At 36.1% G+C, this 72,089-nt stretch overlaps 2 protein-coding genes and 1 pseudogene across 2 annotated transcripts; 2 read left to right on the forward strand and 1 right to left on the reverse strand.

Annotated features, from left to right (window-relative positions):
* Positions 1 to 19,238: 19,238 nt before the first annotated feature.
* Positions 19,239 to 50,778, reverse strand: LOC113752057 (annotated as a pseudogene).
* On the forward strand, positions 39,892 to 41,642 carry LOC113754083. Its single transcript, XM_027298415.1, has 2 exons — positions 39,892 to 40,991; positions 41,294 to 41,642. The coding sequence occupies exons 1-2, from the start codon at positions 39,953 to 39,955 to the stop codon at positions 41,329 to 41,331; spliced, it is 1,077 nt and encodes a 358-aa protein (XP_027154216.1). The 5' UTR covers positions 39,892 to 39,952; the 3' UTR covers positions 41,332 to 41,642.
* Positions 50,779 to 51,941: 1,163 nt separating the features above from the next.
* On the forward strand, positions 51,942 to 52,976 carry LOC113753701 (probable hydroxyacylglutathione hydrolase 2, chloroplastic). Its single transcript, XM_027297926.1, has one exon. It carries the CDS (start codon positions 51,981 to 51,983, stop codon positions 52,974 to 52,976), a length of 996 nt encoding a protein of 331 aa, XP_027153727.1. The 5' UTR covers positions 51,942 to 51,980.
* Positions 52,977 to 72,089: the final 19,113 nt, after the last annotated feature.

Consider the following 72,089-nt stretch of genomic DNA (forward strand, 5'->3'; position numbering starts at 1 on the left):
TAATACAACTTAAGGTCTTCAAAAAAAAATAATCTAGTACTATTCACGAGCACCCTTGGTCTCGAACTCTGTTAAGGAAAACAAAAACGTGGAATGAGCTAAACAGCCCAGTGAGGTTCCAAAACACTCTAGTAGTTCTAATAAATCATGTAAGTTAAGCATGATACATATACGGTTCAAGATTTCACATTGGCACATTTACAATAAGGCAGTTATCATGATACAGAAATAAACACATATTGGAGGATACGGTGTTCCAGTGAAACCATTTCGGTCAACTTCATCTTATAACTCCAGATCCACTCGATTTGTCTGGCCATCATCTTATCCCTCTAGTGGTAATACTCGAGTATACCGAAACGGTGTCCCAGAGTTCCAACTTACCCGACCGAGTCCAGTCCAAGCTCGAGCAGGTTAGTAACCAAGGGCAGGGCCTAGTTCAGCTTAGAATTTACAACATGCACAAGTAATCAAATAAATGGTAAACGGTAAACGGTAATAGTTCTTGGTTGATGGTAAAAATCTGTCATTTTAGTAGCTCGAGTGAGATAAAGTACACACTCGCCTTAAAGCAGTGGGCAATTTCATATGAGCAATTATCAGTAACACTTAACACTTAAACACGTAAGTAATATGCAGTAATTTCATATGGACATGTAACTTACGATAATCAAGTAATCAAGTAGTCAAGTAATCAAGTAAACAGGTAATCAAGTAAATCGGTAAACGGTAAGTAATCACGGTTAACAGTAAACGGTAATCGGTAAACGGTAGTAGTTCACGGTTAATCGGTAGACATTTATCATTTTAGTAGGTCGAGTGCGATAAAGTACACACTCGCCTTAAAATGGTGGAAAAGTTCATAGAAGCAATTATCGGTAGCACTTAATAGTTAAACACGTAATGACCATGGGGTAAACATGTCATAAAACTATTCAAGTCACGTACTCCTATATGGAACACTCATCAATCAAAATAAGTGAGTAAAGAAAGTCGTCGATGATCCACTTCGGGATTCTCTTCGAGACCTTCTTGATCGCCTGAAGAAAAGTAACCAATAATTACCCTCACAATTTCACAAATTCCTTATCAAACAAGAAAAATGCACATTTATTTTAGAATTCAAGTCAATGTCTTTATAAGGGTTTTATTTTATCGAAAGTTAAGATTCAAAAGTGTGAATTTTAAAGTTACTGATGAAACTCATACCCTCCACGAAATCGGGTTCAGAACGATAGATTAATATCAAGATAAGAAGTCAAGTTTCCAAAATTTCATTTTCTAAGAAATCGGCAAAATTTCAGTTTTGTGCGTCAAATTTAGAAAACTCATATCTTGCACTCAATAGGTCCAAAAATGGAAAATCTTATACCGTTGGAATCTTGTTTCAAAGTACTAAAAGTTCCTAGAAAACACTTTTACAAGATTCTAAATGGAAGACACTCAAATTTTGGCTTAAAGTGGCTAACTTGTCTCTTCAAGACAGATTCGGGCTTGGTTTTCGGTAAAAATTCGGAAAAATTCACAAAATGTGAACTAGCAGGTAAAATTTGAAATTCAATTAGAGTTACAATCAAAGTTTAAAACACAACAAACGGAACAAGAATTGGAGTTTTGAGCGCCAAGATATAGCAGCTCAAAGTTGGTTCAAAATGAAGACCATTGGGCAATTTTCCAGATTTGAAACATAACTTTGGGACTTCAGTTGGGCATCGAAATAGGCTTTGAATGGTCCCAAATTTGGTATGATTACACTACCATATAAGGGCTACTCCTCTGTCAAAGTTCATGCAAAACTTTGTACGGGAAGTTAGTTAACAAGATCACTAAAGTTTCAGGAATTTCCAAGGCAATTCTGCCTTATGCGTCCGTTTTCCTTTTTTCAAACCTTTGGCCAATGAAATCATCTCAAACACGGTTCATTTATGAAGGAAAGATCTAAGAAACATCCAAAATATATTTGGTAAGTGATTAACAAAAAAAGTTTCAAAATAACAAGTTCCAATTCGAGCTAAGCCATTCGGCTAGCCAAAACTAGGGTTTTCTATCACTGGTGTAGTTCTGTAATTTGGCCATAACTCAGTCAATTCAACTTGGAATTAAGAATGGTTAGTGGCGTTGGAAACTTCATTCATAAGGTTACAATTCATTAGAAGAAATCGTTCTAAAATTCAGTCCATAGCTAGCTCCAATTCAAGCAACAATTCCCATTGACTCTCTAGCACAGGAGTGAAACAGGACAGGTAACTTTGAAAAACTAGTACGGCTCACTCAAGTCGAATCAAGGGATGCATTTTATCCCGTTAGAAAACTGAAAGTGTCTAGTTTTAAATTCCATAAACGGTACTCGATTTTGACATCGGAACAAGGGGTTATGATCGTTCAAAGTTCGCTGCCAGAGTACCTCTGTACACGTTTTCCAGGTTTGAACATGTTTCGTAAATGCAACTTTTACCCAATCAAATCAAATGATTTTTGGTGGAAACTTTCCACACAACCTATACAACATATCTACAAAAAAATCAAGGCAATTTGATCACAAAAAAAAATTGCACCAAGTGCTCTGTAAAAACAGGGCAGAATTCGCCCCTTTCTCATGCAAGAATTCCACTAGTTTAACACTTAATCAACATAAATAACACCCAAAATCATAATATCAGTCCAACATGTCCATTGTGGGATTTCATAGAGCCCACTCAAGTGATTTTCAACCAACCAAAGTTACCCACATGAAGCTACAAGCTTCCAAGTCCAATCTAACTCACAAAAATCAAGTTTCAAAGGTTGGATGATTTACTACCTCTTGGGTGCTGAAACTCAGAAATTTCGGTCACCTAGAAGCTCAAAGAAACCATGGAAATGATACTCTCTTCCTAGTCCAAGTGAATCTTCAAGTGATTTGCAAGTTGGATGCAAAATTTGAGGTGATTTGGAGTAGGATTTGAGGTAGAAATGAAGTGAAAATGGAGAGAGCTCTTTTCTTCTTCTTTGGAGCTAAGTTTAGGCCAGCAAGAATGGTGAGGAGAGAGAGGGAGATCTGATAACTAAAGCTTCCCTTGGAAGCTTGGAAACTTGGGGCCAAAGTTTGGAAAAAGTCAACTCTCAATAGTGCGCGTACGCGCGCGTTTCGTGCCCGTTTCCTCTCGAGTTTGTTTCACTTGTGCACTAAACCTCTAATGCACTTTCTTTAACACTATTATTATTCATTCTTAGTAGTCTAACAATAATTTCTAAAATCCCTCAATTAATCGCGAAAGCGAAAACGCGAACTTCCGACTTATGCGTGATAAAGTGAAATTTCTAAGAAATTCTTGTAACGATGATATAACTAACTAATACTAGGATAAATAATCATGAAAATAACTATTTTAGAAATAAAAACATGAGTTCTCACATGAGTCTAGTATTAATTCCTCAAATCTCCAATTAATTTGTACCAGCACATTTTTTGGAAAACTTTCGACGCGCGCACGGTATAAGCTTAATTTTAACTTACTCACATCTAATCTCTCAATTAACTTTTCTTAATCTACTATTGATTATTAATGTACTATCGGATCGAACATAGCCTCGAAAAACCTGAACTTCTTATTTCTCGCTAAACGAGCTCTAGAAAAATTAATTTTACTAACGAGACGTGTTAAAAATATAATTGAGATATTATTCCATGTAAATAAGTTTAAAATGATTGAAATAAATTATTCAGAGAAAACGGGTAAGTAAATAATTAATTAAGCCAAAAAAATAAAATAAAATATGAAAATTTCGAATCCTCACAACCTTCCCTCCTTAAAAAGAATTTCGTCCTCGAAATTCAGACTTTCCGTAACCTCAGATAACCCTGAACCTTGTTGTGTGATCATTTCATATGTTCTTGCAGATGCCACTGGTCGGTTTCCTCCTCCATTGACTCGTCGAGGGATAGTTCTATTTCCTTGTGAAGTAGTTTCTCGTGGATACCGCTTTGGACAGTCGTGAACTTTATGGCTGGTGCTCCTATATCCCATACACTTTCGCCCCTTTAGCCAGTAGTTTTCTTCGGTATGATTCGTCCTTCCACAATATCCACAGGTCGGACGAGGCGTTGTGACTTGACTTGCTTGCGAGGTTTTCTTTGATTGTATCTGTCCTACTAGAGCTCTTCGTGACGTAATCTCTTCTGGTTCCTTTATCATGAGTGGTGAAGGAAGTGATAGTCTTATTCCATCCACTCCTTTTCTAACTTTGGGTGGTAGTCCAATTTCTCTTAGTCTACTATCGGATGTATCGCTTTTCCTCGCTTGAAAGGTTTTCAGTTGGGATTTTGTGCTTTCCACCCTTTGCGCTTTCTTGAGAGCGTCACTAGATGTATCAATCTGTGCTGCGGCAAGGGCATCTTGAATTTCTAAATTTAATCCTTGGATAAACCGTCTTATTCTCTTCCGTTCCGTAGCCACCAATTCTGGAGCATATGTAGATAATTTCGTGAATCGTGTTTCGTACTCAGCTACACTCAAAGTTTCTTGATGAAGCTTTATAAAATCGTCTTCTCTCTTTTCTTGGACTAGTGGAGGAAGAAATTTCTCATTAAACTCTCGTACAAAGTTTATCCAAGTCCTTGGAATTTGATCCCTTTCCTACTTGTTTCTTATAACATTCCACCAGGCTCGAGCTGCTCCTTTAAGTTGAAATACAGCAAAAGTGACTTGTCTTTCCTCTGTGTAGTCTAAGACATCGAATATATTCCTTATATTCTCTAACCAATTTTCAGCCACTTTTGGGTCAAGTCCTGCAGAAAATTTGGACGGGAAGAATTTCTGAAACCACTCCAAAACTCGATCCTCCCCTATCTCTTGGTTTCCAGGTTGGTTTTCTTGTCCAACCCTCTGACCCTGTTGAGCTACTAAGAGTTATAGTACATCCGTCATACGAGTTAAAACTAATCCCATTTGGTCATCTCCTCCACCAACTCTTGGCTCGGCATTTTGATCAATATAAGACCCATTATCTACTCTTTGATTTTAGGGTTGTCTAGGTTGACGTCCCTTTCGTTGTTCTCTAGTTTCCATGTTCGCAGCTAATCTATATGCATATGCATAAACCTCACACTAAACCATAATTGAACTACACACATATACCAGTAACAACTTTAAAGAAAAATGAAATCACTTGCACAAATAACATTATCACCATACAAGTAAACACAAACTAGAGTTCATTAAATCATAACACAAGTTATAGTCAAGTAAAGTTCATACCAAGTCAAAGTCAGTATACAAAAGTAAACAGTTGATTATCAAAAGTACATTAATCTCCAGGGCACAAACTCTTAAGTTCTACTCCCATTGTCCCACTATAAAACATCACAAGTTGTGCTTCACTAGATTAATTGGAAGTAGATGATTCCCGGTCCTAACACGTTCAACTTCATTCCCAACATCAGGATCTTCTGGGCTACAATCTTCTCCACCTCCTACTCTTAATGATTGTGCCATCTTAGCCAAACGATTATTGGTTTCCTGTAACTATTCACGTGAAATATCGATTCATTCTTATTCCCCACAAATAAAGATCTCAAGTCCTTAGGATTGCCCTCAGCTCTTAAGTACTCGGGTATAAGAATCCGAAACAAGGTAATTCACAATTCGAGCCGGCCGGTCCCAAGAGTAAATCACCATATTTGAGATTCCTACCCAATATACATATCTAATTTTCTCCAAGTATCAAGATAAAGGGTTTATACCTATCACATTCATGATTCATAGTTTCACTCTAAAAGAGCACTCAAGTCTTTACTCATCCACATGGTAAGAACCATAACACTACTTGGACCAAACTCATCCCCCACAGAGACCACGCGAAGTGGCTCTGATTTTCATCCCTACAAATAGTCACTTAACTTTCAAACCAATCCCACAGTCCGGCATCCTAAACTTATAAGTTTAGAATACACTACAAAGATCTGAAACCTAAACCCTAATACCAACTGTGACGTCCCCACTTCTACCTAGGGCGAACCCTAGGGTATCCGCGGAACGCCTGCCCAACTCTCGCCGGGACTCACTACAATCTATAATTCAAAAGTTCGAAATACTTCAAATATTTTTCCTATATAATTTAAGTACTCCAAAATATTCCATACTTACAATTAGTTAGTTTTCTAACTTAATACAATCCAAAAGAATATGTACTACAACCATCTGTTATAATACAACTTAAGATCTTTAAAAGAAAACAATCTAGTACTATTCATGAGCACTCTTGGTCTCAAACCCTGTTAAGGAAAACAAAAACGTGGAATGAGTTAAACAGCCCAGTGAGGTTCCAAGACACTCTAGTAGTTCTAATAAATCATGTAAGTTAAGCATGATACATATATGGTTCAACATTTTATATTGGCACATTTACAATAAGGCAGTTATCATGATACAAAAATAAATACATATTGAAAGATACAGTATTCCAGTGGAACCATTTCGATCAACTTCACCTTATAACTCCAGATCCTCTCGGTTTGTCTGGCCATCACCTTATTCCTCCGGTGGTAATACTCAAGTATACCGAAACGGTGTCCCAGGGTTCCAACCTACTCGATCGAGCCCAGTCTTAACTCGAGCAGGTTAGTAACCAAGGGCATGGCCCAGTTCAGCTTAGAGCTTACAACATGCACAAGTAATCAAATAAATCAGTAAGCGGTAAACGGTAATAGTTCTCGGTTGACGGTAAAAATCTATCATTTTAGTAGGTCGAGTGAGATAAAATACACACTCGCCTTAAAACGGTCGGCAATTTCATATGAGCAATTATCAGTAACACTTAACACTTAAACACGTAAGCAATATGCGGTAATTTCATATGGACATGTAACTTATGATAATCAAGTAATCAAGTAGTCAACTAATCAAGTAAGCAGGTGATCAAGTAAATCGGTAAACGGTAAATAATCACGGTTAACAGTAAACGATAAATGATAATCGGTAAATGGTAGTAGTTCACGGTTAATCGGTAGACATTTATCATTTTAGTAGGTCGAGTGCGATAAAGTACACACTCGCCTTAAAATGGTGGAAAAGTTCATAGGAGCAATTATCGGTAGCACTTAACAGTTAAATACGTAATGACCATGGGATAAACATGTTATAAAACTATTCAAGTCACGTACTCTTATATGGAACACTCACCAATCAAAATAAGTGAGTAAGAAAGTCATCAATGATCCACTTCGGGATTCTCTTCGAAACCTTCTTGATCGCCTGAAGAAAAGTGACCAATAATCACCCTCACAATTTCACAAATTCCTTATCAAACAAGAAATAATGCACACTTGCTTTAGAATTCAAGTCAGTGTCTTTATAAGGGTTTCATTTTATCGAAAGTTAAGATTCAAAAGTGTGAATTTTAAAGTTACTGATGAAACTCATACCCTCCAAGAAATCGGGTTCAGAACGATAGATTAATATCAAGATAAGAAGTCAAGTTTCCAAAATTTCATTTTCTAAGAAATCGGCAAAATTTCAGTTTTGTGCATCAAATTTAGAAAAATCATATCTTGCACTCAATAGGTCCAAAAATGGAAAATCTTATACCGTTGGAATCTATTTTTAAAGTACTAAAAGTTCCTAGAAGACACTTTTCCAAGATTCTAAATGGAAGACACTAAAATTTTGGCTTAAAGTGGCTGACTTGTCTCTTCAAGACAGATTCGGGCTTGGTTTTCAGTAAAATTTAGAAATTCGGCAAAATTCACAGAAAGTGAACTAGCTTCTAAAATTTGAAACTCAATTAGAGTTACAATCAAAGTTTAAAACACAACAAACAGAACAACAATCGGAGTTTTGAGTACCAAAATATAGCAGCTCAAAGTTGGTTCGAAATGAAGACCATTGGGCAATTTTCCAGATTTGAAACATAACTTTGGGACTTCATTTGGCATCGAAATGGACTTGGAATGACACCAAATTTGGTATGATTACATTAATATATGAGGGATACTCCTCTGTTAAATTTCATACAAAACTTTGTACGGGAAGTTAGTTAACAAGATCACTAAAGTTCCAGGAATTTCCAAGGCAATTCTGCCTTATGCTTCCGTTTTCCTTTTTTTGAACCTTTGGCCAATGAAATCATCTCAAACATGGTTCATTTATGAAGGAAAGATCTAAGAAACATCCAAAATATATTTGGTAGGTGATTAACACCAAAAGTTTCAAAATAACAAGTCCCAATTCGAGCTAAGCCATTCGGCTAGCCAAAACTAGGGTTTTCTATCACTGGTGCAGTTCTGTAATTTGGCCATAACTCAGTCAATTCAACATGGAGTTAAGCATGGTTGGTGGCATTGGAAACTACATTCATAAGGTTACAATTCATCAGAAGAAATCGTTATGAAATTCAGTCCATAGCTAGCTCAAATTCAAGCAACAATTCCCAGCACATCATTGACTCTCTAGCACAGGAGTGAAACAGGACAGGTAACTTTGAAAAACTGGTACGGCTCACTCAATTCGAATCAAGGGATGCATTTTATCCCGTTAGAAAACTGAAAGCGTCTAGTTTCAAATGCCACAAACGGTACTCGATTTTGACATCGGAGCAAGGGGTTATGATCGTTCAAAGTTCGCTGCCAGAGTACCTCTGTACACGTTTTCTAGGTTTGAACATGTTTTGAAAATGCAACTTTTACCCAACCAAATCAAGTGATTTTTGGTGGAAACTTTCCACACAACCTATCAAACATATCTACATCAAAATCAAGGCAATTTAATCACAAAAAAAATCACACCAAGTGCTCTGCAAAAACAGGGCAGAATTCGCCCTTTCTCATGCAAGCTTTCCTTTGATTTTCTTTCCAATTTTTCAACTTATATCCACTAGTTTAACACTTAATCAACATAAATAACACCCAAAATCATCATATCAGTCCAACATGTCCATTGTGGGATTTCATAGAGCACTCAAGTGATTTTCAACCAACCAAAGTTACCCACATGAAACTACAAGCTTCCAAGTCCAATCTAACTCACAAAAATCAAGTTTCAAAGGTTGGATGATTTACTACCTCTTGGGTGTTGAAACTCTGAAATTTCAGTCACCTAGAAGCTCAAAGAAACCATGGAAATGATGCTCTCTTCCTAGTCCAAGTGAATCTCCAAGTGATTTGCAAGTTGGACGCAAAATTTGAGGTGATTTGGAGTAGGATTTGACGTAGAAATGAAGTGAAAATGGAGAGAGCTCTTTTCTTCTTCTTTGGAGCTAAGTTTCGGCCAGAAAGAATGGTGAGGATAGAGAGGGAGATCTGATAACTAAAGCTTCCCTTGGAAGCTTAGAAACTTGGGGCCAAAGTTTGGAAAAAGTCAACTCTCAATAGTGCGCGTACGCGCGCTTTTCGTGCCCGTTTCCTCTCGGGTTTGTTTCACTTGTGCACTAAACCTCTAATGCACTTTCTTTAACACTATTATTATTCATTCTTAGTAGTCTAACAATAATTTCTAAAATCTCTCAATTAATCGCGCGCGCGAAAACGCGAACTTCTGACTTGTGCGCGATAAAGTGAAATTTCTAAGAAATTCTTGTAACGATGATATAACTAACTAATACTAGGGTAAATAATCATGAAAATAACTATTTTAGAAATAAAAACATGAGTCCTCACATGAGTCTAGTATTAATTTCCCAAATCTCCAATTAATTTGTACCAGCACGTCTTTCGGAAAACTTTCGACGCGCGCACGGTATAAGTTTAATTTTAACTTACTCACATCTAATCTCTCAATTAACTTTTCTTAATCTACTATTGATCATTCTTAATTCTCCAAGACTAATGTACTCTCGGATCGAACATAGCCTCAAAAAACGTGTATTCCTTATTTCTCGCTAAACGAGCTCTAGAAAAATTAATTTTACTAGCGAGACGTGTTAAAAATATAATTGAGACAATATTCCATGTAAATAAGTTTAGAATGATTGAAATAAGTTATTCAAAGAAAATGGGTGAGTAAATAATTAATTAAGCCAGAAAAATAAAATAAAATATGAAAATTTCGGGTCCTCATAGTTTTTGTGTTAAACAAGATGATTATGGGTAGAAAAGTGAAGGAAAGATGAAGGAAAATTGCACTTGGTTGCTGGCCGAAATCTGTCCTTTTATAGCCGCGCCTTTATTGCGAAATTTTTGATGCTCAAATAACTTTGAAACTGATGTATATATGTTGTGTATGGTATGTAGAAAGTTTCTACAAAAAATCACTTGGATTGGTTGGATAAAAATTGAATTTTGGCAAGAACAAATCTGAGAAATTCGTGTAGTAGTGGTCCACTGGCAGTGTTCTTTGATCAAACATATCTTTTTGTACAGACATCAAAATCAAGTGCTGTTTGTAGCATTTGAAACTAGACTGTTGTAGCTTTCCAACGGTATAAAATTCACTTTCTGGTTCGAAATGAGTGAGTCGTAGTGAGTCGGCAAAGTTGCTGCCCTGTTCTGTTAGCCTATCCGAGAGAAAGGTAGAAGCTGCATTTTGTGGCTCTATTTTCTCTCACATAGGAATTGATTTTGAGAACGATTTGTTCTGATGAAATGTATCCTTATGATTCTAGTTTCCAACGCCACCAACCATCCTCAGTTTCAAGTTGTATTGATTGAGATATGGTTTGATTTCCAAACTACGACAAATCTGGTAAACCCTTCTTTTGGCTGGCCGACTGGTTTGGTTGCTTGTGAGAGGTTTTATTTTGAAATTTTGATGTTAACCAACTATCAATTGCTTATGAAATGTTTCTTGGACCTTGGTTTCACAAATGAACCAAAATGGGACTGATTTCATGGTGCAAAGTGTTTAAAAAAGGAAAGAAAACAAGAAGACAGATTTGTCTTGGAAATTTCTTGAACTTTGGTAGTTTTGTTAACTACCTTCCTGTACGAGTTTTTACATAAAATTTGATAGAGAAATAGCCCTCATATGGGAGTTTAATGGTACCAAATTTGGTGTTATTTTAAAACCATTTAGATACCCAAATGATGTGCCAAAAGTGTTCTTCAAACCTGGGAAAATTTACAGAACAGCCTACAATTTTAGCCAACTTTGAGCCACTATATCTTGACGCTTAGAACTCCGAATCTAGTTCTGTTTGTTTTGTTGGAAACTTTGAATGGAACTCTTATTGTATTACAAATGTCAAAGGTTAGTTCACTTTCTGTGAATTTTGCCGAATTTCCAAAGATTGCCGAAAAACATGACTAACACTGCCTTGCTTGCTCAGATCAGTCACTTTGAGCAAAAAATTGAATGCCTTCCATTTGGAATCATGGGAAAATGTCTTCTAGGAACTTTTAGTACTTTGAAACAAGATTTCAACGGTATAAAGTTTTCAATTTTTGGACATGCTGAACTCAAGATCTGATTTTTCAAACATCATCGTGCAAAACTGAAATTTTCCGAATTCATAAGAAATGAGTTTTTAAGAACTTGTTACTCTCGCTCGTTATTGATAAACCGTTTTAAACTCGATTTCACGGAGGGGACAAGTTTCTCTTGAGACTTTAATTCTTCACTTTTGAACCTCGATTTTCAAGAAATTTAGGTTCTCTTTTAAGACATTGACTTAGTCTAAACAAGTGTACATTCTTTCTTGGTTAATGATAGTTTATTTTATACTTGAACCTTGAAACATTAATTTTGATATTTTTCTATGAAATGAGTGGAGTTTTGGATATATTTGACTCCATTAGTTTGGAAAAAAAAATTAATACTCTTTATCTCCCAGAATTTGGACAAGAGTTTTAAAGTTTTGGGAAACGAGAACCATTTACTCTTTTCTCGATTTTCGTGCTAAAAGTGAATATAGTACTTTCTTTTGGAATTGAAATTTACTTACCACGACTTGAATCGAAAAACAACTTTTGAGTTCTCTTCGAACATTATTCGAATATTTTAGCTAGAAAAGCTTCTTTAACTTGACCTGACTTGAAATAATGCATTTTTAGATATTTTCAAATGCTACCCTCATGGATTAAGTAGTAAATAATATTTGCATTCGAGTTGAACGTGTTATCTCTTGTGTGAGGGTAACGGAAATATTACTCGACCTTGGTTGAATACCTAGGTGATTTGTGATTGTGCATGTCTCAGGTGATCAAATGGATCCCGAGGAGCTCGTTTGATTTTGCCTTGCTCTTGCTTTACACTCTTGATTTTAGTGAGTGTCAAGTGTATGATTCGTTGCCTAATACTTGAAATGCATCTAATTGAATACGTGGATGTGACTTGTCGAGACGAGTGTGTACTTTATCGCACTCGCTCTCTTTACTTGACGTGTTACTTAATTTACTCGACTCGTTACTCGTTTTACTCGACTCGCTACTTGACTTGTTCATACTTGAAAATATACTTGTACTCGTTGTTGTGTTGTCAAGCGGAGTGAACCTCCTCGACTTATACTCGTACTCGAGGGACACCCAAACTCATCGGCTAACTCTGCGAATCGAGCCAGCATGGGCTTGGTCGAGGGGCCTAGTAAACCATGAGCAAACACGAAACTTGATCTATTGGAGAGATCTTGCTTGGCATACTCGCGCAGTATTGCCATGATATACTCGAGTAATATCAAACCCTTGACGAGCGGGCCCGGTAAGGGGGTGTAAAGAAGACGGGTTATGAAGTAAGTGGTGATTCTACGGATTTGTTACTTATGTGGTTGACGGAGTGTCAACATAGAAGTTGATCAAGATGTTGACTCGACTACGTGGAATTTAAATCTTGAGAGTTACAGTATCCTTGAATTGCTTCTGTTTACTTTTCCTACTTGAAATGTTAATTACTCGAACTCTATAGCTTCTCTTACTGTATAATTGTTGTGACTACTTGAACTACGTGCTTGCATGTGTGTTTCTTGGCCTCACGAGCATCCGTTCACCCCGTTAGATTTGTTTTCCTTACAGGAGTTTGAAATGGAAAGAATTTTGGAGAAGCCGGTTTGATTATTTTTTATTAGTATTTTGGGTTGTATTTGATTAGCCGACTTCGAGTGATTGTACTTTTGGGTAAAGTGATGTATTTTGAGAACTTGTGATGTAAGATTGAACACTGGTGTATGGAAGCGACTTTGTTTTTCAGTTCAACTTTTATTATTTGGTTATTATTCTTTAAGTTTGAATTGGAATTGTATCGAGTCCTGGCGAGAACTGAGCAGGCGTTCCGCCGATACCCTTGGGTTTGCCCTTGGGAGAAGTGGGGGCGTCACAATCCAAGTATCTCAAAATACATGGGTACATGCACAAAATACAAAAGGCCTAAGGCGAGAATCACCCCTAGTAAGTCCTTAGCAAAAGTCAAAGTCGGGAGATCACTAATATCAGTGAATCAAACTAGTCGATCTTACAACCTCAGAAGGGTCCTCCTCGGGATCCTCCTCCAACGGCTCCATCTCCCCAGGTCCACCTTCCCCATGACCTCCTCTATGTGCTCGGTCATGGTCACACACTCAATCATAATGCCATCCACGCGATCTCTCGCCTCCTCGACCATCCGAATGAAGCGCCCCTCGGTCTCCTGAAACCGAGTATGGAAGGCGTCAGCCCTCTAACGCTTCTCAAGTACTCTAGCCTCTAGCTCCTGGATCCGGGCAGTCTGGGCCTCCATAGTGGCCTCCATCTCCTCACTCTCAGCTAGTACTATCCTGAGGTCACGAGTCAACTGCCTCCGCTCCTCGGCTACCCCTAACACCAAGTGGTTAGGATAGGAGAATCTTTCTCGGCATGGGCACGTCCTACCCCGCCTAACATGTAAGTAGCGAAAGAGGGGTCCGCCTCCAACCCTCCGATACGGAATCACGGGGAGAGGTCCCTCAACCCTATCATCATCACTGCTGCTATCCATATCCTACAAATAACCCACAAAACTAAAGGTCAAACCCTTATAGTCACTAATACCAACTAAAAATTTTACTTAAGGTCTATTATGGATTTCTATGACCAAAAGTTCACGACTAAGAACTCTCTAACACTGTTCCAGGTATTTCGAACCTAGCGCTCTGATACCAACTGTGATGTCCCCACCTCTCCCTAGGGTGAACCCTAAGGTATCAGCGGAACGTCTGCCCAACTCTCGTCAGGACTCACTCACTCATTCAAGTTTAATAAATGATCACAATTAACCATCGACTTAATTAAGAAGCACTTCAAATATACAAGCTCAAAACTCCTAAGTAAACCATTATGATTACAAACCACAAAACCCAAGTATAACAAAATTTACACTTTAATGGTCTCTAATAACTTACAGAAGCATACTTGCTTCCACCAAAAGTCACTAGTCTATAACCTTCAATCCACCTCCCAAGCCTGTTAAGGAAAACAAACTTAAAGGAATGAGCTAACGCTTAGTGAGTCCAAGAAAATAAGTAAGCACGTAGGACCAATTAATCGAATAACATGCTTTAAACAACTTTTAAACATAACATTTCACTTAAGTGCACAAGTTGGAAATAAACACACAAGGAAGGATATGGGAGCTCTCAGGAGCTATTTCCACGTCTCGACCGATTCAAGCCATTTGGGATTGACTCTTCGTCAACTCAAGTAGAAACATGACCATAGTGCTCCACTTACTTCCTCCATCCAACATGACACTCTTTCGGATCCGGAACCAAACACGCATAAGGTGGCAATACTAATCGAATATGCCAAGCAAGATTTCAAAAGATCAAGCAATAAAATTTCCCATGGTTCACCAAACTTCTCGACCAAACCCTTTCCGGCCCGAGTTATGAGGTTGGCCAATGGGTTGGGGTGTCCCCACAAGAAATAATTGGTCAACGAAACATCGTTCCAATCGACTTGGAATTGTTTATGGCTCTGAGTCGGTATGAGAGGCACCTCCCACCCGAATAGGGTGTGGTACATGTTGCCGCTCAAAGGATCGATCATAGCACTGAGTCGGTATGAGAGGCACCTCCCACCCGAATAGAGTGTGGTACATGCTTCTGCTCAGTGCTCACGAGTTAAACATGTTCATGTACAAATGCAAGTCATATATATTTATTTAACAAGTATCATATAATCAGGAGAGAGAGAGGACGAGGGCGGTAAAGTACATCCTCGCTTCGACAATTTCATGTATCATATAGCACTTGTACAAATAGCAATTCAATCATAGTAACATTGAACATGCACTTGACACTCATCAAAATTCAAAGCAAAACAAGAACAAAGCGAGAAGTCATATGAGCTCTTCGGCGTCCTCGTGACCACCTGAGACATGCACAATCATGATTATCTAGGTACTCGACCAAGATTATAAACAAAAAATATTTTCTTGCTACCCATTCTCAAGGTCACAAGTCGAGTCAAGTTAAAGGAGTTTTTCTCGTTAAATCATTGAAATAATGCTCAAAGAGAACTTAAAGGTTGTTTTTCGATTCAAGTCGTGATAAGAAATCTCAATTTCCAAAAAGAAAGTACTATATTTACTTTCGGCACAAAAATTGAGAAAAAGGGGTAGATGGTTTCCATCTCTCAAAACTTTTAATCTCATGTCCAAAAGTTAGAATATAAAGAACGTTCACATTTTCCAAACTAATGGAGTCAAAACTCATCCAAAACTCCACTCATTTTCATAATAAATGTCAAAGCTAAAGGTTCCATGTTTCGAGCATAAAACTAGTGAAATTCTCTGAGGATTACTCTAGTCAAAACACTCCTTTTTAAAAGTTCAAACTCATGGAAATCAAGAGCATAAGACTAGGGTTTGAAATCCATTTCTCAAGTATAAAATGAGGTGTAATTAACCAAGAAAGTTAAGCAACCAAGAAAACACATCAAGAGAGGTTTAATCTTTTGGAAACCAAGATTCAAAATGAAAGTTTAAAGTTCGAAGGGACCTTGTGTCCAACCATGAAATTAAATTTAAAATAGACTAACATTCTCAAAGGAAGGTTGAAAGTGTTTAAAAGAGTTCTTTGTTTGAAACCAGAAAATTTCCAGTTTGGTGCGACACTACTTGGAAAAATCATATCTTGAGTTTCGCAAGTTTGAAAATTGGAAAGTTTATACCCTTGAAAACTAGACTTGATGCACTAAAACTCTCTAGAAGACACATTTCTCAAACTCCAATTCGAAATTCATTCACATTTTAGCTCAAATTCACTATTCCAGACAGGACAGAGCAAAACAGGCTTGCAATTTCAGTAAACTTTGAAAATTCATAGAAATGGGATCAACCCTTGAAATTTATACCACATATAGAATTCCAAAACTAGTTTCAAATGCAACAGACTAAACTCAATTCGGACCTTTCTACACCAAGATACAATGATTTTAAGAAAACTGATTTTTGGAACCTGTTTACGAAATTTCTAGTTTTGAAGGCTTGATAGAGTTTCAAAATTTGATCATAACTAAAGCTACACAACTCAAAATTTAGTGTGATTTGCGGCGTTGAAAACTGGATTCAAAATTCTACAATTCACTAGAAGGAACTATCTTAAAATTCGTTTAGCAAGATAGGTGAAATTGATCTACAAATTGCAGCTAGGCTAGTTTCTCGTATGAAAGTAGTGAGGAAAATCAATTATTTTGCCGGTTCACTACAGCTCATAGGAAATGAATTAGGAGGTGCATTTTATACCATTGAAAAGCCCTCGGAGTCTAGTTTCAGATGCCACAAACGGCACTTGATTTGAACTCCCAGACAAAAAGTTATGACCCAAAACTATACAGGTCTAAAGGTGCGGGGCAATAAATTAAATATACATATAAACCATAAAATCAATTAAAAGTAAAGTAAATTTTCATATGTTATAAAAGATCATAATAACATCAAATTAGGATAGGTTTATCAAATTATTTCAAAAGAAAAGGGGAACAACAAGATCATAGCAAAACGTGTCAAGTTACAAATATACAAAAACAACAAAAGGATTCATCCCTTACACAAAAGATTACAACCTCTAAAAGTGTCAGTCTAGACTAGGGTATAACCATAACCCCTATCTCCCAAGTGGAGTCAGATCCATCCCTTCTCGTAGAACTCCCATTACTTGGATCCCTCTTATTGCCATTAGCATTAACCACTCCCTCTGGCACTCGATTCCTTTGCAGCGGATCTAGCAAGCTGCTGAGTATTTCCTTCTTTCTTAGAAGCGCTAGAGCAATTTGAAACCTGATGTTCGCCATTACTGCAGATCAGACATTTTCCTTGCTTTCTCCAGCACTCGGCCTCAGTATGGTTAAACTTGCCACAGTATCCACAAGTTACGTGAGGAGTCACGGCCTGACCGGTTTGAGAATTCCCTTTTTGCTGATCTCGCCCACTCTGATTCTCCAGATTTTTCGGGCATCCTCACTCCTCCAGCCCCTCTTCCCACATTAAGGGGTTGGGTAGACTTCTCGGACTTTCTAGGGGTATCGATTGGATTACCCCTCTTTCTAGCGTGAAAAGGTTTAGATTGAGACTTAGTATTTTCTACCCTCTGTGCCTTATCCAAAGCATCGGAAAAAGTGGCGATCTGGGCGGCTGCTAGCGATTCTTGGATTTTTACTTTTAACTCTTGAATAAACCTCCTTATCCTTTTGCGCTCCATGATCACTAGCTCAAGGGCAAATTTGGAAAGTTTGGTAAACTGTTCCTCATACTCGACCACACTTAGTAACCATTGCTTCAATTTAATAAAGTCGTCCTCCCTCTTTTCTTTTGTCATTGGCTGGAGGAACTTGACAATAAATTCCCTCTCAAAGTTGGCCCAACTCCAGAGAGTTTGTTCTCTTTCCCACTTTGCCCTAACAACATTCCATCACGAGCGGGCTGCTCCCTCAAACTGAAAAACGGCAAAATTCACTTACCTTTCCTCGGCATAATCTAAAGTAACAAAAATCTCTACCATCCTTTCAAACCAATTTTTAGCTACCTCGGGATCAGAACCTCCATGAAACTTAGGTGGGGCGAACTTCAGGAATCGGTCTAAAGCTCCATTCTCACCCTTCTCTTGGTTTCTAGGTTGGTTGATTGGCTCAGACTCTCAGCTAAACGCTCCAGGACATTCGTTATGCGGTTAAGCATCATAGCCACTTGGTCATTCCTTTCATTCCTAGGGTTTCGATTTGGACCAGTTGCAGATCCCTCACCTCTCTCAGATCCATATAGCAAGATTCTAAGCGCATAATTAAAAGAGGAAAAAATAAACATAGAAATTTTAAAATATAAACAAGTTGCAAGAACACGTTAAAATCAAAGCATAGATTTTTACATGAGCTAGAAGTCATGTCACACGTCAAGAGTGCATACAACGAGTCAATAATATCAAATACAGGACATAGGCATCCAAGTGCCTCAAAATACAGGGGTACATGCACAAAATACAAAAGGTCTCAAGGCGAGAATCACCCCTACTAAGTCCTTAGCAAAAATCAAAAGTCGGGAGATCACTAATATCAGTGAACCGAACTAGTCGATCCTACAACCTCAGAACGGTCCTCCTCGGGGTCCTCCATTGGCTCCATCTCCACCTCAACAACAGGAGCAACATCCCCAGGTCCACCTTCCCCAATGACCTCCTCTATGTGCTCGGTCATGGTTACACACTTAGTCATAATGCCATCCACGCGATCTCTCGCCTCCTCGACCATCCGAATGAGGCGCCCCTCGGTCTCCTGAAATTGAGCATGGGAGGCGTTAGCCCTCTGACACTTCTCAAATACTCTAGCCTCTAGCTCCTGGATCCGGACAGCCTGGGCCTCCATAGTGGCCTCCATCTCCTCACTCTCAGCTAGTACTATCCTGAGGTCACGAGACAACTACCTCCGCTCCTCGGCTACCCCTAACGCCGAGCGGTTAGGGCAGGAGAATCTCCCTCGGCATGGGCACGTCCTACCCTGCCTAGCAGGTGAGCACTGAAGGAGGGGTCCGCCTCCAACCCTCCATTGTGGAATCACGGGGAGAGGTCCGTCAAAACTATCATCATCACTGCTGCTATCCATATCGTACAAATAACCCACAAAACTAAAGGTCAAACCCTTATAGTCACTAATACCAACTAAAAATTTAACTTAAAGTCTATTATGGATTTCTATGGCCAAAAGTTCACGACTAAGAACTCTCTAACATTATTCCAAGTATTTCGAACCTAGCGCTCTGATACCAACTGTGACGCTCCCACCTCTCCTCAGAGCGAATCCTAGGGTATCAGCGGAATGCCTGCCCAACTCTCGTCAGGACTCACTCACTCATTCAAGCTTAATAAAGGATCACAATTAACCATCGATTTAATTAAGAAGTACTTCGAATATACAAGCTCAAAACTCCCAAGTAAACCATTTTACAAACCACAAAAGCCATCTCTGATTTTAGTATCTTGTTATCTTTAACAGAATCATTTTGTTGGATAACAAGCAGAGAACATTTTACGGCTTCTCCCAAAGAATATATCAGGCCTCCAACATGTCCCAACTCATCAAATTTAGGTCGGCTGTCTTCCAGCTCTGCAAGCACTGTTGGTGGAAATCTCCTTTTGCCCACAATTACTAGTTCAAATTCTCCTCCTTGTCCTATTGCTTTACCTCATTGATAAGATTCTGTGTCTCCTTCTCTACAAATTCTATCTCCCTAGTCCATTTCCTCCGGAAGTCTATGAATATTTAGTCATCCAACTCCTGTTAAAGGTCAGCACGAGATTCAGAAAACTATGAAACTCCAGTTGAACGCAGTAATAAGTACTAGCATTTTACCTGTTCCCTTGAATATTCATTCGGTGTGATAGATATTTGATGATCCTCACTGTTAAATGCTTAAGATGAAGATGGCCGAGTTTCTATCATATCTTCTAGATCTTTAAACATGGTTAACCTAACAACAGTAAACCTCATTATTGGATGTCCTGCCATCCAACAACCTAACTCCAAAGCTTTCCGACTATCTGGACCACCTAGGAAGAGAATGCATACTTTCTTTATGAGAGCATTATCATTTATTAAACTGTGTTCGAGTGCAACTCCAAAACCACCATCTACTAGCAGTGCCACTGAGCATGGTGCATTAGTTAGCACCATCTAGTTGACTCCTCTCCATCCAGTGCCCAAATTCATTAGTATTTCTTCATTTCCCTCTCGCCTCCAAGCCTTATGGAAGGGCAGGAGGACCATGGCTGCCCTCTTCTTTTCAGCTACGTGGCAAATGTCCTCATGCATCGTAGATAGAGAAGAGATCGATGTTGTTGGCCGAATTGTGACTTTGCTGAGTTGACTGTAAACCTTGAATGCAACTACAATTTGGTTGCTCAATTAGCCTCCTTGGCGGGAGCATCTAAAGCAGGATAAGCCATTTCTCCGAACCCGTTGTACCATCCGTATCAAGGAGGAGCGATCAGTGAGTTCAAGCAGTTGCATCACATAGAGCTTCAATACAGGTTGCTTGGTGGATCGGCATAATTCAGCAAGAGTTATGAGTGATAGTGAATCTCCTAGCCCACGAATACACATTAGGATTCGGAGCTCTTCTTCCAGCTTTGATGTCGATGATGTTTCAAGCCGAGCAGGAGGTGAGAGTTCTCGTGCTAGTCTATAGATGACCATTACAATTGGAGAGGTCATGAAGGTGGTAAAGAGTGCCATCAACACTAAGATAGCAAACATCTCATCATTCAGGCCCTATTTGAGGACGACAAGGAAAAAATTAACTCAATTTTTTAAAAATCTCAAGCGTTAAAAAGTAGAATTAATGTTATATATACTGATAGTGTACACACTACGGATATATGTATATACAAAATATAGATTTCAATTTCAAATTCAAATTAATTGTTCATGCATCTAAAGATTATAATGCATCAATTGTAAGTGCATAGAAAATTAATCTTAAAAGGTAACAGGTAAAAAAGTTTTTCTATGGATAATTTTCAAAATCACAGCATGTAGAAAGAGTCTAACCAAAAAGCAAGAGCAAACCAAAAGGATGAATTTGGTTTATGCCAACATAATATCATGAGACAATTTCAGAAATATTACATAGCGCTCAAAAGTTGCAAGAAATATCATTTATCTCACTTTTCATTGAGATGGCACCACTAATTATCATCGGAACGTATGAATTGACAAGATTACCTTCTCTACTTTGAATTGGCAGCCATATATTAAATTATTTTTGTTATGCTAATAATTATTTAGGAAAAAAATCTGCAAGAAAAAAAATTGTAATTGATAACAACAATGGCTTCTTCTTTTTTTTTTACAATTATCTTGCACTTAAACTCGTCTCTAAATTTTTAGCCCTCCCATGCCTGCTTTATAGTAAATTATCCTCTTTAGTTTTACATTTATTTAGGCAAAATAAGTTTGGAAGTGAAAATAGCAAATTCCAAAACATATGTGGTTATTCTAACAACTGCTTTTGCACTTAAACATGTCTCTCTCCCCACTTTTAGTTCTCCTATGCCAACCTCATTTTAAATTTCTCTTGTTATTCTAACAACTCTTTAGGAAAAAAAAGGAACTAGAAGCCATTAATTTAAAATATTTTAACTTAAATATGCTCCCTCCTACTTTTTGTCCTCTTATACTAACCTGATATTACTCACACTCTCTATTCTAAAAAAAAATTGAAGCAAAATAATGTGAAAAGGAAAAAATTGAAATTCACAAAACATGACCATTCTAATAATTATTCTTTCAATTTTTCTTAATTGAAATTTTTTCCTTTTAAAAAATTTCTAATATTTTTCCAAAAGAAATTTAGAAAGAACAAATTGAAATATGACACAAATTGAAAATTCTAAAAGATATTTTTCTAATTGAAATAGTGATTTTTTTTAATTGAAACTTTTTTCCTTTTAAAATAATGGACATAATTTCTAATATTTAAAAAGGAAAAAATTTCTTGCTGTGGAATGTCAGAATAAATTTTTTCCTTTTTAAATATTCTAATGACAGTCCACAGCAAGAAGGTAATAGGTGCATCCAGAAACAAAAAAGAAAGAAAATAAATAAAAATAAAAACTTGATGCGTAGGGAGACTGCAATGTGGTAAATTTTTGTTCTAAAGTAATAAAACTTTCCCAACACAATTTAGTTGCACTATGGCTTAAAACTTTCCCAGGGCAAAATGGCTTAAAGAGGGAGATCGCAATTCAAAATATTTCCATGCGGTTGTAAGACAGAGACGAATTAAAGGAACGATACACCGAATCAAAAAGTCAAACGGAGTTTGGGTGGACACCAATGCTGACATAGCAACTGAGGCCATATCATATTTCTCTGATCTCTTCACTGGATATCTTGAGTCATATTCTGATATGCGACATATGATTCCGCACATGATATCGGAAGAGGAAAATAGAAAATTGGAAGAAATGCCTTCCATTGAAGAGATTCATCGAGTCCTAAAGTCAATGGATGGAGATAGTGCTGCTGGCCCCGATGGCTTCACAGGCAAATTTTTTACATTCGCCTGGGAAATTATTGCCCAAGATGTTTACAAGGCAATTCTCAGTTTTTTCTGTGGAGCAGAGTTACCTCGATTTATCACCTCTACCTCAATTGTATTAATTCCAAAAAAACCAAATCCTCAGGAGTTTTCTCATTATAGGCCAATCAGTCTGTGTAACTTCTTCAACAAGTTGCTATCCAGGATCTTAGCTGATAGAGTGGCTTCTCTATTGCCCAAAATTATTTCGCCCCAGCAGACAGGCTTTATGAAGGGCCGTAATATAACAGAAAATTTTCTGCTAGCACAGGAGGTAGTGTCGGGTATTGGGAAAAAAACTAGAGGTGGTAATGTGGTAATGAAGCTGGACATGTCTAAGGCATATGACCGAGTGGCATGGGATCATATCATTGGTGTTCTTAGGAGATTTGGCTTTGGAGAAAGATTCATTGATTTGGTTTGGCGATTGATCTCCAATGTCTGGTTTTCTATCATTATAAATGGGGCATCACATGGTTTCTTTAAATCTACACGAGGCCTACGTCAGGGTGATCCATTATCGCCTACTTTATTCATTATAGGAGCTGAGGTGTTATCTAGAGGATTGAATAATCTTGCTATGCAATCGGCGTTTGTGGGTTTCAAAGTCCCCTTGGCATGTCCTACTATAACTCATTTGGCTTTTGCGGATGATATTCTAATTTTTTCAAATGGATCCTCTTATTCTCTAAAGCTTATCATGCAGGTGCTAGATGCGTATCAAAGGTGTTCTGGGCAATTGATAAATGTGCAGAAAAGTTGTTACTTAGTACATCCCTCGATATCACCGGCAAGAAGAAGGGTGATTGAACGTATCACCAAATTTAATTATCAACCATTTCCGATACGTTATTTGGGATTCCCCCTCTACTTTGGCAGATGTAAATCATCATATTTTGGGGAAGTTTGCCAATCTATCCTAGGGAGAATAAGGTCATGGAAATCAAGGATGCTTTCTCTTGGAGGCAAAATAGTTCTAATCAAACATGTGTTGGCAACGATGCCAGTACATCTGTTGTCAGCAGCGGTTATCCCGGGTAAGGTATTTAGAACTATAGAAAAAGCCTTCTCGACCTTCCTATGGGGGTCATCCTCTGACGAGTCTAAATTTCACTGGATACGGTGGTCTCAGATGTGCTATCCGGTTGATGAGGGAGGAGTTGGTTTCCGGAGGTTACAGGACATCTACACAGCATTCTCATTCAAGCTTTGGTGGAACTTCAGAAAGGGATACTCGTTGTGGGCTTCGTTCATGAAAGCTAAGTATTGTAGACTACTACATCCTTGTCAGGTAGAAATCAGGTCAATGGACTCCGCAATCTGGAGAAGGATGGTCAATGTAAGTCGACAAGTGGAGCTATCTATGCTATGGGATATCAAAAACGGAGCTTGTCATTTTTGGTACGACAATTGGTTGGGAGGGGGTGCCTTATTTCTCCATACGACGGTTGTCTCTAATTTGTCGTTTGGTGATTTTATCATCAATGGACACTGGGATGTGATTAGATTATATCAGACATTGCCGACGGATCTGGTTCCCTCTATTTTAGAGCATCCAGTCCCGGAAGACTGGGGTGAAGCTGAAGTCATTTGGATGTCCACAACATCTGGAAACTTCTCTCTAGCTTCGGCATTCCGGGATATTAGGCAAGCACGAAACAAGTCTATGGTTTTTGATAGCATTTGGCATCCTCATATCCCACTCAAAATTTCATTCTTCATGTTAAGATTGTTGCTGGAAAGGCTGCCTTTACCGGATAGGTTATGTAAACTTGGTTTACATTTACCATCAAAGTGTTTCTGCTGCGATACCGCATCTGAGGAGTCAATTGAACATTTATTTTCCAAAGGACATATAGCTTCAACAGTTTGGAATTACTTTGGAGCTTCATGTGGATTGACTTTTCCAGGCTCTTCTTTACGCTCCCGTATAGTGAGTTGGTGGTTGCACTCATATGATTCAGAGATACAGCGATTCATTGGACGCATTCTTCCCAGTATAGTATGTTGGCAAATTTGGAAAGCAAGAAATAAAGCATTTTTTGAGGATGTCCATATGAGATCGCCCGCCATTTGTGTTGTCATTTCCTTGGAAATCCATACCATTGTGGAAATTTATTTCAGACAAGTTTTCAAGGCTCATTCATTCTATCATTTGTATGATTGGCAGTATTCAACTCACACTTATGTCACGTACAAACTTGTTTGTTGGGAACCAAAGGAAACCGGTCGGTTTACACTAAATACCGATGGCTGTTCTAAGGGTATCCAGGATTGGGTGGAGGAGGTGGGGTTCTTCGGGATTCACATGGCATTCCTTTGATTGGTTTTTCGGCATATCTTGGAGAAACTACATGTCTAAGTGCAGAGGCCCGGGCTCTTCTTATTGGCATTCAAACATGCATACATTGGGGTTTTGAGAATCTCTATATTCAATCGGATTCTTTGGTATTAATTGGAATTCTTCAGAAACGTATTCACTGCCCTTGGAAGATTCGACGAGAGATTAGGCATATTTGGCAGTTCGTGGAAGATCCTGATCGTTTTTCACATTGTTATAGGGAAGCTAACACAGTCGCTGATGCATTGTCCAATGTGGGCGTCTCTCATCCAGAGCATCAACTCAAGTTATACGACTCCTTCCACATGTTCCCAACTATGGCTCGTGGAGCAATTCGCCTCGATAGATTAGGGATGCCTTCAATTCGGAAAATTAAGCGTATGAAGGGCTGAGGATAATGGAGAATTGGAGCTATTTTGCTTTTCAACTAAGCACCAAACATTTCTGGTTCATTTGTTGTCTTTATAGTTCAATCCTGTACTTCAAAATGGTGTTTCTTTGTGTGTAAAAAAAAAAAAAGTTGCACTAAAGTAGGGTCCAAGAATATATTTAATGAAAAGCTCCTTTCGTATTTCACGGTTCTAGAGACACAAAAGTAGAACAATTGTGGCTACTATTTTTAGATACTTCACCTAATAGAACTTTTAATATGACTTGTTAAGTGCTTAAATACTTTTAAATATATTATTTGGATACATAATTCAACAAGTACTTATTGTATTGAAAAGTGTGTAATTTGAAAAATTTTAAATGTATTTGTCTCTTAATTTACTTCGTATATAGGATAAATTGATTAAATTAATGTTCTATTTTTAAAATACAAAAGATATGCTAAAAGCACCAAATTTGATCTTTTGCCAAAAGTGCTTATAATATCAAAAGCTCCACTCCTAATTTTATGGAATGATATTCATCAAATACCTCAAAAGTATTTTTATCACCCAGAAGTGATTTTTAACCAAAAGTACTACAACCCTCAAGTGGATCTCAAAAATATCAAAAGGCCTGAATTTGGTGGCCTCCCACAAATGTTCCCCTATTCAAATTAATTTGCTTCCACGGAAACCTTCCCACTCAGTAATATATTATGAGTAAATTTTATATATACTGTCAATGTATATATTATTACGGTTAGATAGATGACACATGAGTAAATTTTGAATTTTAAATTTAAATTTTGCATATGTGTCATATATCTAATGGTGATAATAGATACACTAACAGTATATATAAGATTAATTCATATTTTATTTAGAAGTTAACTAGTCAAAGGCAACTTGATTACCACAAGAATAGACAGCAAATGGTGGAGACAAGTGGAATTTAAATAAGATTAAAAGATATAGATGTGTGACCAAATAGTTCTCATTAGTTACGAAACTAATATGAGCCGATTAATATGGTTTAGTCCAATTTTGATACCATCCACATTTCTAATAAATCTAAATTTACATTTTTTAATAAGCCCCTTTTCTCGTAAATTCATATTGCTCCAAATTTACTTTTTCTTTTTCCTTTTCTGCCTTTGTTTTTTATTTAATCTATGTTTTATACTTTGTAAAAACTCCATACTTCTCTTTATTCATGATGCAATAATTTTTCAAAGTAAACTTTTTATTAAATTTCATTCAATCCTTTCCTCACCTCATTAGACCCAAAACGTAAAAATAGATGTTCATTTGATAAGCTAATGTAAGAATAACCATGCAGAACTATAAAAAAGAGAAGAATTAAACTAATAAAAAGCCGTACTACTAGGCTATAGTTCTATTACTATAATTTTTCTGTTGCAACGTGTAAATATTATGAAACTATGAAACGTCTAATTCTAGATTAAGTAATTAGAGTGCAAACTATATTAGAAAACCAACAAAGACAGATTTTGTTCTTTAATATGTGGAATTCCATCATTGTGACAAAGATTACTGAGAGTTCTTTAAAGGGGCTTCAGGAAGACATGAATTTTTTTTTCGTTTTCATTTCTAGTGGGGGCGATGATTAAAGATGACTCCACATTTCTCCTTAAGATGGGTGATGGTGGACCTAGGGGCCCAAAAATGCAACCAAAACAATGAAAATATCGTTCATCATTATTATGAGTCCCAATAAGATGCCAAATAATGCCCAAGTATTTCACGCTTTAATGCGTATTTTCGAAATTAATCACATTCAAAACTCAAACTCAAATCACTTAAATCCATCCCATCAAAAGTTCCTTTGTGCATGGGTAATTAATTGGGATTGTATTTAACTTCTATTATTAACTATAATATATTGAGCACTTCTTAATCAACTGCAGGTTTAGAATTCAAATCTGAGCTTTCTCTCTCTCTCTCTTTTAATTTTTCTAACCTTTTACATATTACTTAGTTGAGTTCTCCCTATCCCTTTAAGTGGAACATTGAAGGTGTTGCCAGTTTGTTTAAAAACCAAATGAATTAGAAAATTACTATCTAAGGGTTAGAAAGCGTGACCTATCTATCACTTGGCGTGCTGTAAATCAAATGATGCACTAGTGCACCCTTGAGATTTTTTTACGACATATTGGAGCACCTAAAACCCTGACCTATAACCTAAAGAAGAACGAGTCATTTCCATCAAAAAACAAATAATAAACCCAGCCCGACCACTTTATAATTTTATAACTAAGTTCACAAATTAAATGGAGAGCACTTCTGCACTATCTCAACCCAGGGACTTGTCTCATTCACAGCCACTACAGCTAAAGAATCAAATCATTTACTTATTCTTCAAATATACCTGCTTGTCTTGGTTCATCAATAAGTCACTACACTTACTACTAGGCATAATAGTGGCTAATGTGATAAATAGCCAACTCAAATGATAGGAACATTCGTTAAGTTTATTACAAAATCTTTCATTCAATTCCAAATAGTTCTCTTTTCCCTTCCTTGTAAGGTTTTCGGTCTTTTTATGAAACAAAAGGGAAAAAAAAATAGATGTCTGGCAAATTGTTAGATCATTCACATGCTGCAAAACAAGTCCAAATTAAGGTCCTTTAACCTTACCGGGGAACAAGCAATGATTAATGTCCGCTAATGTTAATCCACTAAGCCTACCAATTTGATTAAATCTCACCTTTTTCTCCTTGCCGACGTTTAGAACAATCAATTCAACCAGACCTTTGGTGTTCATCAATACTCCAAGGGCTAGAGACTGCCTCACAGGAATCATGCACAGAACAGCCGCAAAAAAGGTTGCCAATATTTTCCCAGCACAAGCTGTAAAGATAATGAGCGCCAATAGCCCCCAGGCCTCCAAACCCGTATTTTGGTAATATCAGTTTTTAATCCGCTAGATACAAAGTAAAGTGGCAGCACAAGCCCCGAAACAAAGTCCTCGATTCGTTGCACCAAACTTCCAGCAAATTCTCCATCACTGGGAATGGTCAATCCAAAGATAAATGCACCAAATATTGCATGAATACCTATGAGATCAGTCATAAATCCAGACACCATAACTGCTGCTAGTGTTAACCATATATAGGCTTCATGTACGCTGCTGCCCAGGTCTGATGAGTTCTGCCGGGCCACCCAATGCATGATTCTTCGGACAAAGATGAGCATGAAAGCAACGAAAGCCACCCCAGAGAGAAGTACCCATAGTGAGATTAAGGGATTTCTGTGTGTGACGACCTCACCTCCTCCTAGGGCGTATCCCAAGGTTTAGTGGACCGTCTGCCCAACTCTCGCCAGGACTCACTCACTCACGTCAAGAAAATAAGTTGCAACTTCAAAAGTAAAGAAAACTACAGTTCCCAAGCTTTGAAAGTACATTTACATTCATTTCTATCTCAAACATTCATACACATCCGAATATAACAAGAGATTCAAGTTCTAGTTGCACTTCTAACCCTAATCGAGCACTAGCATTAGAAGAATTACAAAAAAGTCTAGACAAAACTAGCCTTTCCAGCTCCACGCCTATGCTCATATCCCCTGTAAAGAAAACAAAAACTAATAGAGTGAGCCAAAACTCAGTGAGGTTCCAAAACTTCATGCAGACCCAAGTAGCAAGTTAGTCATTATGTAAAACTTGAAATTTTAAAATGAGCAAGCGTAAAAGTTCATAAAAGAAACAATAACATTACAAGTAACAATCACTTCCAAGTATAAGGATACAGATAGCTCTCAAGAGCCAAATTCCCATTGCATTACTTGATCTGAACCCGTTGACACTCCGTCAACGTTTAAAGAAGCAAAACCATGGCCGTAGATCTCCACTTTACACCAATTTCCATCCACCAATCAACCCCCTTACCGGGCCCGAACTCCAAAGTAAGAGTGATGGTAATACTCGAGTATACTGAATCTAGTGGACCATATCCAAAGGATTATACAATAAACAATAAACAGTAAACAATACCTATGGTACGCCAGTCTCCTCGACCAAACCCTTACTGGCTCGATTCGACTGACTAACCAATAGGGTGAGGATAAAAGTAGTGAGACAGGATGAGAGACACCTCCCACTCGGATTGAGTGTGGTACATGCTACCGCTCAGCACTTACAAGTCAAGTACAAGCACCAACACAAGTACAGGTCAATCAAGTTCAAGCAAGTACGAGTTCATTCAAGAAGGGGAGGACGAGTGCGATAAAGTACACCCTCGCCTCATCCAAACAAGTCAAGTATTATTCAATCGCATTAGCAAAAATAATTTCATTCAAGAATTAAGTTCAATCATGCATTGGAAAATACTCACCAATGACTTATTGCTTTTCAAAACCACGTTCAACTGCAACTCCCTACCTGTAGTCCAAATCTGTGATAAAATATCATTTAACGATTTAAAATCAATTAGGGTTCAAAATATAGGGGTTTCGTTTAAAGAAAATCAAGTAAATAAAACTCGTTTAAGTAGTACTCATTTTACTTATCAAACTCTAAAAAATTCATGCTCGCTCTTTTGGTTTCGATAAAGAAGTGATTAACACTTATAAGTTCACAACTTGGCGTTAAAACTAAAAAATTGTATTTAAAGTGGTTGCTACTTTCGCTCTTTTAAAAGGTACGAGTTTTGGCAAAAATTCAGCTTATATACCTCTACTAAAAGAAACTTGAATACTCTAAACAATCAAAGTTCAATTCGACCATGAATCACTGCTCAAGTTCCAAGTTCACTCACTTATCCCTCAAATGAAAATTTTGGCAGCATACCCTTTGTATTTGTCCAATTTTCCAGCCATTTAAGGTTTCATGTTTTTCCTCAAATCATCCCAATTCAAACACCACCAATAAACATATCAAGATAGCTCTTCATCTAGGCTACAAACCATCCAAATATGAGTCATTTCTAGCAAATAATCAACCACTATCAAAGCTGAAAATACATAGTTTAATGCTAAAAAGTCACAATCATGCTATTAATCACCTCACAAATTTCATATCCAATCTCAATACCAACATTTGCTAGTTAAACAATATAATCAAATCTGAAAAATATAAAACCCTAGCTGAAATTTTCACTAAACAACCCAAAACTAGAAAATCATTCATAATATTCCAAGATTCAAAGTTTCTATAGCATATTTAGCAAAATTAAGAAAGAGAAAGGAAGTGGATGAACTTATACCTTCTATAACCTTCTTGAAAGTGAGGAACCAAGTTATTTCTTCCAAAACTTTCACCACTCCTAGCTTCCTAAGCACCAAGATGCAAGTTTAATCGGTTTGGTTTTTGTGATTTCAACTCAAACAAGGAAGAATCAAGGTTGAAATGGCAAGTTTTTTTCTCTCTTTTCCCTCTCTTTATTCTCAGTCAACATGAAGAAATGAGGAAGAAAGTGAGCCAAAATGGAAAATAAGAAGGAAGGAAAATATCTTGGTCAAACTCTCTTGGATGGTCGCCACTTGTCGCTCAAGATTTGCTTTCTTTTTCCCTTTTCTTTGGTCAAGATTTTTGGCTGCTTTAGGGGTTAATTAGGGGCTGATTAGCTGAAATAAAATCAAGAGGATTAGGGCAATAAAGTAGTGGTCAAGTGGTGTATTCGATCGGTAGCAAACGGTGCACGTCGGTTCAAGCCTATTTTCCTTAATTCTCCCGTACTTGTGTTTTAACTTATAATTCACTAACTTATTAGTAGCACCTCTAATCACACACTTCCTCTTACCTAATACTCACTCTTATCCACCAAATTTAGTACACACACCTCACCAAATAATCACACTACCAAGATATACGAAAACCCTAGTTTGCTCTAACTATAAAAGTAAAAGTAAAACTTTCGATTCTATTATTTATTATAACTAATGAGGGAGTAAATTAGTAGTAAAGGAATTATAACATAGTTTATTCAAAATAAGAGGGAATCATAAGAAAATATAAGCAAATTTTCAAGGCGTCACACTGTGAGCCCCTATGCCACCTCCTGCGAGAGCCACCGCCAAAGCAAGCAAGATCCAGGCAGAGACGTCGTTGAATGCCGCTGCAATCATTGCAGTTTGGCCAATATCCGTGGTGAGAAGCCTGAGCTCTGCTAGAATGCGAGCCAGAACTGGGAAGGCAGTGATTGACAAGGAGACTCCCATGAACATGAGGAGTTGGCCGTATTTGTGATGATTATCTCCATTGACTACTTTTCTCGTTAGAAAGGTGAGTCCGGCACCAAGAAGAAAGGGCAAGGACATGCCTACTGCTGCTATGCCAAATGCTCTCTTCCCGCGCCTGCGAATCGAGCTCAAGTTGAGCTCAAGCCCTACAAGGAACAAAAAGAACAAAAGCCCCATGCTAGCTACGGATTCAAGGATTGGAGTGCTCCATGCTGGAAAAATCCACTGCATGAAATCTTCATTCCGGCCAAGAGCAGAGGGTCCAAGTAGGATTCCACCCTGGAACATAAACATAATAACACTTGCAAGTCTAAGAAGCTAAAAAACTAAAAAGATAGCCAAGAAGAAAAATATGAGCAGTCTTTAATCTATCTGCAGTAGTATGTGTTAGGGTGATTGTCTAAATTTAACCTTTGGTGAAAACCATCACCTATTAAACCCAAAATCTATATGGCGATTATTAAGAAATAAATTAACAGGAAAAATTGCGGAAGCGTGCCTTGATCCATGTTGACAAACTTGATACTTGAATCTCTAGAGATTTTGGGGTGGCCTTTCAGGTCAACACATATTCGCCAGTCTTTGAGAGAGTCCTTTAGTTTCTCTCTAGTATCTTTCCTGACGATGGAATATCAGGAAAGAGCTATTTTGTCGGCATTACAAAATACGATAATAAGAATAATACGTGTGACTTGGGGACCATAACCCTATTTATAGATAACATTCCTATTAACTTTTGGATTCCTATTTCAGCTCATCATAGAAATAGAAAATACCATTCAGTCTCTACATATTAAAGGTCCACATTCTATTAGATATATTAAGTCCAAACCATATTTGATCACTTTAATTGGACTTAACTTTATTTGACAGTTTACATCACATAATTATTCACATGTAAGTCCAATATTGGATTAAGGATCCAATAATCTTCCACTTGTACTACATGTGTAACTTTATAATTATGTTTTGCAATAAACCGTATGAGCTCAATTTTACTGTCATTACTAAAATGTATCTGTAGCCAATTCGGTCTAACAATCACACCAACATAGGATCAAAGCGGCCTTTGTTACAATTTCATAACTCGACCCATCAATAGTCACATATATCAATACAATTAAATGACATGAATCATGATGTACATGTGTAGCATGAAAATTTCATGTAATATGATCGTAACATGCCTATTTTCAATTGGTCCACCTTAAATTTTTACGAGATCAAACCATACTAAAGTAAGAGTGTAAATAAATCTAAACTTTATTTATGCGTAAGATATCTTTAAATCATTAATAACCGAAAGTATCATAAGAGCATTTAAAATAATAAATTCCCACTAAAACTGTACATCATTTAATAACATAACACCCATACAAGCAGTATGTTCATGAAACATTTTGGAGGCAATCCCTTAGTAAGCGGATCCGCAATCATGGAGTTTGTCCCGATATGCTCTATCGATAACTGTCCACTCTGTACTCTTTCTTTAATAGCCAAGAACTTGATATCTATATGTTTAGATTTCGTCGAGCTCCTGTTATTATTGGAATATAGGACTGCTGACTTATTGTCACAAAATAATTTTAGTGATCTTTCAATACTTTTCACTACACGTAATCCTGTGACGAAGTTTCGCAGCCAAATTCCATGATTGGATGCCTCATAACAAGTTATAAACTCTGCAGCTATAGTAGAAAATGCTATGAGGGACTGTTTAGTACTCTTCTAGGATATGACACATCCAACCAATAAGTAGATATAGCCTAACATTGATTTCATAGTATCTTGTCATCCAGCATAATCGGAATCAGTATAGTCAATGATCTCTAACTTATCTGACCTCCAATACGTGAGCATGTAATCTTTTATTTTCTGTAAATACCGCAAGACCCGTTTGATTGCTTTCTAATAATCTAATTCAGAATTACTTAAATATCTATCTAACATTTCAGTAATATACGCAATATTCGGACGCGTACAAACTTGAGCATACATCAAACTCCCTATTGCTGATGTATAAGGAATCTTTTACCATCTCTTTTTTCTCCAAAGCATTCTTAGAACACTACTTATGACTAAATTTGTCTCCTTTAGCCACAAGGGTGTCATCTAGTTTACAATTTTGCATGCCATACCTTTAAAAAATCTTTTCGATATAACTCTTTTGTGATAGTTCTAAAATACCACGAAAGCGATCCTAGTGTATCTGTATGTCTAACACAAAAGATGCATTATCAAGATCTTTCAACTCAAAATTCTTAGTTAGAAATTTCTTGATTTCACGCAATAGACCCATATCGTTGCTGGCAAGCAAAATGTCATCAACGTACAATACCAAAAAAATATACTTACTCCCATAAAACTTATGATATATACAATCATCTACTAAATTCATTTCAAAATCAAATGAGATGATCACTTGATGAAATTTGAAATACTATTGTCGAGACGCTTGTTTGAATCCATAAATGGATTTTTTAAGTTTGCAAACCATATTTTTTGGATCTCCTGATATAAAGTTTTCTGGTTGCACCATATAAATCGTCTCATCAATGTCACCATTGAGAAACGCTATCTTTACATCCATCTGATGTAACTCAAGATTGAAATGCGCCACTAATACCATGATAATTCTAAAAGAGTCCTTTGAAGAGACCGAAGAAAATGTTTCTTTGTAGTCGATACCTTCTTTTTGTGTAAATTTCTTGGCGACAAGACAGAAGTTGATTGGATCATCATCCATCAATTCAGTGTCATCCTCATGTTCTTGGAGAAAAAATAATTAATCATCTGGCACAGCACTTCTCATTTCTCTTGTGGATCTTCTTAATGACACTGGTTCTTGAAGAGAGAGAGTTTGTTCTTCTATAACAGTTTGTTCTTCGACATTATCTTGATTTGTCATGTCATGATCAAGTTCAGAAATAGGATCTTGAACAAGATCAATGACACCTATGGGAATATTAATATATTTCTCTTTAAAGACAATGTTCCTTACTGTATTTTCTCCCCCAAACTCGACATTCTCAAAGAATTGGGTATTTCCTATCTCAAAAATTGATTTAGTAGTGGGATCATAAAACTTGTAACCCTTGGATCTTTCAGAGTATCCAATAAAATAATAACTAATTATTTTTTAATCCAATTTATTTTCACTTGGCCTATAAGGCCTTACTTCAGATGGACACCCCCAAAGATGCAAATCCTTTAAACTGAATTTTTTCCCTGTCCAAAACTCATAAGGAGTTTTGATAGTTACTTTAGTTAAAATTCTGTTAAGGATATATGTTGCAGTCTTAAGTGCTTCTCCTCAGAGTGATTCTGGTAAGGTAGAATGACATATCATACTCCTTACAATATCTTTAAACGTTCTATTTCGTCTTTCAGCTACACCATTCATAGTGGGTGATCTCGGCATAGTGTACTGTGGGACGATACTGCATTCCTCTAGATATTTAGCAAATGGTCTTGGACGTTATTCACCTGAACCGTCATATCTGCCATAGTATTCACCACCACGATCAGATCTGACACTTTTAATTCTTTTGTTGAGTTGATTCTCAACTTCAGCCTTAAAATTTTTGAACACGTCCAGTGACCGTGATTTTTCTGAAATGAGATATATATAACCATATCTTGAAAAATCGTCTATGAACGTTATAAAATATTGTTGACCATTCCAAACAGATGTAGGAAATGGTTCATAAATATCCATGTGTATAAGTTCTAAGACGTTTAAGCACCTATTGGTTTCAAATCTCCTTTTATTGGTTTGTTTTCCCTTTATACAGTTAATACAATCATTAAAATCTGTAAAATCAAGGGGCCGAGAATTTCATTTGACACAAGTCTTTCCATTCTTCATTTAGAGATATGTCCCAATCTTTTATATCATAATGCAACCGAATTCTTGATGATTAATTTTCTCTTTACTCATTTGATACTCAAATGTAGAGATTCATTAAATAAGACAATTGTATCAATTAAATATAAATTATCGTAATCCATTAAAGATCCAGAACCAACTAATTTTGAATCATGAAACAATTTAAACTTTCCATTTCTAAATAAACAAAAATAACCAAATTTGTTCAAAGCAGAAATAGAAATCAAATTTCGTCGAAAAGACGGTACAACAAATGTCTCATTGAGATCCAAATAAATTCGATTTTTAACAATAATCTAAAAACTCCTATTGTCTCAACTTAAATTGTTTTGCCATCGCCCACGTAGATATATCTTTCATTATCATTAGACTTTCGGCAATTCAGGCAATCCTGCATAGACACACTGATGTGAGTTGTTGCACCAGAATCTAACCACCATATGTGTCTAGGTACCGAAGTTAAATTAATTTCAGAACAAACTAAATTAAGAACCATACCTTTCTTAGCACGCCAAGCGTGATAGTTGATGCAATACTTTTTTTTATGCCCTTCAACTCCACAGAAGAAACAACTATTCTTTCTCTAATCAACTGATTTCTTTTGTTATTTCTTTTGTGGCGCTGTACCTGTAGGTTCTTTATCCTTCTTTCTCTTAAGTCCCTTGCTTTTATTATTAGTGGTTGACACCTAATGAGCACTTTTTGTCTGATCTTGCTTCAACCTTTCCTCTTCGCCTACACAATATGAGATGAGTTCATTTACAGATCAAATCTCCTTTTGACAGTTGTAACTCACCTTAAACTGATTAAACTGTGTAGGAAGAGATATTAAAATCAAATGCACTAGTAACTCTTCAGAGAGTTTCAATTGAATTATATTCAATTTTGAAGCAAGATGAGACATCTCCATAATGTACTCTCTGATATTATTTTTACCACTATATTTCATTGAATCTAGGCGTGTCAAGAGCGCACTAATTTCAGCCTTTTCGTTCTTAACAAACATTTTTTCAATATCCTGAAGGAACTCTTTAGCGGTTACTGTCGTTTCTGACATTGTTCCTCTGAATGCTTCTGAAACGGCCTTTTTAATGATCATCAGACACAAACGATTCGATCTCTCCCACCTTTCGTTATTTCTTTTTTCATCAGAGGTACTCTGATCTGCAAGAGGTGGGGCAGAATCATCCCTTAACGCAAGATCAAGATCTATTATTCCAAGTACTATCAAGAGATTTTCTTTTCAGAACTTGAAGTTTGTGCCATTCAACATAGGAATGTTATTGATGTTGGTAATAATATTTGGAAAATCATTTGCAACTGAACAGAAAACATAAAATAATTAAAACTATGCTCACATAAACCAAATAGTAATAAATTCAAATAATGGTAACCCCATCTCAAGATACCGATGTTCCATTAATATTTTGTCTTTGGATAAAAATATTAACTTCTAAATGATATTTTGGTGCAGTAATAAATACTGACAATAATAACATGTCAAACAATAAATTTTTCTTTGGGCCAATTTATAATTCGCATGTAAAAAAAAAATAAATAATTATCACGTATTTATTACCACAAGTGCACATGTAATTTTATTAGATATTGACCTTCCTTTGGGCCGATCAATATTCACAAAATTGCAAGTACCCAACTAGTTATATTCTAAAATAAATTAATTTTCACAATAGAGGTCACATTGGTGGTATATTGTTTCAATTAATTTATTCCAAAATATATATAATCATATCAATATTCAAATTTAAAATTACACAATTCAAACAAAATTTTTTTATCAAAGTCAACTTTGGTCAATTCTAGTCAAAACGTGGTCAAATATGATCAAACCAGTCAATTGGATCAAGACTTATTGGACTAAAAATCTATATCCATAATTGAACCAATTTTATCATTTAAGTCCCAAATTTTCTTGAAGTCCATAATTGCTTTACAAAATTTTATATTTAGTAGGCCTAATATATGGACTTTATAGGGCTTAAATGTCTTATTAACTTTATTAAGGTTCATTTAAATTAAAGAAACCCTAATTTTCTTAATATAAATATAGGCACATTAGCTCTATTACCCAAGAAAATAGGTCAAAGAATTCAAGTATTAATCAAATTAATTTTATGGACAGAACATTGAAACTCAAAATATTTTCTTGTCAATTTTAATCCTTAAAGTAGGGAAAAGGACGAATGACTTCCCGAAACCAGAAAACAAATTAGCTTACATCATTAAAAGCATGCGGATCCCACAAAACATTATGCTATCCGATTAAGAGTTTCACAGAATTGCATTTATGCATTCTTTCTTATCAATTTTAATCCTTAAAAATAGGGAAATTAAAATAAACCCCATGTCTGCCAACTAAAGTTTGATTAAAACGGGATCCACTTAAATTATATGAAATCAAAACAATGAATCAACGGAACTGCAGCAAGTATGACCAGAGGCATGATAACCAAAACATATGACTAAGAATACGGGGCTGATGACCGTCCCTGAACGATCCCCTCACAATCCCAAGCGAAAGGATTAGAAATAACCACGTCGACCAATTTTGGGAAGGTGGAAAAACGACGTCACATAAATTAGTAATGAAAAAAAGAAATTGACATTTCTGACAGACCTCATCATGAAGCATTAGCTCCGTTCCACAGAATCCCGCGCAAATGAATTGTCAAACAAAAAGGTCATTTGCTTTCCCCCCACAATAATTGCCAATTTCCATTTGTCCATAACATCAGAAAATGAAAGCAAACAGAGAATACAAGAAAGTGGCTGGAGGCAGAACAAGAAAGTGATTAGAGGCAGACTAGGGATAGGGGAAAGCAAGGGAAATACAATTGCGCTGAGGTATATTACAGCAAGAAAAAGGAAGAAGTAGCGATAGAAGAGCAGAGTTTCATATCCGGAGAAGAGATAAAGCAGAAAATACCCAGGTAACAAAACAACGATGGTATCACATAACTTTCGAAATTTGACAAGGTCGTGGAGTGATGTGAGTAGTTGTCATTGTTGGACAATGTTGTGAATGAATAGCTTAATTGATCTTTAATGGTTTTGGTGGAACAAACTGTTCACTAGTCTCGAGTAGAAGAAGGTAGATATTTTGGTGGCCAACATAGGGGAGGATAGGTGAGGAAAACTTAGTGCGCCAAGTGTTTGTAAAATCGTGTGAATGGGATGGAAAATTGCTTGGGTAATAATATAACAAGGGTACTGGTTGTTTCTATAAATTTCTTATAGATTTTATTGATTAACAGTGCCTGCATGTAGATTATACTTTATATGTGGTTTGTACATACTATTCATGGTAACATACAAAGCGAAAAAAAAGTATTACAAAGATAATTACCTTAAAAATGCCTCTTACAGCATGTTGTATAAGAGACATTTCACATGAATAAATAATGATGAGGAGTAAAATTATTATGCGAAGTAAAATAACATGACACTCAGATTGGTAGACGCATTGCAGAGAAAAAAGTTACAAGTTTTTTTAGCTAGTGGGGTTGGACACTATGTTAAATAACTGTTACTTGGAGTTAGTCAACAGTTACAGTAGCAAGACTGATATGTAATATTGCATGAACATACTGTGAAATTACTACCTATTGTTTGTTAGTTAACTCGTATTTGCATAATCATAGGATAAATAGAAGAAGAGGTTGATTGTTTGAAACTTGATAGTTAGGGCACCAGACGACAATCTGAACAGGGTAGGCAGAATGAATAACATAGTTTTTAGCTTGGCATACTCAATATGGAAAAAGGTTACAAGTTTTACTTTGCTAGTGTGCTTGGACATGAAGTTGGATAACTGTAACACGCAATGAGTTAGCAATTAAGTATAAGAACTACTCTGTAAAATTTTGTCAACATAACTGTGAAATTGGTACCTCCTAGTTGTTACATTAACTCATATTTGTGGAGTAGGACAAGAAATAGAAGAAGAAGTCAATCCCATCAAAGTTGATAAATGACTGAGAGTAGATTGTAAGTGGAATTGGCGAGACAGAATAATTAACCTACTGTTAATTTTGGCAAACAGAGTGTGAAAAATAAGTTACAAGATTTCATAACTATTGTTACTAAGATTTGAAAGTAATATATTATTTATGTTAATACTTTGTAATGCATTAAGAATAAGTGGGGAAAGCATAATGGAACTGAAGTGCAATTGTCTATGTAAAACTCCAGTTTAAATGGCAGGAAAAAATCGAGAATTTCCAGTAAGAAAGGTGGTAGAGATGAAGCAATAGGAAAGTTTGATGGCAGACGACCTAAGGCTCCATCTAAATCACTTAATATGTAAGTGGCTAGTGTTTGTCTCTCACAACATCTATAGAACTCAATACATGAGCTTGGTGATAATTGTTGGATTGAATTGTAATTGGTATCAGATAAGATTCGTGAATATTCTTAATGTTTGAATGTATATCAATTAGAGATATGATAGGAATGATTGTTATCTATTAGTGGTTGATAGATATCTGTTAGTGATTGATAGGTGATAGGATAATCAATGACCTTCTTGTGTAAAGCCTATAAATAGGCATCGGTACCATCATTAGTCTGCATCAGAGAAATAAAGAAAATCTTCCCAAAACTCTCTCTCTCTCTAAATTTCGTTCCTTCAAACATGGTATCAGAGCAGGGATTCTAGGATCTCTGCTCCAAAGTGTTACTCTGATAATTTCTTCAACAACCAGCCATGGCCGAATCGTCTACGCTCACGGACGGTGGGAAAGGACAAGCTGACGTAGTTCTAGAGGATTTTGCCACTCGGATGGTGGAAGTCCTGAATAGCTGCCAGAAGTCTACACCGAGCATGGATTCGTCTTCGGCTCAGATCGGCATCAAGTTGGATGATACCAACTATGCCTTATGGTCCCAAATTGTCGAGATGTATATCTCAGGGAAGGACAAATTGGGGTATATTAATGGTGAACTCCCTCAGCCGTCACCAACAGATCCAGCGTATCGACGGTGGCGAACTGAAGACTCTATCGTGAAAGGGTGGTTGATAAATAATATGGCTCCATCCTTGATCGGTACCTTCGTTCGTTTTCCCACAGCAAAAGCGGTATGGGATGCTATTGCTACCACATACTTTGATGGAACCGATACATCCCAACTGTATGATCTGAGGCGGAAGGTGACTAGACTGAGACAAGCTGGTAGGCTGATCGAAAAGTACTACAACGATTTGCAAGGTTTGTGGAGGGAGATTGATTTTCGTCGGCCGAACCCGATGGAATGTGCTGCCGATATCAGCAGGTATAATTCTCTCATACAGGAAGAGAGAGTCTACACTTTCCTCGATGGGTTAGATGACCGACTGGACCAGATTCGCAGTGATGTTCTGCGGATGAAACCATTTCCAACAGTAGAAGAGGCATATGCCTATGTCCGACGAGAAGACAGCAGACAATCGGTGATGATGACAGGGGGAGACCACTCAATCGGCTCTGTCATGGCTTCCAAGGGAAGGAAGAATGAGCCGATTTTAGTACCCCGAGCCGAGATGCCAACTGAGGAAGTTAATTGTGCCCACTGCAATAAGAAAGGGCACACACAAGATACGTGCTTCAAGCTGCACGGATATCCAACATGGTGGAAAGAGCGCAAAGGGCGAAATTGGCAAGCTGATCGACTGAATGTTGCTGGTCAGAACGGAAAGGTGGCCGTTGCAGTTGCTGATATCAATATTGCCCAGGTGCACTCTACGTCTTCTACCAATCAGCATCAAGGTATGAACTCCTCACATCGACGCGATAGTAATTGGATTGTCGATTCAGGAGCCACTGATCATATGACCTATGATCCAACTGACTTCTCATCCGTAACTCAACCACGACGGTCGAAAATTTCCAATGCTAATGGTGTGCAGTATCCAGTTACAGGAGCTGGAACTGTTACTTTATCTCCGTCTTTATCTCTACCGAATACTTTATTGATTCCCTCACTGTCAAATAAGTTACTATCAGTAAGTCAAATAACTACTGATCTTAACTGTATGGTACTGATGTATCCAACCTTCTGTCTTCTTCAGGAAATTCTCACAAAGGAGATAATCGGTCGTGGTACTAGGAGGGGGGATCTATATTACATTGATGATTTCAGTATCGGTAGAGCCAATCAGACAAGGAGTACCGATAACACCAAAGAACGAGAGATTCGACTGTGGCATCAGCGACTAGGACATCCTTCTTTTGGGTATATGAAGCACCTTTTTCCAGCACTTTTTTCGAGTATCAAAACTGCCGATTTAAAATGTGAGACCTGTGTATTAGCCAAAAGTCATAGGGCCTCATATCCTGTCAGTTTGAATAAGTCGAATACACCTTTTGCTTTAGTACATTCTGATGTTTGGGGACCATCCCCGATCACTTCATCTACTGGAGTCCGTTGGTTTGTAACTTTCGTAGATGACTGTACTCGAATGACTTGGTTGTATTTGTTGAAACATAAGAATGAAGTTCTTGATATTTTCAAGTCATTTTGTTCCATGATTCATACACAGTTTTCAGCAACAGTCAAGATTCTTCGATCTGATAATGGTGGTGAGTATGTTAATCGGCCACTACAAGAGTTCTTTAATATCAATGGTCTTATACATGAAACTTCATGCACCCAAACTCCACAGCAAAATGGAGTAGCTGAAAGAAAAAATCGACATATCCTTGAAATAGCAAGAGCATTACTGATTGGTGCCCATGTTCCTCGCCGATATTGGAATGATGCAGTCACAACAGCAGTCTATTTATTGAATAGACTGCCTTCAAAAGTTATCAACTTCCAGACACCGCTGCAAGCACTGTCTCAACATTTCACTCTACCATCGGTTCTAATGCTTCCGGCACGGGCGTTTGGTTGTGTAGCATTTGTTCATCGGCACAAGAATCAACGAAGTAAGCTTGATCCCTGTGCTGTTCGTTGTGTCTTCGTGGGGTATGCAGTGCACAAGAAGGGCTATCGGTGCTATGATCCAACCACTAGCAAGATGTATGAAACCATGGATGTTACATTCTTGGAGTCGGACACATTTTTCTCCTCGGCATCCAATTCTTCCCTTCAGGGGGAGATAAGGGATACAGAAGAAAAGAATTGGCCAGGATTAGCATGGCCGTGCTGTCCCACTGATTCTGTCGGTGAAGCTACTGTTTCTCCCATTGCCGAGCCCACGGAGCCCACTGCCGATGGAACCGATAAAGCTGCTGATGAAAGTACGGTTGCTAGCTGTCCTATTGATTTTGTCCGTGGAGCCGTCGATGGAGGAGCTGCCGATGGAAATGCTGATGCTACTGATGAAATTGTTGATATAATCCCTCCCTCTTCAGTACCTAACTGCATGTCTCCTGAGAATGTTCCTGAGGTAAGTACTCCTGCTGATTCTAATGTTATGTTAGATACTACTGCAAGATATGTATTACCTGACAGATCCAATCGAGGTAAGCCACCGACTCGGTACTCTCCAGAAAGTCATGCAAAGCGATCAAAGTATTCCATTGCCAATTATATGTCCACTCACAGGCTATCTGAACCTCTTGAAGCCTTTGTGAATAATGTGTCGTCAACTGACATTCCAAAAGATGTGCATGCTGCTTTCAAAGATCCAAACTGGACTCAAGCAATTAAGGATGAGATGTCGGCATTGCAAAAAAATGACACATGGACTTTGGTCCCATTACCAGATGGGAAGAGGACGGTGGGATGCAAATGGGTTTTCACAATCAAGTATAAGGCTGATGGATCAATCGATAGATATAAAGCTCGTCTCGTGGCTAAAGGATACACTCAGACCTATGGCATCGATTACCAAGAAACTTTTTCACCAGTGGCTAAATTGGATACGGTCAGAGTACTGATATCTCTTGCGGCAAATTTGGATTGGCCGTTGCATCAGTTTGATGTGAAGAACGCTTTCCTGCATGGGAATCTGGAGGAGGAAGTCTACATGGATATCCCACCAGGGTGTTCTACAGTATCGAAAACAAATACTGTGTGCCGATTACAGAAAGCATTGTATGGACTCAAACAGTCACCACGTGCTTGGTTCGGCCGTTTTACGCTAGCTATGAAGAAGTATGGTTTTCAGCAGAGTAATGCCGACCATACTCTTTTCCTAAAACATCGGCATGGAAAGGTAACTGCCTTAATAATTTATGTCGATGATATGATTATCACAGGCAATGATGAAGAGGAAATCTCCAAACTACAAAACCAGCTGGCGGCTGAATTTGAAATGAAGAGTTTAGGGAATCTCAAGTATTTCCTGGGAATTGAAGTGGCAAGATCGGCACAAGGCATCGTCCTATCCCAGAGGAAGTATGTACTTGATCTGTTGGCAGAGGTTGGGCTCCTGGATTGCAAACCTGCTGACACGCCAATTATGCTAAGCCACAAGTTAGGAGAATATCCATATCAGAAACCAACTGACAAAGAGAGATATCAAAGATTGGTCGGTAAGCTGATCTACTTGTCACATACTCGGCCCGATATTGCCTATTCTGTCAGTGTGGTCAGCCGATTTATGCATTCACCCAGTAATCGGCACATGGAAGCTGTGATGAGAATTCTTCGGTACTTAAAGGGTTCTCCTGGGAAGGGTCTCTTATTTTCCAAAAATGGTCATCTTAATATTGATGGTTACACTGATGCCGATTGGGCAGGAGATGCTACCAATCGAAAGTCAACCTCAGGTTACTTTACATTCGTCGGTGGTAATCTAGTTACTTGGAGAAGCAAGAGACAAAAGGTGGTAGCATTATCAAGTGCAGAAGCTGAATTTAGAGGCATGGCTAGAGGTATGTGTGAGCTTCTGTGGCTCAAACGGCTGATGGCCGATATCGGTTTTTCTCCTAGATATGAGATGAACTTATTTTGTGACAACAAAGCTGCTATCGATATCAGCCATAACCCAGTTCAACATGATCGCACTAAGCATGTTGAGGTCGATCGGCACTTTATCAAGCAGAATCTTGAAGAAAAAATAATACGGCTTCCGTTTGTGAGATCTGAAGATCAACTAGCTGATATACTCACAAAAGCCGTGCCGACTAAGGACTTTTACAACTCACTCGGCAAGTTGGGCATGCATGACATCTATGCACCAACTTGAGGGGGAGTGTTGGATTGAATTGTAATTGGTATCAGATAAGATTCGTGAATATTCTTAATGTTTGAATGTATATCAATTAGAGATATGATAGGAATGATTGTTATCTATTAGTGGTTGATAGATATCTGTTAGTGATTGATAGGTGATAGGATAATCAATGACCTTCTTGTGTAAAGCCTATAAATAGGCATCGGTACCATCATTAGTCTGCATCAGAGAAATAAAGAAAATCTTCCCAAAACTCTCTCTCTCTAAATTTCGTTCCTTCAAACAATAATTACGCGTAACATGCAGTGGAAAGAAGTCAGGGAAAAGAAGGAAAAAAAAAGAAGGTAAGACATCTTGTTCAAATTGCCTTTCTTAGTGTGGAAAAATGATTATCAGTTATCTTAATTAGTGTGCATGTACATCTTATTAGATAACTATTACATTCTGTGATAGAATGGTGACAATGGAGAAATACTTTGACGTGATTGTAAATGCACAATCAACTAGCATAATGATATTAAATCAAGTCCTAGAAATTGATAATGGAACCCTTGTGAGGAAAGAAATGCAGACATAAGTTTACTCTTGTTTATAAGTTGAAACCCCAATTAACTGTAGCAGACCAGTAATTGAAACCCACAGTATGAAAGTTGATTGGCATGAATCTTAGTTCTAATGCCTATATTTTGGGCTGAATGTACTTGTTGTTCAAAATGTCTTGCGCATAATTGAATCTACTATACCATTACTTTATCTTGATTTAGGAATGTCAGGAGAAAACTTTATCAACACGAAAACAACCACATAGCTATACCTCCACAGAAAAATGCAAATATCAACTATACCAAAGTTCTAGAATACATGCCAGCTCATATAGCCACTTTTCACTGTGCTATTTTCAATCTACCTTTTACAGATATACACAGTCAAATAACTAATACCTCATTGATTATATCTCATAGATCATGTATGTCTTGTTCAAAATGTCTATATGTTAGGTTGAATGTACTTGTTGTTCAGAATGTCTTATTCATAATTGAATTTGCTATATCATTATTAGAACTACTTTATCTTGATTTAGGAATGTTGGGAGAAAATCTTATGTAATTTAAATGTAATTGTTTATCAAAAACTGGTGCAAATGACATGAAGGAGATTGAGAAGTTCGACTAAGAAAGCATCTAGAGAAGAAAAAGTGAAAAATTAGGTAGTAGCGAACTTGAAGCACCATCAAAATCCTTGAATATGTAAGTTTGTCAATGCTTTTATGTTCTACTAGTACGTTGGCAGGATAGTGAGACGTGACTGTTTGATTGATTGCAATTACGAATTATTGAATTGGTCTCACTTTGTTTTAATAAGAGTATATGAAGTTTTAGCAAAACTGACATTTGTTGAACAAAGTAAATAACATTTACAATTTCCATGAGCAGTGGCAAGATAGCACGGAAAAGGACAAAGAAGAATCCGTGTGAAAAGGAAGAAATATGAAAAGTGGAACTCCTGAACTTGCAGAACTAATCCCATCATTTATAATTAGAAAGAAAAAAAAAGAAATTAACTTGAGAAGAAGAATGGAGCAAGTGAAACTCAGTTAACAGCATTGTATAACTCTTTTACTTTCATTTTATAGATTTTTGTTAGCACAATATTTGTAAATTTTCAATTTCGATTTATAAAAAATGTTATGTAATGATAGGTACGAATCCTTGTAAATATCATTGTAATCATCATAGATTTTTGTTCAATTTGTAAATTTGTTTGAATCATTGTATATATCTATTAGAATTGTTGTACATATTGTTATATTTGTACATATTGTTGTACATATTGTTATAATTTGATTTATTTTTATATGCATCATACCTAATAAACCCAAGGATATTTGTTCAAAGAGCAATTAAATGATAGAAGTATGCCAAAATTGACATCCCAACCACATTTCTAAGGCTTTTAGTTTGGGGTTTGATAAAAATGGAAATAAGAAGTGACACTATGTGTTACAAATTTGTGGATAAAACGGAAACATGTACACTCCACAGAAAAATACTAATATCAACTACACCAAAGTTTCTAAAACACATTCCAACTCACGTAGTTATCTTTTACTGCACTATATCTAATTTTCCTTTTACAAATATACATAGTCAAATAACTAACACCTAACATGATGTACATTTTTATAAACTGATTGTAACTCATAGATCACTCCGTGTAAAGTGCTCACAGACAACTAGTATTACTCATGCAAGTAAAATTATGCATCAATTATAGGGAGATGCACAAGTTGATCAAATGGTCAATAACCATTTCAAATTATGCGTACCATTGCACTACCTTTCATAGATATACACAATTAAGTAACTAACATCTAACATGATATACATTTTTGTAAATTGATTGTATCTCACAGATCACCTCGTGTAAGTTGCTTATAGATAAATTAGTATTAGTCATACAAATAAAATTACACACCTATTATAGCCTGCAAGAAGATACACAAGTGAGTCAAAACAGCAATAGTCATTCTAAATATATGCGTACCATTGCACTACTCATGTGACTGCAAAGACTTATTGCAATATGCATGGGTAATTACTACTTTTTGAGATTGTCATAAATTGACAACTAAAACCTCACCTAAATCCACTATCTCTGTAATAGTGGTAAGTGACTAATTAAATTTTTGTTCAATCAATGTGTATATAACTTATAAGTAACCAAATGTAACTAGTTTTTACAAATTTGTGCATTAAAAATCTTTATTTCTTTAAACATATAAAAAATGGACTAAATAGTTTGTAAACCATTAGCAACGGAAAGTCAATAATACCAACATGGGGTACAATATTGGCATGTTACTAATTAGCAATAAAAAATAAATATTTTTTACTAATTAATAGAATAGAGTTATTGCTCTGGATATATTGTAAAATAGATCGAGCTAACAATAAAAAATTAACAACAAATAGTACTTAAATACTAACTAAATATACAACACTGATAAACATAATCTAAAACTAATAATTTAACTTTTTTTCTGCTAATACATTGTAAAATGGATTGAACATGTGGTAATGCATTAAGAGCTAAATGTAAGTACATTCTCACTAGTATTACAAGTCTAGCGTAATGAACTATCTAATTGTCCAATCTAATATCTTTACTCCACCAGCATTGATTGATATCCATTAATTTGTCAAAAGAAACTATCTTTGCCCATGACACACTGCAAAATAAGATCAATAAGATATAATGTGTTAACAATTACATACAGGGTATAGTTAATCAGATCCCAATTTATACGCCTATATGAACTCTATGAACCAATAAACAACTATATAGTAAATTCATTCTTACATTATGTGTATGTATGTGACAGTGTGTATGGGCTAAACAACCAATTACAAATTCAAACAATAGACTAACTTCTGTAAATTTATGGCCATATAAGCATACATAAGATATAGCACTACTCCATACCTACTAACAACGCGTACACTATACAGAAAAATGCTAATATCAACTATACCAAAGTTTGTAAAATACATTCCAACTCATGTAACTACTTTTTGTTGCGCTATATCTAATCTCCCTTTTACAAATATACATTGTCAAGTAATTAACACCTAACATGATGTATATTTTTGTAAACTGATTGTACCTCATAAATGACCCCGTGTAAGGTACTCATAGACAAACAAGTATTACTCGTATAAGTAAAATTACATATCCATTATAGGGAAATACCCAAGTTGATCAAAGGGCCAATAACCATTCCAAATTTATGCGTACCATTGCACTACCTTTCATAGATATACACAGTCAAGTGACTAACATCTAACATAATGTACATTTTAGTAAACTGATTGTACCTCATAGATCACCCCGTGTAAGGTGCTTATAGGCAAATGAGTATTAGTTATACAAATAAAATTACACAACCACTGCAACCTGCAAGGAGATACACAAGTGGGTCAAAACACTAACAACCATTTCAAATGTATGCATACCACTGCACTATGCATATGGTTGCGATGACTAATTGTAAGATGCATGTGGACAAATAATTGCATGTTCAATAATTTCTATGCATCGTACTTGGTCAGTAATACAGTGTACATTATTTTAACCAGATTGTACATTCACTAATTATTTATATATATACATGCTACTTATTGAAGTAAACTACCTATCTAATAAATATTTAATGCATTCTCATAAGCACTAATGGTCAATTTAATAGGTGATTGTAGTAAAAACTTTTGATATAATGTTATTGATGAATAACTTACCATACATTCTGATAAACAAGGTGTACATCACACACCTTATCTAGACAAAATGCAATACTTTAAAAGCAATTACAAGTAGCAAAATTTATACATGTACAGTCATATCAATCGATTGTAACTTTTAACTCACTTTCTGTATAGTCATACAAACACAAGAATTGTATAATACATAAATCTTTCTTTATAACATAGTTTTCCTAACTATACTTAACATTTTTCCCCAGTTGTACGAAGCTTAAACTCCTTTATCAATCTAATGACTTGGTTATTTTAAGAGTTACTAATCGACCTATGACTAACCAAAATTAAGGATAAGGGTTAGTAGAATTACCTTCGTCTACCTCTACCATTGTTTTTCAACCTTACTTCGCCATCCGGGATAGTGGTGTATTTACTCAGTTCTATTTTGCCATCCAATATTTGCTTCATGATCAAAATTGTGAGGCGTCAATACCTGTTGCATTTGTGTTCTTTACCCTTAATCGTCAACAAATCTCCTCTGTAATGATGAAACACTGCTATAGCTTGCTTCTTCAGTTTGAATAGCCCTTATCCATCAAGCACATATCCCTCACAACACGTTACGCCTCCAGCTTCAACAAAGAGGAAGAAGGTTATCTCTCAGTAATTTTCTCATCCCCAGCTAGAGAGAGAAATTAGTTTCCTTAAAGGTAAATATGATGTTGAATTTCCAATTCCCGGTTAGAAAGATCAAGTTGTTTTCTTCAACATTGTGTTGAATAATGACTTTCCCAATTTTAACTTGAAGCTAACTATCAAATTCAAAATTTCATTTCAAAATTCAAACTTTTGAAAGTTCCGTTTAGTTTAACCCAGTCCGTTAAGATAAGGCAACTCAAATTTTTTTTTTAGATTTTACTAATTGGAACGACAACATTTTTGCTTCTCTTGTGGTCCTTGGCTGCGTGGCTCTTTTTCTGGCACTTATTGAGGCTTGTGAGGAGACCGTTCAGAGACGATTCTTCTGATGACCGTCCCTGCCCTGTATCCTATGACTAAAGATTGAAACCATGTAACATATGGGCCCTGCCATGACTTGTGCAACATAATAGTTCTATGGCCAGAACATAAGTTAAAAATCGGCCAACTCAAACTTGACTAAGGTGGGACCTACTGAATTCCATGTTAACTTAACAATGAATCGTGCAATTCATGAATTGCCTACTATCATGAAAACTAGATTATAACAAATGCAAACAATCATGATGCCGTAAACCCGAAAGCCGAAACACAAGGCAATACATTGTGAACGAAAAAGTCAACAATCATGGTTTCAACAATTAGCCAATTCTTCACAAATATCATACATAATTTTTCTTAAAGATAAAAATTACTAAATCCAAATTATTTCCTAATAATCAACCATATGGGCTCTGATACCACTTGTTAGGGTGGTTGTCTAAATTTAACCTTTGGTGAAAACCATCACCTATTAAATCCAAAATCTATATGGCGATTATTAAGAAATAAATTAACATGAAAAATTGCGGAAGCGTACCTTGATCCATGCTGACAAACTTGATACTTGAATCCCTAGAGATTTTGGGGTGGCCTTTCAGATCAACACGTATTCCCCAATCCTTGAGAGAGCCTTTTAGTTTATCTCTGGTATCTTTCCTAACGATAGGATATCAGGAAAGAGCTATTTTATCGGCACTAGAAAATATGACAATAAGAATAATATGTGTGACCTGGGGACTATAACCTTATTTATAGATAACATTCCTGTTACCTTTTGGATTCCTATTTCATCTCATCATAGAAATAAAAAATACCATTAAGTCTCTACACATTAAAAACCCACATCCTATTAGATACATTAAGTTCAAACCATATTTCATTACTTTAATTGAACTTAACGTTATTTGACAGTTTATCACATAATTATTCACATGTAAGTCCAATGTTGGATTAAGGATCCAACAATATGTACTAGTATTTCGGCAACAACTTTCGGTTGACGGAGGGGTTGAGGAGGAATTCAAGGACACGGCTAATGAGGACGACTATGGTGGTTTGGATTATTAACAAGGGGAATGCAAAGTGCAGCGGATTATCCCCTTGCCATGCGCCACCTGAGGAAGTTTTAACTGAGGTCACGTTAAATGCCATAATGCTATCTGGCAGCTAGTAGCCACTAGTCACTAGGTAATTGTGGTGTTCAGAATTTAAGGAGTTGCACAACAATATATGGCTATTTTGGAACCACCAGACTCGGTAGCCATAAAGGAGCGTCTTTCACATAAAAAGTAACTTTAATTTTAATTTTAATAAAATGAAAAATATTTTAGAACATTGTAAAATGAAAATTATGACACTTTTAATAAGATAAAGGAAGTAATATAACAAAATTTGATATTACTAATTTATCTATAAATCCAATAAAATACAACTTATGAGTTGCTAGATCCCAACCTCAAACTAGAACCTAATTCTGATTCACCTGCTCTTAGCTCTTTAAAAGGGATCAATAAAAGTCAAGATATGGGTTTGAGTTAAGCTAACTCGAATAGAATTTTAGAATCATTCTTCTTTTTTTTTTTTTTTGCTTTTTTAGTGTACTTATCCTTTTGAATTTTTTGTTAAATTCTTAAAATATTCAAACCAAGAACTTATAGTTGATCAAATTATATGAAAACGAGGAAGTACCCGTGCTTGACTAGTTATATAAATAATAGGAAAAGAGATGAAAATTTGTAGGGCTAAATGCACTAAACCCTCTTGCACCATATACAGCATTGCAGTTTACTTCCCCAAACTTTTTAACAGGAACTTTCCTTGATGATCTGTTTGGACAAAATTATTCCTGCCAGCATAATTTTTTTTCTTTTCTTTTTCTTTTTTTTTTCTTTTTTGCTCTCTTATTTTCTTCTCTTTTCCCCTTCACTCATGCCATTAGCCAATTTTTCTCTCTAATACTAAAGTACTTACATCAAAATTTTTTTTTTTTTTAGCTCCTTTTCTTTAATTTTATATTTCTTAAATTCATTCTTAATAATTCATCTTAGACTCTTTACTGTTACAAAATATATGGACTTTATATCATAAAGCGTATTAATCTTGCAATTCAACAAATACATATAAACTAACTAGAGTTCACAATTACCAACCATTCATAATAAAAAGTAACATTATTCGCATCATGTAAGAAAGAAAAATTAACAAGTTATTCATAGTGAAACCACAATAATAATTGATTTGCTTCTTTATCAGATATTACTTTTGATCCTCAGTTCTCTCTGCTCTCAAACTCGTAAGTCTGTTATAAATAGAAAGAAAATGAGAAAAATGGAAATAATAAAAATGATGATAATATGCAAATGATCTCTTCTTGTAGAGTCCTTCTTCCCTCTGCCTCTGCCATGGCGGCCTCCTCTTTCCCTCGTTCCGCGATGGCGGGGAAAGGGTCACTTGGCGTATGGCCAGGGATGGCGCAACTGAGCATTAGAAAGAATCTTGTGTATGGATTGATGCGGTTGTTCTCGATGCTATTCAAAACATTGCGTGGAGTTAGTAGCAGAACTCTTGGTGTTTCTCGTTTTTGCAGCATTAACAATATGTCCTCCACCCTCCAAATTGAATTGATACCCTGCCTTAGGGACAACTATGCATACTTAATACATGACAAAGATACTGGGACTGTTGGAGTAGTTGATCCTTCAGAAGCTGTACCTGTGATAGATGCATTGGACAGGAACAATCGGAATTTGACTTATATATTGAACACTCACCATCACTATGATCACACTGGTGGGAACATGGAGTTAAAAGAAAGGTACGGGGCAAAGGTAATTGGATCCGGAGTAGACCAGGATAGAATTCCTGGAATTGATATTGCATTGAATGATGGTGATAATTGGAAGTTTGAAAGCAAAGGTCATACACGAGGCCATATTAGTTTCTACTTTCCTGGATCAAAGGCAATATGCACCGGAGATACTTTGTTCAGTTTATCATGTGGCAAGCTCTTCGAAGGAACTCCTGATCAGATGCTCTCTTCGTTGAGGAAGATAATGTCTTTGCCAGATGATACAAGTATTTACTGTGGTCATGAGTATACACTGAGTAATTCAAAGTTTGCACTATCAATAGAACCGAGTAACAAAGATTTACAATCCTATGCTGCTGAAGTCAACCACCTCCGAGACAAGGGCATGCCAACAATTCCAACTACTCTTGGAAAGGAGAAATTATGCAATCCATTTCTTCGTACTTCAAGCATGGAAATCCGGCGGTCATTGAAGATTCCACCTGCTGCAAATGATGCAGAAGCATTGGGCATAATCCGGCAAGCGAAGGATAATTTCTAGGGGCCAAAACTTGCAGTTTTCATCGGATTCAGGGTCTGTTTGATAACATAAAAAAGTACTGAAACTAAACATTTTCAGACATTCAGATATTTTGAATATTTGATAAATGAAAATCTATCTGCTGAACTTGTTAAGCAGTGCTGAACTTGTGTGTATTTTTTTCAGCAAAAGAATCCTAACTGAATGCTTAATTCTGATAAGAATCAATAGTACTTCAACTACCTTATCTTATCTACCAAATATACCCTTGTTTGTTAATTATATTCAAAATTCTTATCTAATTAAACAACCTAATATTCTCTATCTAACGGTTTTTAATTTTTCTTTTCTCCTTTTTTAATTACTTTCACATCTTCTCCATACTCCTCATATAATATATTTTATCTTTTATATTAATTTGATTTAAAAATAAATATTGTCATTTTCATACCCGACAATTTTAAACTAATTAAATCATAGATTCTATTTCTTTTTTGAATGAAAGGATATAAGGGCAAAATTGTCAAATTAAACTTATTAAGCATTCAGTTATAAATACTTATCAAACAATATAAATAGGTTTAGTATTAAAATTCAGACATTCATATATTTTTTTCAGTGCTTAAAATTCAACAAATTAATTGTTTCAGCATTCAGATTTCAGAATTCAAACTTCAGAATTCAGATCCAGTTTTATCAAACGGAACCTCACTAGTGCAAACAAAGAGAGCATTCAATCCCACCTTGTAAACAAGTGACAACTATTGTGTACATTCTAGCTTTGTTCTTATGTGTGCTAGGAATGTGGATTCCATCTATCCTTGAAATTGCTAGAGAAAAATTGGTTCATGTCAACGATTTCGAACCTCTTTATTTTGAAAGAATAATTCATGATTCCAATTTTTCTAAAAAAAAAATATTACTTTTGATAATTGATTAATTAATATTAATTTTTTGTCCATATATATTTCAATAATTCAATTTCTTAATCCAAATAGGCTTCACAATGTGAGCAACGTAGATGTTGTTACAATGCAGACTTTTTTTTCATGAAATTTAGACTTTGGAAACTAGTAAATAACAAATTTTTACATCTAGTATATTGAGTTAAAAAAAATAATGATTTAATTTCAATTGTACAAATAATAACAATATGAGAGAGAGAGAAAGGAGAGAGAAAAAAAAGAAACTAAAATGAATGATAGGGAAGAATAAAAGCAAGAATAATTAGGATAGAAAAGGTAGTTTTGTCCAAACATATATAAAGGGCGACAAAGTGTCTATAAACACAATTTAGGGTGTTAAACTAGGTAAATAGTTCAGAAGGGTTTGTGCTTTAACCCTTTTTTTTTATTTCATCAAAACAATAGCACTTCCGGGCTCATATTTTAAATCCTTTGTTGGAGTGTTTTATTCTATGGAAATTCACTTTAAAGGATGAAATTAGATTAGAAAAAAAATGGAAAAGTATTTTAGTTCTTTATTCAATATGTTTTAAACTTTACTAATTCAATTTTTGTGGCACAAACGATTCTACAGATACAAATAGACTAGACTCTAATGAGAAAGAATACCAAAAAGATAACAATCAAAAAGAAATTTTCACGGATATTTTACTGAATAAAAAATTGAAAAAATAAAAGAGTGACATAATGTTTCATTTTTTCTATTTTTTTTTTACATTTAGTATTAGCAATATTTTATTGATTCAATTTTCATAGTTTAATCTTGAGGTTGGTTCTCTTTCCAGCCCAAAATGGCCGACTTAGGCCTCTTCCTTCACCTATTGCATAGGAATAAGTTTGTAAAAAGAAAAAAGATGTCTGTGTATATACATACTTCTCCGTCCTAATACATCCTCCCGTGCTATATAGGAATCCAATTTTTTAATCATAGTATTTTGATTGTAATGTTTGCATTTCTTTTTCTAATTATAACCCCCAAATTTCAAATTTTGAATTTGAATATAAGATGTACATGAATAGAGGAAGGGACAATATTGAAAATAGAGGCTAAAAATGGTTTTGACTTTTGTACCTAAAAGTGCAAGTGAGTCAAGCTACTTGCAACTAGCTCGATTCGAGAAACTCGACTCGACTCGACTCGATTTTATCGAATTTGACCTCGAGCTTGAATTGCTCAAGTAGTAAATCGAGTCAAGTGTAAGCTTTGAAATGCTATGTTCGTGAGCCTACTTGAGTATTTTTATTATTTAATTTTAATTTTAATCATTTTTAACTTTAATTTTTTTATATTATGAAAATTTTAGCTTTAAATTTTTTATTGATAGAATTATTACTTCCATTAAAATGTGGCTTTAAATTTTTATGATTTTAATACTAGTTTAAGTGTTTTGGCTTTTATAATTGCACATGGATTATTAAAAAGTTGTGATTAGTTTTTTCTTAATTTAATCAAGCATGCCTGATTGTGCTCAATTTTGAACTCAAGTAGCGAGCTCAAACTCAAATAAAAGGTACTCGATGAGTTAGAATTTGAACTTGAGTACGTCCATTTGTTAGTGGACTTAAGTTCAAGTAGGATGATATTCTAGGCTTTGAGCTTGATTTGATTCAATTACACCCTTATTTGTAACATATATAACAAATATTTGGGTATCGAGGGAGCATTATCTATATAGTGCAACTTTATAACCTGAGAAATGAGTCTTATGATCAAGGCTTCTGTAATCACTCTATAGTTGCAAGGCACAATTCATGGATCGGATTTGGCCAGCTTAGCTTGACTAGATTTAGCCCATTCAATCTTTTTTGTTTTTGAATTAATCACAAGAAGTCCCCTAAGGTTTGGTGTGTTTTGCAGTTTACCCTCTAACATTTTATTTTTCTCACTTTATCCCGTCCGTTAGTCCAAGTCAGCAAATGGATTGTTAAAACATTACAATTAATGAAACTAACCACCATTGTAACCGTTAAAATTTCTGATGAAAATGGCTTACTTCATGTTCTATAAAGAAATGACCGTAGAAGTTTTCTAGTATGTTTTAAGCATTCATCACACTGAAAAAACTTCTCTCCTTCATCCGCAACATTTGTAGATAAAACAAAAAAAATGTCTTAAGTTTTTCCAAATTCATTTCCTTGTACTTCCTATAGATGTTGTTCACCACACCATATGGAAGAACCAATACAACAAAGCTGTGGATGTGGTAAGATAGCATCTTTGAAAAGATTGGAAAGAGATTTCTTGGATGTTGAAATTATAAGATTTTATTTTTACTATAGACTAATTATTACTTTTTTAGAAAAATAATTTAAAATACGAAAATCTTTTATTTAGAATTGTCATGCATCTAATTATTTCAAATGGCTAGATCTGGAACTTTTTGACAAAGAAAGAGAAATATGTGCAATATCTGACCCGAACATGTGAGCATTTATATCCATGCATTATTATTTTAGAGATACAATTGTCCTTTTGATATCAACTATCAGCACCATTACTTAATGTTTGCTTTGAGTACCAGTCAAGAAAATAAAATGAGAAAAATAAAATGTTAGGAGTCAAACTACAAAACATACCAAACCTTAGGGGGACTTCTTGTGATTAATCTTTTTTATTTTAATTTAATGGCTCAGGTCTGAGGTAGTTCAGCTCAACCAAATCTATGCCACAAATTATATAATTATATTTGTGTGATTACTCGAACAATTGCATGTATACCCCACCCGAAGATGTCCCTATAAATTGACAAATTATTGGTCCATCTTCATAGTGCCCAATCACTTTTTCATAGAAAAAACACAGCACAGTTGAGTAGAATTTTTTTCCAGCAACAATAACATTTTTTTCCACCGACGATAATATTTGTATAATCTAATCTATCATATTCTACAAGGACAGGAGCCTAAAAAGTAGTCTATAGTAGATGACTCCTTTTGACACCTCTTTGGATTGGGAACCTAAACTATTCTATAGGGAAGGTGTGACGACCCCACTTCCCCCTAGGGCGTACCCCTGGGTTTAGCGCACCGCCTGTCCAGCTCTCGCTAGGATTCGTTCATTCGCTTCAAACAAAATAAGGTATAACCTCGAGAATAAGGGAAATAACAGTTCCCAAACTTGGAACGTGTACATACAAACATTTCTATCTCAAACAGTAATACAATCCCAAAGTTTTAAGTTCTCAATACATACAATCGTAAAATTCAAAAGAACTATACTAGGCTAGTCTGTACCAGTCTCACGCCCTCGCTCGCATCCCCTGTAAGGAAAACAAAACTAAAAACCCAGTGAGGTTCCCATACACATAATCAAGTAGTTCAAACAAGGACATTAATCATTGAACAACATATAATCCAGAAAACATTTACAATATAAAAGCAATGGTAACATACTCATAAAAGGATACATGCTCACGTGGAGCCATTCGTTCATTCATTCGCCAACCATTTTCCTTGTTCCTCCAACATTCAAAAAACATTTGCAAGTGAAAACCCCTCCATTGTTCTTGCCATTCGTTCATTCATTTCATTTCCCCCACTAGCCAATTCTCTGGCCAGTCTCCACCAATCTTCGTGATCATACTCGAGTATACCAAACATTATCCCAGGGTCACCAATCGCTCGATCGAGTCCGCTTCTGGGTCGAGTCGATTGGCAACGAAGGGCAAGGGCCTAGTTCAGCCAAAAGGCTTACATTCATGCACAAGTAGCATTTAATCTTTTAATCATTGAAAATTTCACATTCATTTAGGTCGAGTGCGATAAAGTACATACTCGCCTAGCAAAATTCATTTTTAGAAATCACTGAAAACATTTAACATATAATCAAACATTCACAACAATCCACAATGCCATTGGAAACATAACGTACAAAGAACACTCACCCATTTAAGCAAAGTAACGTCCAAATTTCCTTCCGGATAATACCCTCAATTACCGACAAACCCTAAGAATAACCAAGAGAAAATATTACGGTTCAACCATCTAAAGTTTAGGTGAATCAAAGAAAATCCGAATAACTACTAGTACAATGTATAAAGATGATTTTTGGAGTGAAAAGAGTACATTTAGACCAAAGGACATGAGTAAAATATTTGTAAAACTCATGCTCGCTTTTAAAACTTTGAAATCTCCATTTGAGTCGAAGTGACGAAGAAAACGTATTTCTATTAGTCGTTACTTTTATTTTTCCAAGGGTACAAGTTTCGGCCGAACTCTAGCTTATATACCTCTACAAAAGAGGACACGAATAACCTAGACAATTCGAGTTAGATTCGTTCTCAAATCCTTACTCAAGTCGCAAGTATATCTACCTAGCTCTCGAGTGAAAATTTGGGCAGCACGCCCTATGTGTTTACCTATTTTCCAGCCATTTATGGCTTCATTATTTTTCTCAATTCAGCCCCAAAATCTCACACAAATAATCTTTCCACAATAGCCTTTCAATAGGCTCAATGTCATTCAATTACAAAATAATGCTAGTAAATTGATCGGAACTAATGTTTAAGACAAATAACAAAATAACAAGTTTGATGTCTCTTAGAGTTTCGGTCACAACTGAAGCTACGCCTATTAGTTTGGGGTACACTTTATACCGTTTCGAAGCTAAGACAAAGAGTTACAACTTTCATGAAGACAACTCAACCCAGTTCACAGTTGATCTAGGTCGAATTTGCAGATTACAGAACCAGAATTTCATTGTCAGTCTGGTTGTCAGCATTGAATTCAAATAGCAATAACTCAGGCTACAAAAGTCCGATTGAGACATTTTCAGATGCGTTGGAAAGCTGAAAAATAGGCTACAATTTTTGTGTTTTGGCCAAATGATGATTTGATACCGATCAAAGTGAAAAATGAAGCCAAAAATGTGAAGTCTCAAAACTGTCCACAGAAAAGAACATTTGGCAGTCAGGGGTATTTTAGTCATATAACATGATACTTTCATGTTTTGACCTAAGCCTGATTCGGCCTCTAACATGGACGAATTGCACAGGTCAGAAACAGGACAGCTTGCTCTCTAAAGTTGGAAATCAACCACACAAGCAGAAATTTTTGTAAGCAACCAAAACCAACATATAAAAGCTTCAATTTTACACATAACAAAGCTATCATTCCATGGCCATCATTAATCATCATATGAGGGCAGAAAAATCAACAATAAATCTGAAATTTACCATAACTCTACCTCAATCCATGAAATTTCTCACAAAACTACCTATTTAACAACTATAATCAACTAATTTGCAATTATTAAGAGCAAAGAGGGATTTCTAGGCAAGATACCTTGGAACCTCAAGAAAGATGGTAGCTTAGGGTTTCTCCTTCCAAAGTCACTCCACCAAAGTCTCCAAACCCTCTTAGTAAACAACTTTTATGGAGAAATTTGTAAACTTATTGGTTGGAACTCAAGATTGAGCAAGAAAATTGATTGGTGACGATGAAGTTTCTCTTTTCTTTCTTTCCTCTATGGTTCAGCCAGCCTTGATGAAGAATGAAGATGATTCTAGTCAAAATTGGATATTTAGCAAAGGTGAGAAATTGGTCAAAGTCCATCTTCAACTAGTTTCGCGACACTTGGCGCCTTTAATGTTTATTCTCATCCTCTAGTCTTCCAATGGTTAATCTATCTAGCTAACCTCTAATTGTCTCCTAACACCTTGTCATATAATATCCCTTAACACAAAACTTAGTTGTCAAAAATTATCGCACTTACCGCACTAGTAGGTTCCACGTCCAATATACGCTACTCATGTCACATGAACTAACTTATACCGGAAAAATATTTTGAAAACTTAATTTCCTTATAAAAATAACTAGAAAATTAATATATAATAAAGGAAAGTATAGAAAATGTATGCACGGAATTAAAATAAGGGCTAGAAAATAAGAAAAATGTCGGGTTCTCACCGTTTTCCTTAACTCGCACGTACTAGGGTTTTTCATTTATAATTCACTAACTTATTATTATTATTTCTAATCACACACTTTTTCTTATCTAAAACTCACTCTTAATCACCAAATTTAGTACACACTCCGTACCGATTACACACACTACGAAAAGACGTAAAAACCCTAATTTACCTTAACAATGAAAGTAAAGGGGAAACTCTTGGTTCTATGATTAATTGTAACTATTGGGGAAGTGAATGAGTAGTAAAGCTATTGTAAAGTAATAAATTTCAAATTAAAGGGAATTTAAAAAAATATATAAGGGATTTTACATGTCCTTACAAAAGGGAGTTTCAAGAGTAGTTTATACTAGATGACTCCCTATTCTATAGGGAGGAGAGCCTAAAGAGTAGTCTATCCTAGATGACTCCCTTTGACACCTCTTCTGGATTTTTAGGGTGCCTCATTTGGATTGGAAGCCTAAAGAGTAGTCTATACTAGATGACTTCCTTTGACACATTCTTTCAATTTTTTTTCAATGCAGGTAGGATTTGAATCCTCAATTAGACCAAAAAGTGTTATGACACCTCTTTTGAATTCTTTTCATTGCAGGTGAGATTCAAACCCGGATCTACAACTCAAAAAGGGTTGGTGCGCCACTAAATATATGGGATCTGGGTACCTACGATTGCAGTAGCAACCAAACTGTGCCATGTTCCTTTCCAACTTACGCATATCAATGTAACACTTTTCAGCTATTGTAGTACTTCAATAGCTATTAGTTTCACTATGATGTTTTTGACGACTTTCACACCAGATGGTGCGCCACTTGCATTATATATATATATAAATCCCTTATCAGCTATTAGCCTATGACAAGAATTTCTTTTGCTATCCCAAAAGAATAAATAGAATATTAAATTTTTGTCTTTCACTTCTTGGCATGCAGTAGTTATCTTGTTACGAGTTAAGATTACAAGTATAAGATCTGAGAACGCACATCTGGATGAAACTTTCAGCCGTACTACCCCGACCAGTTGTATTGGATTAGGGACATTTATAATTGCCAGTAGCAAGTGTACAGTGTTGCGTTTTCATACGTTGTTGTGTCAGTGTCTACGTTTATTGTAATATTTTAATAAAAATTACAAATATCCCATAATTATTTATTAATATTTTCGGTTACAAATTCCATACATTATATAATGGTCAAAATGGATATAACAACTATATAAATTAAAAATTGACCGTTATACAATTAATCTGGACAATTATTGGCGGGTTGATTTCAAAATATACCCATTTGATTGCAAGTATACAGGTCAAATAGTAGTTTATGACATATATCGGATCGATCCCACGAGGAGCAACTAATGCAAATACTAAATCCTTGCTTTCTCTATTATTTAAACTTACTATCAAACAAAACAATAGAAATCACAATATTTACTAATTAACTAATTTAACTATATAACTTGCAAGATAACAATGGAGAAATATCACTAAATACTTGAGTTTAGGGATATAGAATCCGCTTATGGCACAAAAGATACAAGTGAATAGATTTACCTCTTGTTATTACTAATATTTAACCAGAATTCACTTCCATATGTACCAGAACTCGTTCTCATGATGTAATGGTTTAGACTAGTCTAGTTTTCCCTATTCCCATGGTGAATAATTAGATCTACTCTCCAGTTCTTTATGAAATGCAAAGATAATCCACCCAAGCGCACCTCTATTCTCATGAGTCTACTCCTTAAGCTCCATTTGTGTTGTTCCATCATTATTACCAATTTTCATTGAATAACAACAACTAAAAACTCATCATTGGTGATCAAGAAACAAAAAGTGATAAACATGCATAAATGGACAAGTTAATACAAAAGGTAGCAAGTGTAAATCATATTCAACTCATATGAAGTAGCCATAAGTTTCATCTATGCTCTAGATTTGGAAATTTAGCTACTCATGTGATATAAGGCAAGAAAGAACATAATTTCATTACATGAACACATATTGAATCACAAGTAAAGAGAAAGACATAGAAAGCTTAGCCAAGGTGATGAACAAGCTCCCAAATCTTCTATTGCTTCAACAAAATGAGTAGTACAATGAATTCTCCAATTGTTTCTTACAAGTTTCTAGCTAAAAAGAACAAGAAAAGACTAAAAGTAAGCTCTTGAACTAAAATCTGATAATAACTCTTTCTTTTTTACTCTCTTCAATGATTCTTACATATATAGTGTTAAGAGAGTCAAAAAATGACAAATGAAATGACATAAAGCTTCATTTTCTCTTCCCTAAAGATTCTTGAGCATGTGCAGCCAAAATTCTGTGCTGAAATTGAGTTGGAATGAAATGTGAAAATAGAGTAACTTGCAGAAAAATAGGGCACAATACGCGACCTGAGCCCGCGTATTTAAAGGGTGCGTTTTCAATTCTGGTGTATTTTCTTACTTTTTTCTACTCCAATTCACCTCTAAGATCACATGCAAGATATTCATGCTGTTGTTTATGCCTTTCACCGATAATACTTGCATGTGAGGTCCTATTCTCTTTCCAATTTGTCGTTAAATCATGTGCTAATAGAGTTTAAGTGATCTTGTCATGACCCAACATTTATATCATGACTCAACTCCTACAATTATAACCAAAATTGCACATTAATCTGCTCAAACGAAACTTGCAAAATTTAGAGATTTAGAGGGCAAGTTGCATCTTAAAATTCCTAGTTTATACAAAAAATAAGCATATAATACTACTAATAACCATATATAATAAACACTTATCAAATTCCCCCACAATTAAATCATTGCTTGTCCTCAAGCAATAAGAAAAATCACCCAATATTTATTTAACAAGTGAAACAAATCTAGTGAACTGGAAATTCAAACATTCTCAACTTGGCAAACTGTCATTATGCAACCAAAATAACTAATTCATCCAAACAAATTTAATCTCTTTACCTCACCTAATTTTACAAATAACTAACATATATAGCCACCTTGGAGATTTTCTTCCTTCAAAATGAAATGTTTAGCTTAACAAACCTTAAGAGGGAGTACTCCATTCTCTTTTTCTTTTAAATTGTTAAAATGTCTTTTGATGCAAAGATTGACATTTTTAGATAAAGATCCCCAATTATTCAACACTTCACTTATTCCTTCTCCTTATTCAAATACCTTTTTACGCGAAAATCGACATTTTTAGATGAAGATTTCTGGTTACTCAATACAAGAATTTATTGGAGTTTTTTTTTATGAAGCTTCCCTCAATAAAGTAGATATAATAACTCTAGCAACTACATAAATCACCTATTTGTAAAAGTAAGTAAGATGAGAGATGCCTTTTATCAATCAAAATTTTAGACATAATTGTCCCTATTTTACTAGATATACTTTCTCACATGCAATATGCCGAATCACATAATAATTATTTCCAAATCAAGTAAGAATTGAATTTTTAAATTACTTAAATCATCTCACCTACATAGGAGAAATTGACACAAAAGAGACTTGAACTTCATGCATTTATGGACTTAAGTGAAGTAGATATGAAAAACTTGGGGCAAATTTTAAAATTTTGACAAGATTTTGAAAAAATTTTGACAGAGTTTCCCCTTAATACGGGACAAGAGTCCCTGCCAGCAGACCCAAAAATCAACATTTCAAAACATAGGTAAAATTTCCAACATCAAATCCAAACATTTCAAACAATATAAGCACAAAAGTAACTATTTATGAAACGGCCCCACCTCCACCTAGGGCGTACCCCTGGGTTCGGCGGGTCGCCTGCCCAACTCTCGCCGGAATCACTCATACACTCAAGTAAAAATGAAATAAGACTGCCAGAACAAGTGTAACAATAATTCCAAACTTAAAACATATCCTTATATACATTTCTATCCCAAAAGGGATACAACTCAAATATACAAAGGTTCTCAATTCTTCATACATCCAACTCTTGCCAAGCGCTAGGGCGAGAACCATTACAAAAATTCAAAAAAACTAGACTAGGCTAGCCTATATAGATCTCTCGTCCTTGCTCGCATTCCCTGTTAAGGAAAACAAAACTAACGGTGTGATAGCCCCACCTCCCCCTAAGGTGAACCAAAGGGTTCGGCGGACCGTCTGCCCAACTCTCGCCGGGACTCAGTCGTTCACTCAAGCAAATCAGAAATAAAACCTCAAGAAAGAGCAAAACAAGGATCCAAAACTTAAAACAAAAGTATATACATTATTATCTCAGAAGGAAGTACATCCGTCGAATATACAAAGGTTCTCAATTCACCATACAACCAGCCCGTGCCAAGCACTAGGGCGAGAACCATTACAAAACCAAAGAACTAGACCAAGCTAGTCTATACAGAGCTCTCGTCCTTGCTCGCCTTCCCCTGTTAAGGAAAACAAAACTAAAGGGATGAGCTAAAAGCTCAGTGAGGTTCCGAACACATAAGCAGCAATCCATCCAAAACATTAAATATAGAATTTCAATAATTCAAGTAACATTTACAATGGAAAGCGATAATAACACATACATTAAAAGGATACAGGCTCACAAGGAGCTATTTGTTCATTCATTCATTCGTTCGTTCTCCTGACATTCCCCTTATTCCTCCATTCACTTGAAAATGCATTTTTGTAAGTAAAACCCTCGTTCGTTCGTTCATTTCATTCACCCCCTTCCCAGACATTGGCCGGGCTCCACCAGACTTCAAGGTAATACTCGAGTATACCAAACGTTCACCCAGGTCACCATATCGCTCGACCGAGTCCGCTTCTGGCTCGAGTCATCGGTAACAAGGGGCAGTGGCCAGTTCAGCCAAAAGGTTGACATTCATGCACAAGTAACATTTCAATCGTTAAATCATTGAAAATTTCACAATCATTTAGGCTGAGTGCAATAAAGTACACACTCGCCTAGAAAACTCGTTTGGCCAATCATTGAAAGCACTTAACACATTATCAATCAATAATAACAAGCCAATAAGTCAAGGAAATATAACAAACAAGGAACACTCACCTAGTTATGCAAAATATCGTGCAAAATATCCTTCTGGATATTACCCTTAGTCACCAATGAAACCTAAGATTGAACAAGAGAACATATTACAGTTTATCGAGCAAAACATTTAAGGGGAAACGAAGAAACCCGACTAATTAGGAGTAAAACGTGTAAAGATGACTTTCAAGTAAAAAGAGGGTTGTTTGGACCCAAGGATGAAAATAACTAGGGTTTCAAAATCAATCGCAAAACCAAGCTCAAAAGGCTTATAGAATTCCAATGGAAAACATTTGACCAACGACAAATCAAAAGACAAATAGAAAGGCTAAGAAAATATTATTTCAGAATCGTAAAGAATCGTTTGTATGACTAAAAGTCACTATATATTCAAGTAGAGGTTATATAACAAGGGTTTTGATGAAAATCATATGGAAAAGAAGGACTCTTAAAACCATACTTGAAAGTAGTTCACTTGTGGCCGATAAAACCCTAACTCATACTTCTATATTTTGGGTACGGAGTAAGTAAACATTTGGCGTTTCAAATCGAAGAGGTATCATGCTTTGGAATGGTAAAATGGTCATAGTATTTGCCAAACGAAAATATGCAAATTCAAATAGAAACTTAGCCCTCGAGCGAAAATTTGGGCAGCACGCCCTTTGTATTTACCTAATTTTCCAGCCATTTTGGCTTCATTATTTTTCTCATTCAGGCTCAAGTTTATACACAACACAAATGCATTTCAATAGCCGTTCCATAGGCTCAAGACAATACAAGGACATAAATCAACTAATAACAAATGCGGAAATGAAGTTTACAAAAGACAGATTTGACGGGTTTTTACGGAAAGAACACATCTGAGGCTACGCTTATCGGATTGGTGTGAAACTTATACCATTTCGAAGCTAAGACGAAGGTCTACAACTTTCATGAAGATCACTTGGTCAAATTTCCAGTGTAACCTGGTCAAATTCCCAATTTACAGAGCCAACTTCCAACTATATGGCTAATTAACTGTACTGCACTAGAATGGTCATAACTCAGGATACCAAGGTCCGTTTAAGGTGTTCTTGTAGGTGTTGAAAAGATAAGACAGAGTACTAAAACTTTCATGTTTTGAAAAATGGCTAAATCAGCACGGATCCTAGTGAATAAACATGAAAAACTGGATGAACTGACTAAAACGGAACACTGGAAACATCCTAAAACAGTGAGGGTATTTTGGTCTTTTCACAATCTACGTTGCTCCGATTGAGTTGAAATTTTGTGGAAACCCATAAAATACCATTATCTACAACTTTCATGTTTTATACCAAGCCTAATTCGGCCTCTAACCACACAAACTGAAACCGGACAGAACAGGGTGAAATTTTTCCAGAAATCTGGATTTTTTTTTTTGTTTCAATGGTAACTTTCTTCATTTCTTGCTTCACTTGCTACCAAAACCCCCTATATAATCTTGGATACAACATATACTAACCATACATCAAGTATAGGCAGCAATCCATCAAATCCTAATTCATGCAACTAAAAGGAAAATCACCCAAAGCATGATAACAACCATCATTCACCACAAATTTGAGATGCTAAGCTAATTTAAACAAGATCAAGAGTAAGAAATGGGGAAATCATCATCCTTACCTTGCTTAAGTGTCTTCCAAGAGCAACCCTACTTCTTCCTTTCAAAATTTCACCAATACTCCACTAGCTAAACACCCAAGGATGACTTTAATTGGTTTGTTTTCTTTGTTTCCTCACTTGGTGACTAGATTCAAGAAGAAATGGAGCAACTTTCCCTTGGTGTCTTCCTCTCCCTCTCTCTCAGACTTGCAGCAGAAAAAAACAAGAAAAAAAGATGGCTCCAAGGTGATAAGAAGGTAGAAAAAATATTTGGTCAATGGCCCTTAGGTGGCCAACAAGTGGCTTCACCACCACCACTCATTTTTCTTTTCTCTTTCCTTGCATTTGGTCCACATTTTCGGTCAAGGCTAGCTGGCCATGAGGGGGATATTTTGCTCAAATATTAATGAGCTTGTATGGTAAGAAAGTGGTGGTCAAGTGGTGTGTTCAATCGGTAGTGCACGGTTCACGTCGGTTCGCACCGTTTTTCCTTAAATCACACGTACTAGGGTTTTTACTTCTTATTCACTAACTTTTTATCATTTCTTCTAATCATATATTATTTCTCACCCAAAAGTCACTCTTAAGCACCAAATTTGATCCTCGCTCCGTACCGGATAATTACACGACGGATACACGAAAAACCCTATTTCACTTTGAATTGAAATCGGAAAGGAAAACCCTAATTTTCTATGATCAGTGGCACTTTTTCTAGGGTGATTAAGTAGCAATATGGTATAGAATAATAATTTCTAAATAATTTTCAAATAAAAGGAAATTTTCTAGAAATATGTAAGGAATTTGTAAGTCCTCACAAACGGAATGAGCTAAAAGCTCAGTGAGGTTCCAGATACATAATCAACTTAAATAAGAACATTAATCATGTAATAACAAGTAATCCAGGTAACAGTTACAAGATGAAGCAATGATAACACATTCATTAAAAGGATACATGCTCACATGGAGCCTTTCATTCTTTCAATCACCTTTCATTTCCTTATTCCTCCAATCGTTTTAAAATGCATTTTGTAAGTGAAAACCCCTCCATTGACATTGTCACTCATTCATTCATTTCATTTTTTCCCCTTCTGGACATTTGCCAGACTCCACCCGACAATGTGGTAATACTCGAGTATACCAAACTTTCACCCAGGGTCACCAAATCGTCCGACCGAGTCCGCTTCTGGCTCGAGTCGACCGGCAACGAAGGGCAAGGGCCCAGTTCAGCCAAAAGGCTTACATTCATGCACAACTAACATTTAATCACTTAAACATTGAAAATTTCACATTTCATTTAGGTCAAGTGCGATAAAGTACACACTCGCCTAGCAAAATTCATTTGTAACAAATATTTATCATTTAATCAAATATCCACAACAAATCATATAGTTCATGGAAACATAACAAACAAAGAACACTCACCTATTTACGCAAAAGAACGTCCAAAGTATCCTTCCGGATAACACCCTCAATCACCAAGGAACCCTAATAATAACCAAAAGAACACATTATGCTTCAACCATCAAAGATTTAAGTAATTCAAAGAAAATCCGAATACTTACTAGTACAATATATAAATATGAGGTTTAAAGTGAAAAGAGTACATTTAGATCAAAGGATATGAGTAACTAAGGGTTTTCCAAACCAAACATAAAACTATACTCAAAAAGGTTTTTAGAAAATTTCATCGGAAAATTTCTCGACCGGATTCAAGGTAGTAAGCAATCGAATTTTTTTTTCTTCTTCCCTTGTCAATCCGGCCAGCAATCCGGCCAAGAGTTGGTCGGATATGAAAAGACAGTTGTTTCAAATTTTTGCATGGCTCGAAACTAACACATATGCAAAGAAATAACGTATGACAAGTATTTTGGGTAAAATCATATGAAAGGGAAGATAAACAAACCCTAAATTCACACCTAAAGCCTCGCTTGATAAAATTAGGTTTTGCAGCCGAGAAACCCTATACAACTCTTCTTTGTTTCGGAAAGAAAATGAGTAAACATTTGAAGTTCAAAACTTGACATTTGTATCTAAGTATCATGTTTAAAACGGTTGTCACATTCACCATGCGAAAATGTACAAGTTCAAATGAAATCTAGCTCAAATAACACCATTAAAGTGGACCTAAGTATGTCCAAGCAAAGTAAGTCCAAAGCATCACAAAATCACATTTCCAATATCACTTTTACTCACTCAAACTTCAAGAAAATAAACGGACAGCATTTCTCCTTAATTTCTTCACTTTCCATCCTACAATCAAACACCAAATCTCATCCCAATTCAACCACAATTTCACATACAAATTATAGGCGATAAAACACCTTTCTGCATAACAACCACAACTGAAACTATACTTATCGGATTGAAACGAATCTTATGGCGTTTCGAAGCAAAAACATATACCTACATTTTTTATGAAGACCTCCAAAGCCAAATCATGCATTTTCATGATCAAATATCGAAATCACAGAGAGGACAGAAAACTGTCCGTGAAACAAGGCTTGTGGGCAGTCAAGGGTAATTCGGTCATTTCATTAGCTACAGTACTCTGATTGAGCTGAAATTTTACCAGCAGCTATAAAAACATCATTTCCTACAACTTTCATGTTTTAAGCTAAGCCCAATTCGGCCTCCATCATGGCTGAATGAAACTGGTCTGAACAGGGTAGATTATTACCAAATGAAAACCCTAAGCTGGAATTTATGCAAACCAACCAGAAATTTCTTTAGGCAAAGTAAACTAGCACCTAAACACAAGATTTTCCATACATCAAAGCTAGTAAATCCTGACCAACCATTAATCATCACATGTGAGCAAAACTTACACCATAAAACTGAAAATTCCTCAATCACCACTTTATATCACAATAGTCCTCATAAAACTACATATTTCTCATTTCTAAACCACTAATATGCCATTACTAGAAGTAAAGAAGGATTGTCTTGACAAAATACCTTATAACCACAAGAAAAATGGTAGCTTAGGCTTTCCTCCTCCAAAACAACTCCACTAAAACCTTTAAGCTTCCTAGTTGAGCACTTGTATGGTGCAATTTCAAGTTTGGTTGGCTAGAGCACAAGATTTGAGCAAGTTTGGAAGCTAAAATTGAAGAACTCTCTCTTGTTTCTCTCCTCAAGAAAGTCGGCCAAGAAGCAAGAAAATGAAGGAATTTTTTTGTCAAAATTTGGTTTTAGTAAAGTGAAATAAGCTTGGTCAAAAGTCTAACATCCAATGAGGTAGTGACACTTGGCCTTTCTAGTGTTTAAAGCTTATCCTCTTTCTTTCAATGGTTAATCCATCTAGCTAACCTCTAATCATCTCCTAGCACCTTGTAAAATAATAACACTTAGCACAAAAATCACTTAATCACCAAAATTTATCACACTAGCAGGTCCCACGTCTATAATGCGTTTCAAATTTAACGTACACTAACTTATACTAGGAAAATGATTTAAAACTATACTTGCTTATAAAAATGCATAGAAACTTTAATATTTTAAAGGCAAGTATAAAAATGTAGGCACAAATAAAATAATGCCTAGAAAATGTGAAATTTTTCGGGTTCTCATAATTTAACACCATTTCCTCCCCCAACACTTAACATATACATTGTTCTCAATGTGTAGGGAAAGAAAGTAATAAAAAGTAAGAACAAGTTACTCCCCAACTTTAATGGCTGAGATTCAGTTCAACCTTGAGTCACAAGCCATTGATAATCTACATCCAATATCTATTTAAATTGCCACAAGTTGCAAATGCAAATGAAAAGTGCAAATTAACTCTTACTGTATTACATGAGTAGAGAAAAAGATAATGAAAAAGAAACATGAAAGCAAAAATAAAAGCATTCAGAGGTCGGTGCGTTGTCTTCTTATGCATCACGTCACTGTCGATCTAAACGCAAGTGATCCTCTATCTAATGTGTGCGAGCGTCAATCTGGGCTAGCTAAGTCTCTATGTCATCAAGGCGACTAAAAAACCACTGCCAATTGGATTGAGGTAGTGGAGAAGGTGGAGTAGAAGTAGAGGGTCTAGCTTCCTCATCGTCTTTCCTCCCGTGGCAGAGCAATGTGGTCCGTGGATATGCCCATCCCATGGAGGATAGAAAGCTTCAACTCTTTATTGGGACGGACAACCACTCGATCAATTCCAGTCAAGTTAACCCCAATGCGCTCAAAAATGAGAAAAGGAGACATGGAAATCCAAACTTAAAAGAGGTAGTACTCCTTCTTGCCGTCGATCTTATATAGCTAATAATGATGTTCGGGAGCAGGATGCCGGCATAGAAGGATTCTCAGTTGCGAAACATATAGTTCAAAAAGTAGATGTCACTTTTTTGGACCTCCCTATGATCACTCTTCTTGGGAATCACATTGTGTGTCATCATATAAATAATAAGATGATGGCAAGTGTTGAAAACACTGGCAACCATCGTCTCTTTCTTTGAGGGGCGGAAGGGCTGGTACTCGAGACCCAATTGAGACATAACATGTGAGGGAACCCATCTCTTATTGGGAATAGTGAATCCTTTCTTTAAATCCACGACTGGCCCAGTGTCACTACACCCCAATACAGGAGACAAAAGATCACGAGTTAGGTAGATTCAAGTATCTCGCACTCAAGAGTCTACCAACTCTCCACTGTGGCTTACTTTTTTTACGATGTTAGCATAAAACTCGTGCACCAACTCTAGATAGTAATGAGTAGGCAAAGTAGGAATTGGCGCCCATCCAAGTTGGATAAATGCCTCCATGATATGATAGGCAATCTCAATTTCTGGGTTGATGTGCTTCTCGAAGATGAACTCCAAATTAGCATGTTTTTCGTGCCACTCTTGATTTTTCTGGGTTGTGAACCTAGCACTATCACAAACATTAACCTCGGAGCATCAAGACATGTCTTTTTCCTTCACTATCCTCAGTGCTAGAAGAAGAAGGTTCACGAATGACAGGTCTTTTTCCTTTTGCCATAGTATCTAAAAAAGAAACTGCAATTATCATCTCATACTAGAATAATGATTTGCACACATCACACATTATACCAGAAGTAACTCATATAAAACACCTAAAGAAAAATCTTTCCACTTATAGTAAGCATAAGCATTTTAAAAAATTATCATTCATGTATATGGATTACAATTAGCTCAAATAACCACAATTATGCATCCTTATGTCACAAAGAATCAAAATAATACTTCAAAAATATCTGAAATTATGACATTAGAGACATGACATTAAATTGCCAAAATTTTGTTAAAAAGCTGCCAAAAAGTTGCCAAAATCAGCAACTAAAATGGGCAACAAATATTATTGAATTAGTGACTTTAGCAATAATCATGTTTATAGCAATTTACAAATTAACCACAAATTATTTGACAAGTGTGTGTGTATCTACATAGTTCATAAGAATTGTTATGCTCTATGATTATTTCCATAATTTTGATGTTCACTTGAAATCAAATTCAAATCATCAAGAATCATTCAAATATCTCCTTGCTTCACTTCAATTAATCATCCAAATATCGCTTCGCTTCACTTCTTGCTTGATCTTCTCGACTTTTTGTGACGACCCCACCTCTCCCTAGGGCGTACCCTAGGGTTTAGCGGACTGCCTCCCCAACTCTCGTCAGGACTCACCCTCACTTCTAAAAAA

This window comes from Coffea eugenioides, chromosome 11, assembly GCF_003713205.1.
Source record: "Coffea eugenioides isolate CCC68of chromosome 11, Ceug_1.0, whole genome shotgun sequence".
NCBI classification, from domain to species: Eukaryota; Viridiplantae; Streptophyta; class Magnoliopsida; order Gentianales; family Rubiaceae; genus Coffea; species Coffea eugenioides.

What these genes read in the sequence shown, in the direction of transcription:
- LOC113754083 (XM_027298415.1), top strand. Translation starts at nt 39,953, where the DNA reads ATGGCCGAATCGTCTACGCTCACGGACGGTGGGAAAGGACAAGCTGAC. An exon ending in TTCTACCAATCAGCATCAAG is followed by an intron (nt 40,992 to 41,293) that starts GTATGAACTCCT and finishes TGTCTTCTTCAG; the next exon opens with GAAATTCTCACAAAGGAGAT.
- LOC113753701 (XM_027297926.1), top strand. Translation starts at nt 51,981, where the DNA reads ATGCAAATGATCTCTTCTTGTAGAGTCCTTCTTCCCTCTGCCTCTGCC.